Below are 72,089 nucleotides of genomic sequence, written 5' to 3'. Positions count from 1 at the left end.
TGCAAATGTTCCAGGTAGGAATATTAGATTGGCAACAGGAAAGTTGATTATCATCCAACTCCTGGCATCTAGGCCCAGTCAGAAGGAATTTTCAGGCAAATAGAATCTGGTGTGATGTTTATAGCTGCTGAGAGGGAGCCAGGGCTCTTCGCTTTGCTGGTTACATCAGTTCCCAAGGGAACTGGAGTGGAAAAAGCCCACTCCAGTTTTCTCAGTTTTATGTTGCCCATTTGCTAGACAACTCGCCTGAAAGAAGTGATGTAAAACTTGTGAACCAGAATCTTAGAAATAACTCTGACAGTCTTGATGGAAGGGACAATTTGAGTCATGAAAGCTTTTCCCATTAAAAAAAAAAAAAATCGAATACCTTTTTCACTATTTCACATTCTGGCTCAAATACTCTTAATAAAATGCCCAGAAAATGACTTGAGATTTAATTAGCGAAATACAAAGGGAAATGCTTTACTACGAAAAAAAAATTTGCAGTTGTTAAAAATGTTAATGTAATTAGAGGTGATTTTAGGTATTTAGGGACGTTTGTTCCCCATCCTACTTAGCCTTCTACATATCTCACTTTTTTCTGGTAGGACAGTAGATTGTAGAGGGAACTGAATCTCATTTCATCATAAAAACAATTGTATGAAGCAGATATTATTATTGTCTTCATTTTACTGATGAAGACTGACTCAAAGAAGCAAAGGGCCTTGATTCAAGGTGGCCAGGCTTTTGGAAGAAGCCCTTGGATGGAGAATGTGTGAACAGCAGGTGGCAGCAGTGTCCTTGGAGCTCGTGGTTGTCCCCTCCAGTCCCTGGAAAGCAAGGCCAACAATACCCGCCAGCAAAGGCGTGGATCTAATGCCTGACTTCTGATCTCTGACCTGTCTCCTACCTGTCTCCTCATGCACCTCCTGCTGAGGCAGGCAGACAACTGTGTTCTAGAAGTTTGTATCCCTGAGGAATGTGTGGAGGAGAAATTTGGGAAAGATGACCCCAAAACCACTTACAATAGAAAGGCTCCCATCCTGATATCAATGTCAGGTTTAGTTATGTGACCTTGGCATACTACCCCCTGTGTTCCTCGATAGCCTTTTCTGTAAAATGGAGATAATAATGGCTACCTGCCTCACAGAGTCATTGAGATGATTGAAGGAACATGATACGCACAAAGCCTTAGAACAGCACAGTGAAAACAACACATGCTACTGGTTAGTATTTGTCTTTGTAGACTATTTTATCATTTGCAGTGAGCTTTCAGACCTATCATCTCATTCCATTCTCTCTCTATTTTTGAGATGTAGATATCACACCTATTTAAAAGAGAAGGACTCTTAGGTTGAGCCAGAGGGAATAAAAATCTGCATGAGCTTTGAAGTCAGACTGGGAGTCAGATTCCTCTGAGGTGTGGGACATAAGTTACTTAATGCTTTGGAGCTTCAGTTTCTTTGTCTATAAAACAATGATAATATTACCTACGTGGTGCATTTATTATGAGGATTAAATAAGACAGCATATATGAAGCCATCTGGTATAGTTCCTCCTACATAGTGAACACTTAAAATTCCTAAAACGATGTCTTAAAATGAGACATATAGAAAAATTATAAGGGAAGTAAAGTTACTCACAATCACACCATCAGAAATAACCCTGTTATTATTGTGATGTTTTCCCCCAGTTTGCACGTAAAATGGCTGAGATCACATCACGTATGTACAAGTAACTGAATCAAGGTGCTGCTTCTAAAGAAAGTGGCAGAGCTGGGGCTGCACACCAGGCAGCCTGGCTCCAGATCGGGGCTCTTCTGTGTAACCACTTCTCACATTGCTTCTATAAAGTTCAGGCTTAAAGCCCTTTTGAGAAACTGATGAAAAAATATTTAAATGTTTCAAGTTTGGAAATACACATACTCAAAAGCACGTAAAGAAACCAGATGTAGCCAAAACAATCCTATCACAGTGTTCAAGGCTGGAATTTTGCCTGGAAAAGTAATGCTTCATGTGGAAAAAATTTTAATTTCTACATATTTGTTTGGCTAACATTTTAATTGTTAAAACTTTAGTGTTCAAGCTGTGATCATTACAATGGGTAAATTTGTAAATTTCATTTACAATGGGTAAAACCAGTAAACTGCTCATTTGACAAATTGACTAAATTGACAAATGGAGTGAACCGATTACTCAGCAATTGGGTTTTGGAGTGCACTGATGTTTGGCAAGTTGGCTTACATCTATGGGACATGTAGTAGTGCTCAATGTATAAACGTGAGTGAATGAATACATGAGTGAATTAATGACTAAATGAGTGCACTGAATCTTGCTGTAAACGAAATGATCTTTCCCTCTCAAGATCAATGACTCTACATGATGTCAGCATTTTAAGAGCCTTGACAGAAATTCTGGTTCTAGGATCACTCATACTCACTGTGTGTGTACCCTTACTCCAAATCCATGCTAGTGACCAGTTGGCTGCTAAATGAGACCCAGTGCTTCCCTGTGGGTTCAAGGTTGAAGCCCACGTTCTATGTGCTTGGAGTGAGAAGAACCAGGTTCCAATCTCACTTGGCTCACACACTTACTAGCTGCAGAACGCAGGCCAGTCAGTTCACTGTTGAACTGTTTGTTTCCTCATCTATAAATCGGGCATAATTCTGGTGTCTGCCTCACCTTGTTCCCAGCATCACTGTCAAGATCAAATAAAACATGTAGATGTTCTCTGGGAGCAGGGAAGGACTAGATGAATGTGAGCTCATTATTGTTGAAACTATTAGACTTCAGGGTCCCCAGTGATCGTGCGCTAGTGTGGTAGAGGGAGCACTGGGAGGGGGTGGGATCTCCTTGGGGACGGAGGGCCAGGAAGGTCACTCTTCCCTTTGCTCTTTGGCCTCTGCCTGTCTGGTCACTGACATCCATTGACAGAGAGACACACAGGTCAATGGCAATGGGAGCAGTCAAACACCAGTGGCCTTACCACATCTCCTTACTGGTTACTTCAGGGCTGAGGTCATGAGCTGAGGGTGAGGAGAAGAGCCTGGATTCTCCCACAGCCACCTCTGGCTCTACAAGGCCAGGCTGGTGATGTCCTGCTCAGTCTGGCCTCTTCCCTCTCTACAGCTCTGAAGCCAGCCTGAGAGAGTTCTAAGGGGGCGTCTACCAGCCACCTTTGCTGCCTCTCAGAACGAAACCCAAAGTCAAGGAAACCTGCCTGGGGAGGGCGGCTGGGGAAAGGGAAGAACACAGCTGGGTGTGTGAGGAACAGGCATGGAATGCTATAAGCCTGGGAACAGGACCAAAGACAGAAAATGAGGGAAGAGAGAGATGACTGGAGAGCACTGTTTTTTCCTCTCACCCTTTTCTCAAGTGTTAAGAGTGAAATCATGAAGGGAAAAAAAAGACATCCTTTAAAGAGAAAATAGCAATCAGTGTCAGCTTTTAGCGATGGAGTGGATGACAGCACATCCCAGCTGCCATCAGGAGACCTGCGGCTGCCAAGTGACGCTACAGGTTGCTGGTCTAGGCCAGAGGGACACCCAGTGCCTCCTTGCCTCACACCCCGGCCACCTGACCTGGGCAGGTCACTGTCACAAGCCGAGCCGTAATTTATCACCCACTCATTCTGGTTCACTTTCTTTTTCATGAATTATATTAGTCCTAGTGGAGACTTCACATAACAGTTTACTACACTTGAAAGGTCCTTCCAGAGACCATCATACCCTTCATTTAAAAGCTCACACACCTGAACAACCGTTCAGGGTTGAAAGCACCTGAGTACAAATGGACACTGAAATGGAAGGGTCAGAGTTCACCTAATTCAATTCACCTAACTCCAATTCCAGGCACTGTGAACAGCACTGGTTTCAGACCTTTTTGGGCCCCAGAGCCTTTTAATTATGGAGTCCACATTCCACATCACATCAAAGACACTAGAATATATCTATATTTAACATTAAATATAACATTTTGGCCGTTATAGTTAATAATCAAAAGGGTTTTATTAATTTTGCTTTTGAAATTATTTAACTACCAGTCATTCATTCATTATATGATTGGCTATGATTTCTGAGCTGTCATCATACATTCACAGGAAATTTTATAGAGTGAGAAAAATCAAACCATAGCATTATTTTCAAATATAAGAGAATTTATAATACTAAATTTTAAAATGAAGCTGACATAATTATATGTTTTATAGACATTTAACAAAAATGCACTACTTTTAATTTTATACTTTTCCCTTTGTGTTTTGGATCCACTACATTCTTTTCTCATCACATGTGTTTTTACAGGCCTTTGGGAAAAGCTCCTGTGCCAGAGGCGCTGTGCCAGTGGGGCCTGCTGACCAGATGGCCCTGCTTGTGGTTGTTCAAGGCCCTTCCCAAGGTTTTGGCCCGGTCTCACCTCACTTGCGGCATCTTGCTGATTCCTTGCTCCTGCATTGCTGCTCATGTTTTGGTTTCAGCTGGTATCAGAACAGTCACAAAGCTCAGCGTCTTCACTGCCTCCTACAAAATATCCAATTACACTGGACAAGTCGATAGCTTGATGGATTCTGAGGGCCATGGAGAGAGGTCACTCATGTTCCTTGCGACCTTTGGCCATCTGGTTGGCTCCACCCTGTGCCCACCCTTCCTCACTGTACATCCTCCAAACTGGCTGTGCCAGCAGTGTGGCCACCCTGTCCTGGGCAGCTCTCCAGGGAGTCTTTGTCACATTGTCCCCTTCCCTTTTCTGGCTGCTTCTCTCCAAACAGAAGACATGCCAGGAATGCCTGTACTCTCTACCCCACTGCCCGTCCCCCACCCCACCCCACCCCCCATACACCAAATTTTCTCCATTTCTTTACACAACATTACTACTTAACGCATCCATGCCCTGAAAGCCCCCTGGGCAGGAGCCCCCTAGTAGACACAGGATGGGGACCTCACAATCTCTCAGTCAAGGCTTTGGCTTGCCTTTGGTTTGTTTTCACCATTAAAAAGTAGTAAGATCAGTCTCAATTCTGGCCTAATTGAACCTTCACTCCCACTCCTGGTCCTGCCTCTGTCTCCTTGACCTTCAACGTACCACTGAGGGACAGAGTTGTCTCTCCCTGAGACAACTGAGGAGTCAAGTGGTTAAGTCCTAACTGAGACCCAGGCCTCTCTGCTGCCAGTCCTGGGCTGTCTCAGGGTCTCCCCCCTGTTGTCCCCACCCCACCCCACCATTGTCGTTTATTACTTGGCTTTCTTCAGGGAAGACATGCACTGCTCTGTGAATTTCCTTCAGCCAATACAGACTCTCTGCTTGTTTCAGCAAATAGGGCGTGGAGGGTGGGATGAAGTCGAGGCTGCAGGGTTGCGCAGCAGGGCCAACTTCTCCATCAGGCACAGGAGGCACGAGGCTCTCAGATGCCCACAAAAATGGTTTAATTTCTTTTAAAATCGAAGAAAAAAAACTTTTAGGTCGGAGAAAATGTTTTAGTATATAATATTCATCTATTTGCATTCATACCAACGCAGACTTAAAATATAATTTTAATATTGTTTTATGGAGGAATGGAGAACACAAAGGCAAGAGAACCCAGGGTCTACAACAGTCATTGTACAGTCCTGGTGAGAGGAGTCTTCACACTGAGCTCTACAGATCTCCCAAGGCCTTTTTAATTTCCTAAGTGTTAAGTGTATCTTATGTTCTGATGAAGTGACTCCTTTTTTTGTGTGTGCATGAATTTGAGGTGCCTCCTGAATCCTGGAATACATTACCTACTCATATTGTGAGTATTGAATAAGATAACCTTGAATCTTGGATGGGATCACTAGAAAGACCAAGCCACAATCAGAAGCTTGGAACTTTCAGGGTCACACCCTGACTCTCCCCATTCTCTGGAGGGGGCTGGGAATCCATAATCAACCATTCCTACGTGACGAAACCTCCCTCCGAATCCCAACAGTACGGGCCTTGGGGAGCTTCTGGGTTGGTGAACACAACTAGCTGCTGGGAGGGTGGCACACCCCAACTCCCCGGGCACAGAAGCTCCTGCACTCGGGACCCTTCTGGGTCTTGCCTTATCTCTTCACCTGGCTGTTCATTCATTATCTTTATTATATCCTTTATAATAAACTGGTAAATGTGAGTTCTGTGAGGCATTTTAACAAATTATGGAATCCGAGGAGGGGGTCACGGGAACCCTGATTTATAGCTGGTCAGTCAGAAGTACAGCTGCCTAAAGTGGGGGCAGTCTTGTGGGACTGAGCCCTTAATCTGTGGGATCTGCTGCTAACTTCAGGTAGATGGTGTCAGAACCGATACGAATTGTAGGACACCCAGCTGCTGTCGGAGAATTACTTGATATGTGGACAACCCACACATCTGGTGTCAGAAGTGTTGTGAGTGTGGTAGTACCTTGATTTTATGATTCTGGGCAAATTCAAAGTTTCTTCGAGTCAGAAAAAGATCGGGATTGTTTCCTTAAAGGTATTTCCTGACAGACACCACATTACACTATGAAAATGGGGAGATGGAAGCCTGCTGCCTTGCAGTAACTCCTCTCAGTTCACATCTTGAAGGTGGGGTTGACTTTTCAATTTCTCACCAGCAACCCAGAGGGTGGCTGCAAGGCTCCCATTTGCTATTGGCAGTGCCCTGCTCTGACACTAAGGCAAGAGGGGAAATGGAGCTTCAAGGCTCACACTGGTGAGACCCACAAAATCAATCCCTCTGGCAAATCCAGTAGAATCTAGAATCGAGAAAGTGCGGGGAAATCGCAACTCTCAGACTGAGATCAGACCTCATCAACTTTCCCTACTGGGAGGTGACGTCTAACTTAAGATCCCTGTGCTGCCAATTTAGCCCAAGTTCACTTTCCTTCAAGTTGACCAGCTGCAAACCCAGAAGTTTGGGGAGAGTCCGTGATGGGGACTGAATGAGGGTCAAAATGACAATCCCACATTTACGGATAAGCTTGAGTAGGGGGGACAATGGAGGAAATATCAATTCTGGAAGGAATCCCTATCCTTGCTTAGGACCACCCCCTACTTCTTACAGTATGGAAACCTCTTAGCTGTAGACAGATGATTTCCCCGTCATATTGGTGGGAGTACCTACCCAGAGTAAATCACTTCCTTTTCCACCCCTGGGAAAAGTCTCTCTCTTGCTTGGATCATAATTCAGTCTGCCTCCAGGGAGGTGAGACAGAGAGTAAGTATGGATCGCACCAGTGCTGATAGCCTGAGCCCCAAGAATTATGAGCAGTGAAAGGACAAGATAAAGAGGAGGTAATTCTGGGGGAATGAAGTGCCTGCTTCAGACAAACCTGACCTCCAAAACCAGAGAGAAAACATTTGCATTTCTCTAAACCTAAATAATTATTTTAAGTAGAAATATAAAAAATATTTAAAATATTATTTTATTCACAAGATTTCTACTCACACATAACTATCCTACAGGGAGTGTCACTTCCTCACTAAAATTAGATTATATCTAGTCATTTTGTAAAAAGCACTGGGAAAAAGTTGATGGGATAAGTAGAAGAGGACAAACAGCCTCCCTTTACAGTAGGAAGTCAACAGACTTTTTCTGTAAAGGGACAGATAGTAAATATTTTAGACTCTGTGGACCATAAATCTCTGTCCCTGCTACTTAACTCTATCATTGCAGTACAAAAGCAGCCACAAACAGCACATAAGTGAGTGAATGTGGCTGTGTTCCAATAAAACTTTATTTATAATGGCTGAAATTTGAATTTCATACAATGTTCACATAACATGAACTATTATTCATCTCTTGAGTTTTCTCCAACCATTAAAAAAATGTAAAAGCCATTCTTAGCTCCCACGTTGTACAATAACAGATGGTGGGTTAATTTGGCCCATAGGCAATAGTTCACCTGGTTTAGAAAATTCCCAAGGCAAAAACTCAATAAAGGTAAAGGTTTGTTTCTGGTTAATGTAATCCTTTCCCTATGGCTCTGCTATTTTAAAGTAAGGCAAGGGAGGTAAGGAAAATGAAAGTCAAAGGAATAAATTATTAAGAGAGGAATTTCAAGAAGAGGAAGGGAAAATATTGTGAAGAAGGTTCCTAGCTGCCACCTTGTGAACAGATACTGACTTCAGACTGAATGAGTTTCACCTCTATCAAATTCAACAGACTTTTATTGACCTCTGTTATATTCTAGGGATACACTAAGTGCAGAGCTGATGACAATAACCCCTGTCCTCTGGATAGGAGGTAACTACTATTAAATAATAAAAGGTCCTCCCCATTTACTAATAGGCTTCAATCATTCACTGAACAAAACATTTCTGAGCACCTACTACACACCAGGTCCTGGGTTAGGTGCCAGACATTCAGGGACAAATAAATCCCGAAGGTATTTCTGGTAAGTGACTTTCTCACTTTCAACTTATTTTCTTGAGGGAAAAAATGGAGGTACAGAGGGTTAAGCTGGCTGTCCCAGATGAAATACCAAAGAGGGGAAGCCAAAGTGTGACTACTGTCTGCCTTAGCAGGGCTGGGCGGAGGGTGAGGTGAATGAGGCCTCTAGGTGCACGAGTTAAGGAGGCATTCAGGTGCAAGCACTTGCGTGACCTTGGGAGTGAGCACCTCCTTACTTTTTGCAGCCTAGTGCTTCAGTTGCCTCCCGCTCGTCCTGGCGGGTGCCTTGGCTCCTCCTAAGGCCTGCTGTGGTCCTGGGACAGCTGGAGTGCGCCATTGTGGGTTTGGGCTACCTCATGCTCATGACCCCTTCCTAAGATGCCCCTATTTCCTGGGGAGGAATTACTTCTTTCTCACTACACAGGCTTGTGGAACTACCGTGTTTCCCCGAAAATAAGACCTAGCCAGACAATCAGCTCTGAAGCGTCTTTTGGAGCAAAAATTAACATAAGACCCGGCATTATATTATATTATATTAATTATATTATATTACATTATATTATATTATAATTATACCTGGTCTTACAGTAAAATAAGATTGGGTCTTATATTAATTTTTGCTCCAAAAGATGCATTAGAGCTGATAGTCCAGCTAGGTTGGTGTAAGCATCGCATGCTCCCTTCCACATTGTGACTCCGGAGCTGAATGAGTTGGTTTCTGTTCTTCGCACCACCCAGGTGACAGCCAGTCTCTCTGAGTAACGCCAACATTAACCGCCAGCTCACACCTCAGAGCCAGAGCCCTGCTATGTACTTCAAGGGGGGCCCGCAGGCAAGCAGTGTCTGCATCCCCAGAGCTGGAAAGAAATGCAGGACCACAAGCCTGCTCAGACCCCAGTCAGCACCTGCATTTCGACAAGATGCCCAGGTAATTCCTGTGCTCACTGAAGTGTGGGAAGCGCTAATCAACACATTTCCCCACCCTCCCACCACTGCATCTCCATGACTGCTGTCTTAGAGCTTCACAACCACAGGGTCCTGGAAAGGGATCCCTTCCTGGAAATTCATGACCTGCTGACACTCAAGGAGGCTCAGGGCTGGCCCTGCCCTTCCCAGGTGGGCTTAGCTCCCGGATGACTCCTCAGTCCAGGGCTTCTCAGACACACTTGTCTGGTCCCTGGCTGATGGCTGACACTAAAAAAGAAAAAATTAGGCACCAATTTCAGAAAATGACTGATGACAGCTCCACCCTTTTGAGGCCCCCTCCTCTTTAAAAGTTTGGGGTAGCGGAGGCAGGAGACTCTGGAAAGGCTAAAGTCTCCCTATAAAGTCCTTCAGGCTACTATGGGGTGTGGCAGATGGTGCTGGTTCTGTTATAGAGGAGGGAGCTGCTCAGTCTTCCTTTGAGAAGAGTGAAGAGAGGGCATTAACAATCCTAGTATTCCCTGAGGGCCTGCCAGGTGCCAGGTCCTGGGCACATTTTATCTTTTATTCTTTATAACAACTGTAAAGGACAGGCTTTTCCAGAGAAGGAAACTGAAATCCAGAGACGCCAAGTAACTTGCCTCAAATTCCCCAATTGTTCTCTGGGAAGAAGCAAGGACTGAACCCAGGTGGTTTGTTCAGGGCTGCAGACTCACAAAAACCCGTGAAACACAACACGAAAGGTACAACTGTGGTTGGTGTTTGCCCCATGGGCGTAGTGGTGGTGGTGATGGTGGCTCTGAGTGTGGACTGTGAGAATGTGTTGGGGAACGTGGGGTGGGGTCCTCAGGACGATCAAGGGCACAGTGAGAAGCTTGCCGTTGCCCAGCACTTCATGGTGGTCGGCCACGACGTTGGAGAGCTATGCAGTCTGCTTAAGACACCCTTCACACATTTGTAATTCAAAATAAAACTTAAAAATTCACAATAAAGTAGTGGGAGACCAAGAATATTTAGATTTGTCCAGTGATGACTTCTTCAATGAGTTTTTTTGGGGAAATATAAAATATTAAATTCTATCATCTTTTTCTTTTTCTTTTGGGTGCCCTGCTTTTGCTGATGCAGTCACTACACAGCAGGGACCCATCTTGATGGCAGCTCTGAGGCCGAGGGCTGCCCATGCAGCTGTGTGGAGGTGGTGGTGAGACCCTCTATCTGGAAGACCAGCAGGGTGCAGCATGGTTAGGGAACTGTGGCGGCCGAAAATGCAAGTGAGTCATTGCTCTAAGGATTTCTGGACTACTCACTATCCCCATTCCTGGGCTCTGAGTCAAGAATGTAATTGAAGCCCCAGGACAATAGAGTGTGAAAGGAAAGATGTTCTCTGGTGTCAGATACCCTGGCCAACCAGACCCGAAAGCACAGAGCAGGTGCTTGGCTTTTGTTCCCGGTGCTGGCTGGGTCCCTATGCCTGGCCCCACACCCCAAACCTCTTCAGACAAAAGCCACCGCTACAAAGCTTAGGCTCCTGCCTCCTCTGGCCTATCCAGAACCTGCTCCCACTGACAACTACTGCAGAGCCCTTGTTACAAGGCTCAAGATTCAGAGGCGGAAGCCACATCCCAACAGAGGAAACTGAGAAGCAGGACCTCAGATCCTAAGGATTTCACCAGAGGAGGATGGGGATATCGTTATTGTCTGAAGAAAACTTTCAAGTGCCCCAGGTAACCTTCTGGTGTCTGGGAATAGGATCAACCACCAGGTGAGCTGGATTTTCATAGTGGCATTGAGAAGTCTCCAGGAAACCCGGGAGGCAAACGACCATCATGCCCTGGTGAAGACACAGACCTGGGCGCTCTTGCCTGCATGCCACAGAGAGGCAGCTCCCAGATAGCTGGTGATGGTTGGTCATTCCCTCAGTCATTCACTCTACTCAGGCCCCTCCCCCCCAAAGAGGGGCTGTTCTTACTGTTCACCAACACTGGAATTTAGTCCTGAAGGGCCATGAATACTCTTGCCTTCTTGTGATTTCAGGGGTAAGAGCCAACTGGGCTATCTGGCCCTGAACTATCTTAATGAAATGAACATCAGAGGAGCCTTGAAGGAGAAAAGACAGCACCATAGGGCAGCCTCACAGGTGAGTATGGACGAGACAAGGGGCAGCCTTTTCTTTGAAGCCTGGGGAGGGGGACTAGAAGGGCTATTGCAAGGACACAAGACTGAGGAGTGTTTAATAACACAACAAAATAAGTTGTCCATCATTGAGAGTTTGCTGTGTCAGGCGCTATACTAAAAACTCTGCATACAATATCTCAATCGTGCCCTGAATGCAGGCACTGTTACTATCATCCCCAGTTTGCAGACAGAGTAAGGAAGTCAAATAACTTAGTCCAAGCCACATGACCAGTAAGTCGCAGAGGTGGCTTTCAAAGTCTGGTCTTACTACAAAGCATGGGATTGTAACCACTATCCTAGATTGTCTTTCGTAGCACAGTTTGGCTCCATTTATCTCTTCTTCCCTCTATCACTGTTCATTACCAGTAATTAAGGGTCTTCTCAAAATTGAGGCAAGAATGGCCCTGGGTACATCTGAGCCCACACCCATTATTCACTTTGATCGGCTCTGCGTCTAGACATGGGGTACAGGAAAGAGAAGGGTGACGGCTGTGAAATCAGCTCTTAAATTCCAGTTGGTGTGTTTTTGGTGGTGGGAGGGAGAGGGGGGAGAAACAGAGATAACATGTAGAGATAGATGTCTTAAAGGCCTCTATTTCATCCAGTTTGGAGAAAGTGTTTTGTTTAAGAACCCAAAGCCTGGAAATCAAATGGGCTGTCTAGTCCAGGCTAGAGCAGGAATCTCTACATAGTTAAGTAGTTTACCACCATGTTTAGGGTATGCCTTCACTTAAAAGAAATACCTTTTTTTTTAAGTGTATGTTTTCATTTCCTATGATTCAGAAAAATACCCAAATTAAAACATATCAGTTCTAGTTATAGAGCAACAACTCAGAAACTATCCAAAATAATCAAAAATAGGAGAATAACAAATTATGGCACATTAACCAGATGGAATATCATATAATACCATGAGGACTAGCTTAGCGACATAGGAAGGTACTTATGTAAAAGTTTTTGAATAAAACATCGTTTGAATAAAAAGCTCTGTGCACACACACATACAGGCAAAACACATGGAAAATATTTTAAGTGGTGGCGAGATTATGAGTGATCTTTTCCTTTATAGATTTCCCTTATTATTTTCATGTTTCGTGACAAATAAAAAACTCTAAATGTATTCAATTATATGATGGCTTGTGCCTCATGTGTACATGTTGGCTTATTTACCTTGCAACCCTGTATCCAAATGTGACAAAGAGCTTTTCATTTGAACTTGCAAATTGCTGCATGTAATTTACATATTCCTTTAAATACATAACACATTATCTACTGCTGTTATAGAAATGGGAATTAATCCTTCAGGTTAGTTTTTTTCACCCAAATTTCATTATGCCATGTTTATCTGTCATCCTTGGGTGGGATCCCGCACTAGAAACGCAAAAGGAGAGCTCCCAACCGCCAGCAGTTCCTATCAATACAGTAGTGAAACCCAATTCTCTCTGGCACACCACTTCACTTTTCATCTTTCCTAGAAGGCTGGAGAACGGATTATCTGGAGATCCTCAGGGCTCCTAGCCCATTAAGAAGGCTGAAGTCTGGCAACTCCAACAGATCAGATCATTCACTGTCTCCTCCAAGGTCCATAAGAAATAGCACTGGGGAGGCTTCCCACGGAAGTGTTAGTGGCCACTCTCGTCCACTTGTGGAAATCAAACGCTCCTTTCAGACCTCCCTAGTGTAGCAGAAAGCAGGTTTTACAGTCTCTAAGGGTCTATGTAATTATTTATTCATACCCTGTCTTTGCTCTAAAGATTGAGGGGCAGCCGGTTTGCTCAGTGGTTAGAGCACAGTGCTCTCAACACCAAGGTCACCGGTTCGATTTCCACATGGGTCAGTGAGCTGCGCCCTCCACAACTAGATTGGGGACAGCGACTTGACGTAGAGCTGATGAGTCCTGGAAATACACACTGTTCTACAATATTCCCCCATTTTTTTGTTTGTTTTTTTTTAAAGAGAGAGAGAGATGCTCCATGGTAAAAGCAAAGGTATAATAAGGCCAACATTAAAAAAAAAAATTAAACAGCATAAAACAAGAAGTGGGGGTTGGTAAGAGGGGAGAATTTTAAAATTAGGTCCAGTAGAAGAAGAAACCTACAATAAAGAACAAAAAACTTGGTGGCCAAAGTAAATAGCAAAACCAAAGCATTTATAAACTGGCAGAGATCTTGTTTCTAAGGTTGGAAAGGTAAAGGTCCATTGTGAAATGCCTGTGGCTGGAGTACTAAGAAAATTATACAGTATGCCCAAGGGAGCCTTTCCCATTGATTTTAGGTGGTTAAAAATCTTCCAGGAAGGGGGCATGATGTCTGTTTTCAAAGCATGCCTGCATCATTTACTTTCAATTTGCCATGCAATCATATCCTGTTATTTTTTAATGTGTGTGTATTGCTTCCTCTAGATTATAGACTTGAGGGCAGGAAATCCATTTTATGCTCTTTCTATATTATCCTACAACCCCCAACCTATAGTCCCTAAAATACTGTGTGTGCTTCTTAAGTGGAAATGGAATTTAATTTAGTCCCAGAGGCCAAATCATGTATAATCTTAATTTCCATATATTCTCTAGTTACTAGAAGACAATGTGAAAGTTCTTTCTGTGTTTAAGAGAAAGTGAACAGAACAAGAGTTTGGAGTAATAAAAAATCATAGCCAGAGGGGGAAGAAAGAATACAAGCCAGAAACAGTAGACATTCCAGAGTTTTCAAGTAGAGTGTTAGCGACTGAAAAGATGTGAGCAGTTTTGCCAGGATATGTGACTAGAGACACCCCATTGAGGCACATTTTCTTTACATGTAGTACATTCCTATTCCTAGGCAAATTATTCTGCCTTGTTCCTTTTTAATTTCCTGGGAAGGTGCTAATGCAGAAAATCCCAGAATGTTCTAGAAAGGAGTACTTTCTGAGAACAGGAAGACAAACCATGGAATGACAATCTCCAAGCTGAGTAAGCCAACGATTAATCACATCCTGGCTGGGTTCCGAGATGCAGATATGCTAGTCTTCCCTATGAAGCCATCACCTACCTTAAAAAGAAAAACGAAAAACCCTACTGCTTGTCCACACGTCTAATATGCTGATTACTGGGCTGTCAGCAACAATACTGGACTGTTTGGGGACAGTGACAGGGCTCACTTCAGATAATGGCCCTGAAGGGGTCCAGAACAACCCAAAAGGTACCCCTTTGGCATGTGAATTATTCTGAACTGAAGGTAATCGAGACCCTGCAGGCTCATGAGAAACTTTCACTTCTCCCTTAAATAATTTAAATTTGGGCCTTTCCCCTACGAAGAGTTATTACTAGAGATATAATAACTTTTAATCTATCTACAGGGCAGGGCAAATATCTAACTACTAAACATCTGCTTTTCTTACCATCCTGCAAATGATGTCCCTCCCCTCTGAAGTCCCAAGGTGCTTTTCCTCATCCTGAGCTCAACATGTCACAGGTATCTCATGTTAACCATCTGTCCTTGAACCTGTTGTGTAGAGGGGACCTCTGACTCTCTCATACTTGTGGGGTTTCCGTACATGTGTAATTGAATTTGGTTATTTTTCTCTTGTTCATCTGTCTTGTGTAGATTTAAGTATTAAATTAGCCAAAAGAACCTTGGAGGGTAACGTTTCTTCCTCCCCAGCCGTGTTCTTGACCACAGCAATTCAAGCAGTTACTCGGTAATTTGTTTTACTGTGAAACATGGTTTTCACAGAGGAAGTGGGCTTGGGATGGGGTGCTGATGTGGGCTGTGGTCAGCGTATCAAACCTTGGCTCATGGGAAGGCCACGGGCCTATATTATCCCCCTGCATGTACCTGAGAGTTTAATATTCAATTTGTGAGTCTAAGCAACAAGACTTCCACTGAAAAGACAGTATTCCAAATCCCGAGTATGTCCTGGGTTGAAAACAGATATGGACTCACTACCTTCTCACTCCCATCTCCACACAGCATCCACAGAGCCGACTCTACCGTGCCTCAGGCCCAGCCATGCCCAGTCGGCCCCTTGGGAGACAGAATGGAGAATTACCCTTCAGTCGCACACACACAAAGGACTCTTTACCTTTCCTGTCACTAGCTTTCCTCTGGGGACAGTGGATACTGCAGCGGTCCTGCCAAGTGGTTCCTCAAGAAAGAACAAGGGCTGACCTGCCTTCATTTACATCTACGGCAAGGCCTATGAGCAGGATTCCACATCCTGTCTGCTTCCACACAGCAACATTCAAATGCAGTTTGAGAATGGAGCAACAGAAACTTATCTTCAAAGGCCAGTGTTTTGCTTAAAAATAAAATGTGAATCAATTACTTGGCGATATTCTTCATCTCCTGTGCATAGGTGACTAACGATTCCAGAACTGTTACTTTAGCATTTGTGTCTGGGCCATTTGTCCAATCAACAAATGTATGCTGAATATCTGTTATGTATGGGGTACCATTGCAATGCAATGAATGGCATGGGGAAGGGAGTTACTTTTAGTTTCCCTAAGGACCCAGTCCGAGGGGGGAAAAAGGCTCAGGGCTGAGGAGCAGATAAAGGGCTGGAGGGAGCACTTTATACATCACCTCGTTTAGTTCTCAGCCTTGTGAGGAAGCACACAAGCATGTGAAGAGGCAAACCACCTATCTCCTTTAAAGGTGAAGAAATTGCTGCTCCAATGGCAAAATTACCCCGGAGCACACTGAGTGTGGAGGGTGCAAAGCTGGCCCTTCTGGTTTCCAAGGCCTGCCCTGGGCTGCCTGCCCCACAGGAGAGCTACACTCCATGGGGTTGGACTCAACTAGCTGAATGACTGAGCAAGCCACGAAACTTCTCTAGGCCTCTCCTGCTCTGAATCGGCATTTCAGTTAGGCCATCAGCCCTGGCAGGCCCTGATAAGGCCGTGACTCGTCTCTTTGTTCTCTGTGGCCTTGGGAACAGATGGAAATAAAACTTTCACAGGCAGCAGGAACCAGTCTTACCCTCTAGGTCGATGCCCATTTGTCAAAAACTTGGCAAAAGTTGCACTCGCATTAGTGAACCCTCAACATAGCTTCATTCACTGTTTGACACATAAAATTTATGACATCTGTTGGAGGAATGTAGCTCTGAAAACCCTCAATGTCAAAAAGTATATATAATGGAAGGAACACTTCTTGCACTGCCTGACATTTCTAATTTCTTTCCAAACCCCTGTCTCCAATTCTGGAAATGATGGCTCCCTGAGCACCCCAGTGGGTTGTTTTTTTTTTTAATTGGAGAATTCAGATTTTTTCCCCTAAATGTACATCTAAGTGCAGATTGAAAAAAAAGTTACATCTACAAATCGTGTTGACAGGTTGAAAAAATGGTTAACACATACTCAAATATGTGTTCAAGTAAAAAAGACATTTTTTTTTTCCTGGAGAAAAATATCAGGCCAAAAGTATTAAACTCCAGAGGATACATGCCAGCATATACAAAAATTAGATTTTGTTTCTGCTAATGGAATCTCTAGGAGCAATAAGGGAACTCTTCTCCCATGCCAGTCTCAAAAAGTTCAGAATGTATCCACAGGTGCTTTTCTTTTATCCCTAATAACAGCCTGTAGAACACTCATCACAAATTTAAAGATTTTTGGAAGATGCGCATATTCTTCCACTTAGCCTTTCTCTGCAGAGCTCCAGCGTTTTATTCTGAACAGGGCAACGTTTCCAGCAGTTCATTCTGAACTATGGGCCTCCTGAGTGGCAGCAGTGGAATTGAGAGCATCAATCTTGAATTCTTTCTCTGTACTTCATGGTTTTCAGTACTTCATGATGACTGTTACCAGATCCCAGCCTCCAGGTTGCCGTACTGAAGAGCCCTAATCTCTCACGGAGGCATGTTTATCACATTGGGTCAGATCCAAGGTATGTGCCACGTGGAGACAGGGTGTCCTCCCTTTTCTACGTATCAGAGATCAGGTACTAATTCTTCGAATTGGCATGATGCTTCATTAATGGATTTTATCTGATCCTTGGGACCCAGAGAGGTTAAACCACCCACTTGTGATCATAACTGCACGCTGACTTAACTTACATCTTCCCAGTGTCCTCCTCTCCCAAGTGTACCTTCGGCTACAACTGTTTGTTTCTGTCTAGTAGTTGCTTTTCTTCTGCTGCAAAATGTCTGAAACAAGCAGAGGAAGAATCCAAACAGGGCTTTGCAGTTGCACAGGCCTATGTTTTGAACCTCACCCTACTGCTTTGTGATCAAGGAACCGTGAGCAGATTTGCTCCGCCTCCCTGTGTTAGTACAATGGGGATGGATGTGAAGCTGAAATAACACTGGTCAGGTGCTTATTATATACTCTGGCATATGGTATCTGGCAATAGCATTAACGACCATCATAAACTGGGGCAAAGTCAGTGTGGTCCCAGCTTCAGCAAGTTAGACATTAAATATCCTCTGTGGTCCCTGGAGCACACGTGGCAGGCGGAGGATAGCAGCAGGTAATGGTCATCCAGAATGCCCTGGGGGCTGTGCTATGTACCATGTTACATGGGTTATACATTTGAGTTCCATGATAATCGCCTGTGAGCTAGGTGCTAATCTCATCCCCATCTCAGAGACGAAGAATCTCAGATTTAAGGACAGGCTAGGCAGCTAGTGAAGAGGAGGCCAGATCTGGCTCCCAAAGTGAAAGAGTACCGGGTTTAGGAAAGGCCTCTATGAGTAGAGTGACGCACAGAGGCATTTCCTGTCTAGGGAGGACGGGCAGAGGTGAGCCTATGGGTGTGAAGATGTGGGGAGGTCAAGAACCAGAGTGTTAATTTGCCTTTTCACAAGTGGAAACTAGAAACTCAGGCTCCAGGCTTCTGAGTGGTTTCTCTGCCCATCCTTTCTTTCTGTGGAGGGAAAAATCCTGACTAAAGGGCTTGAAAGAACAGCTACAGAAATATTTAATACTTTTCAATGAAAATATTACCCATGCAACCAAGTGAGTCTTCCTTTACTTCCATTCTACCATGTTTCTTTTCATGAGCTCGTCCTTCTCCCCCCCCCCCCCCGTAGCCCAAGTTTGGCCAACTAATATTAATTGTTGTAATCTATTTTTGTTTGCTTAAAAGTCTTCAACAGTGACCTACGATATGTTTAGTTTCCAAGTCTGAGAAAATGAAGATGTACTGGAATTTAGAATTCAACATGAGACAGAAAGCAGAAAAATCACAAAGACTCCTTAAAGCGATACCTTTAAGTAGATTCACACTGCTGGGGACAGTGGCAGATTTAGTGCATTAACCCATAATTTGCTGATATGTGTGTATGCCACTGCTGAAGGCTTAGCTGATATTTGAGGGAAAATTTCCAAACCAGTAAAACTACTGCAAAAGTCCTCTTAAGTATGTGGAGATATATACCAATGAGATGGAGAAAGGCTTTTGGAAAAGGTCTTTCCCGTCTGGTGGTGACGTTAACAGATCAATGGGATGCTGCCTTGAGTGCTTCTGGGAGGGCAAACCATGAAACTCAGTTTTCCCCTGGACTTTGGGGTATTGTTTTGCTTTAAGAAACCATTCGTGAGGCAATGTAGGTCGATCACAGGACCTACAGTTCACAAAGTGAAAACATACAAACGACAGGACCACTAAGTTTAGAAAATGTCCTACAATGTGCATTTTATTCCATATCATTATACAATGTTTACATATACAGTAGTCCCCCCTTATCCGCGGTTTCCCTTTCCTCGGTTCCAGTTAACTGTGGTCAACTGTGGTTGCAAAATAATGAAATGGAAAAGTTCAGAAATAAAACAATTTCTAAGGTTTAAATTGCATGCCATTCTGAGTAGTGTGATGAAATCTCGCACTGTCCCGCTCAGTCCCACTAGGGATTGAATCATCCCTTTGTCCAACGTCTCCACGCTACCTGATATTCTACCTGCCCATCAGTCACTTAAGAAGTAGCACTTGGTTATCATATCAACTGTCATGGTATTGCAATGTGTGAGTTCAAGTAACCCTTATTTTACTTAATAATGGCCCCAAAGTACAAGAGTAGTGAAGCTGGCAATTTGGACATGCCAAAGAGAAACCATAAGTGCTTCCTTTAAGTGACAAGTTGTGTATGTAGAGGAAAAAACATAGTATGTATAGGGTTCAGTACTATCCGTGGTTTCAGGCATCCATTAGGGGTCTTGGAACATATCTCCAGTGGGTAAGGGGGGACTACTGTAGTTATAACTCTTAAGAAAATGTTTTTTTTTTTTTTTACCATTTGTATGAAGTGCCTAAATCTCTCACTTTAACATGGAGAAATGAAAAGAGTGGAAATCTACATCACATGCTATCCTATAAGTTGTAATGAGCTGCAAGTGTACCAATTAGAAGGAAACAGAAGTCTTAAAAAGAGCAGCGTGGCTTACACACCCTTGGCTTAGTGAATTCAGGCATACAGAATCCATAGTCTCATCTCATAGTAAAACTCAAGACAAAATAAATTATTGTTGGACAGAACTCAAAATTGTACAATATTGAATGAAAGACCACAGTGGGACTTTTTGTTTAAAGTAGCACCAATCTACACCTGATTGTTTCCAACAGTAACCTTCCTGTTGAACATAGCGTTGGCACTGGGAGTCAAAATCTTTCTGCTTTAGTGAGGATTCCTAGACTGACTGAGCATACTGCGTTGCTAAACTCTCTACAAAGTGTGGCAACATCAACTTGGGAAATGGCACATTTAAATCACTACTGCTCTGACATGGGCTTGCCTTTTCGTGTGTGTGTTCTCCCCCCCACCCCCCACCTAGCTGGTCTTTTGTGGATGTTTCCGTGACAGCGGTAAAAGTAAATAAAAAATGCATTTAAGGGGTTTCATGGTAAGCATGGTGTTTAAAAACAAAACAAAATAAACAACAAAAACATGAAAGAATGTGGTCGCAGCTAAGGAGGTTTTCACATGTTGTTTAACTCCAGTAAAGTCTGATCCAGCATCTGATGCATACTAAGGTTTTCTTCTTTGGCATGAGCCACTTTCTCTGTGGTGGGATTAGAAAATTAAGTCATGAATAGCTGCACTTTGGACACAATGGTGGTTTGTACATTTAGGCAGGCAAACATCAATCACAAACACAGGAGAAGACGATTAGGACCAGGCATGCTTGTAAGACATTACTCATTTCCAGACAAGGACCTACAGAGACGGAAGCCGGCTTTGACCCAAAGGAACTACAGGCACAGCAGGTTCTCACAGAGTGGTCAGGTGAACCTTCACCAACAATCCACGCTGGGACTAAAACACAGGTGGGGTTTGGTGAAGGTTCACTGGTCATGTGCTATGGGAACAGGGAGAGGTGCTTGCAGCACTGAAGTTAATCACAGAGAACATTTCTGAGTTACAGGCAGTTAAGGGTCTGGGAGTTGTGCTGCAACACAATCTCACAGAAAACAAAGATGACGTAAACAGGTTTTCTGACAACTTTTGAAATGATTTATTTCTGTTGCTCATTAAAAAAAAATTATCAACATGTTTCATGCACACTTCAGTAGGACATTCTCTTACTCCTCTCAGTGTTCTATTTATTATCAGCATGACATTCTCACCAGATTCCAACAAGACAGACTGAATAAAGCATACCTTTTAGACAATCAGGGACTTCTGCCATGAGCTCCTGTTTTCAAAAGCTATTTTGCCCAAGCATAGGTACATTGAATCATATTTCAAACACTATACCAGGTATTAAGAAATTAGGAATATGAGTATGTAATAGTACTATATATATACATATTATATATATTACATCCATATATAATATATATGTATATATATATAGTTATACACATACACACCCCTCTGCTTTGGCTTTCTAACTTAAAAGCAGGACTCAGTTCTCTACAGGAAAGAGAAAACATTTTTTTGGGGGGGGGCGTCTTCATTACGTATTAATTCAAACAAGAGGACCTACTGTTGCAAAGAGGAGTGTTGAATTAATTAATTGCTATATTTATTCATAAACACAATGTATGCATTTTACCATACAGCTTTTCTGGGATTAAAGAGAACTGAATTATTCCAGATATATGAGGAAAATGTAGGTAAGGCCAGCCTTTCAGCTGAATCCTTTCATGTACATTTTGGCCGAAAGCAACTGTTTTCAACCCTATAGATGAAGGTACGACAGTCAGTCTTAGATTTCCTGCCCATGGGCTCCATTCCTAGAATTTAGCCCAATTTCTTTCCCACTTAAGTTTAGTCCTCATTCAGGGCCAGCTTTAGTTGGTTAGTTAGGCGGCGGTTTTGCTCAAGTTGCTGGTAGAGTTGATCTGTACAGGTCAGCAAGCAGGTTAGCAGAAGAGAAAGAAGAGGCAGAAGAAGAGAGGTTAGCTAGACGTGGAGTGATGGAGTTAACAGACAGAACACAGAGATACCTCAGACACCGGTCACGTGCTGAGCAGGACGCCTTTACCCTATGGTCATCTGTCCTGTGCTCAGGTAGGTAGATGGTAAAGGCCTGGGAAACTCAGGAAGAGCTAGGATCTCACACTTGTGGGAAAGGGAGGAGAGGGGAGGAGGAGGGAGAGGGAGGAAAAAGGGAGGGGAGGGGAGGGGACGGGAGGGAAAGGGAAAGGAGCAGCAGGGTTTGAGGAGAGAGTGGATGTTCCTATTGTACCTCAGGACAACCGCTGTGTGAACAGAACCGAATGCAGTTTCTGGCATCCAAGGAACTGAGGCAGGGCTGGAGGTGAGCCCAGCGTATCATCTACTCCTTAGTAGGGCTCAGTGGAAATCTTACTGTGAAACTTCAACTTGCTAATTGCTGCTCACCTCTTCCCGGAATCCTTTTCATCTCCATTCCCAGGGCTGGCTTTCCTTTCAGGTAGTACCAAGAGACACTACCCCTTTTGCATTAACACTTTTTGAAACGTAGAACTAAGCTCCCTCTCCCTGCCTCCCAATTACCATGATACAGGATGCAAATTCTGAAAGCTCCCGTACAGCTTTTATACCCTAAACAGCAAAAGAACACTTACTTATCTCCACTCAAAACTGACATAACTTACAAGGTGTGATCCAACAATACAGTGAATGTTTAAATTAAAAAAAAAATTACTACAGTAAGAGACACATTGCCATTAATCCCCTTCAAAATACTCATCCTCGCTTTGAACATACTTATCCCATTGTTTTTGCCACTTTCTGAAGCAGTTCTGGAAGTCGTCTTTCATGAGTGTTTTTAGTGGCTGCCTAATTGTGATGGCTGCCTTGATGTTCTGAATCGATACAAAACGTTTATCTTTCATGGTCATTTTGTCTTGGGGAAGAGCCAGAAGTCTCACTGTGCCAGATCTAGTGAATAAGGTGGATGAGGACACACAGTAATGTTTTTATTTGACAGAAAAAACACACCAGAAGTGATGTGTGACCCGGAGCGTTGTCATGATGGAGGATGATTTATGGCACACTTTGAAACACACCTTCTCCCAACCATAGCTCACACCAGACTGACTGCACCGAACAAGTTGAAACTTGTCACACACTGTTACTAAGGCTCGACAGGCCACTTCCCATATTGAAGACCCCTGCCTCACTGGATAGCGCTCAGCAGCAGCATTCACTGTATTTTTTGATCACAACAGAAAGGCTCCAAGTCACACATCACTTCTGATAGGCAATTTCTGCCAAATAAAAACATTACGGTGTGTCCTCCTCCACCTTATTCACCGGATCTGGCACCAGGCGACTTCTGGCTCTTCCCCAAAGTCAAAATGACCATGGCAGGAAAACGTTTTGAATTGATTCAGCACATCAATGCAGCCATGACAGTGCCATTAAAGACACTCATGAAAGCGGACTTTCAGAACTGCTTCAGAAAGTGGCAAGAACGATGGGATAAGTGTGTTTGAAGTGAGGGGGAGTATTTTGAGGGGGATTAATGGCAATGTGTCTTTTACTGTAATAAATTTTTTTTTTAAAATTTAAACATTCGCTGTATTGTTTGATCACACCACGTACTTCTTGAAGATGGCCCTCATGTTTGGTGCTAGATGGCCGTGTATAAAATTAACAAAATCTTGAACGTCTAGAGAGACCAGTGTGATGTAAATTTGACACATTGGCAAGTAATCTGCTCCCGTGGCAAGGAAGCCAACCGCAAGAGTCAGTCTTGTCTGATGGTCCGGGGACACCCATACAATGACAAGAGCCTGGCACCTACCATGAAAAGTTGGAGGACACATGATTGTTTTGAATGATGCTGACAACCTGGGCCCAGAAATTCTACTTAATGATCTTGAAAAGCTGAGAGTCTTACCCCTGGGAAGAATGAAAATGTGGTGTCTAGCTCAAGGTCTGCTGGGAACTTGATCAATTCTTATTTTACCTTTCTCTTATAATGGTAGGAGATGTGGAGGATGCTATATTCATTATGCCTTCCAGGTTGGACTATCTCCTGCCTTGACCTTTTTTGCCTATCCAAATTTTCTGAATATTCAAAAACCCTGGTCAAGTGTCACCTCCTCCAGGTAGCTCCCAGTCAGAATTATTCTCTTCCTCTGACTCTAAATGCACACCATCTATTAGTTCAGTCTCACTTCACTCATCTATCTTCCCACAAGATGGCCAACTCATCGAGGGCAAAGAACATTTCTGGTTCATCTCTTTACCACGTCCCCACGACCATCCACAGTGCCTTGCATTTGGCATATGCTTGCAAAACCTAAGTCTCACCAGTACATTCATTCTATCACATGGGGGAATATTGCCACAGGCAGGTAGGATGTCTGTTTGCTGAGCCAATGTTTGGCCAAGCTGGAAGAACTTTGGAGAAACCCTAGAGAATCCAGAGGATCACTGTGAATTCAGCTTAAATGACAGCTGTTGCTATCACACCGTCCTTTGGATCTGTTCCATTTCAGCAGACATGGAGCTGGCAGGCCTGGGAGGTCTGAGGGCAGGGACCAGAACTGGTTATACACTTGGAAGTATTTCCCCTCCTGCTCTACCTCCCAGATGTCTGGGCTCTAGTGCCCATCCAGATTGACCAATGCTTTCGGTTTGGCCCAACCAAGGCTCCTGCAGCAGCTGTAGCTATGTATGGCCTCTAACCTTGAAGCCTGGGCTCTGACAATTTCTTGGTAATATCAACTTGCTATTTATCCTCTTGTATATCCGTATCTTCTTGGGCTTTTCCAGATTTGCCTTCCCAATCTATCAATTGCCCATTTTCTCTTGTAGAACATACTTATAGAAAGTGTGAAAGTCTCTGGGAAGGTTTCAAAACAACAGATGTGCCTCCAGAATTAACTATACATATGCTCAGCAGAACTTTGAGATTTGTCATTTTATCTATTGCAGATAGCAGGGTTACTCAGAGAAGGGCCCACTTCTATTACTCTGAATTTAAAAAAGAACAAGGCAAGAATTGTAGTCAAAAGCAGGCCCAAGGAGCCTCAGGAAAAGAAGAACATGAAATTACAGAAATCTTTATTATGCTGTCAAGGGAAAGACATTATCCCGAATCTAAATTTTAAAAGGTCTACTATACCATCACTAAAATACTTTAATTTACAGCCCTCTTAGTATTTATTATCTACTCTGAAGTCTTTGTGGAGCGATTGACAGTATTTTTAGCTTGTCCAAATCTATCTGAGTATGCACTGAGTATAAATAGTGGTACATCAAACCACTTAGGCTAACACAAACTGCACACAAATGAAGATCAACCACATTTAAAACACAGGAGAAATACAGCCAGATTGTTGAGGATGGAGAAATACTGGAAATTAGGAAACAAAAGCCCATGTTAGTTTAAATTTCTAATTTTGCAACGTGTTTTTTAAAAAATCACTTAATTGCTGTTTTCGAACTGAAACAGTGAAGCCCAAATAAAATATAACTATATTCTGAACAATTTCCACTACCTACTTTTTTAGGAGGGAAAAAAAAAGAATCAATGTGTCCACAATTTTCTTTTTTAAATAGCTATTCCTGCAAAAATTATGTATGCATAACCCCTCCTAAAGAATACGTGATGGGTTTAGGAACACAAAAATGAATCTCAACTTGAACATAATCATATTTAGAAAACCTACAATGTCATTTCATGATCAAAACGAAGGTGACTGAGTAATGAATACACGTTCAAAAAGTTGTAACTGTTCTTTGCGCTGTAAAAGCACAATCAACAATAACCTCAGCTTACGTAGTCTGCATCCAAGTTCTTTTTCACCTTTCCCTACATGTGACTTCCTAGCAGGGTGGGAAGGCTACGGGGCCTTCATCAGAGGATTTCAATGGTTAGCCATATCCTGCAAAGCAGGGCCATCTCAAAATCAACACAGAGGGCTCACTACTTCCCCAACTACATCTCTGGCAGAGGTAGACTGCTCAAGGTGGATTTCCGACTCCAACAAGCAGTGCTTCTCAATCCAGACTACCATCACAACCCCTAAAAACAAACAAACAAACAACAAACAAACAAACCCACCCCACAAGTGCCCAGGATCTGACTCTAACCTTTGCAAACTAAAACTCTGAGAGGGACCCGGGGATGAGTATTTTTTTTAAACATCCCACAAGAAACTACTGCCTTAGATACTGTTGGTATGTAATGTATAATGTTCAGAATGAGGGAAAAAAAAAAAGGCAGCCAAAAATTAACCCTCAAATGCGTGAAGCAGATTTGTAGTTTTATTCGGTGTTGAAACTAAAATGTCAATAAATAAGTAAAAAGAATAGCAAACAGAAATAGCTTACACAGTGTTTATTTCACACTGAATGAAGAGCTCCTGTACAACAGAAAGCAGTGTGTGTGGCCCTAGAGCAGGACGCTAAAAGCAAGAACCAGAGGCAGCTGGGGAAGAGACAAACTGCAGCGCTCAGAGAGGTGGAACGTCCAGCTTGATGAAGGGGTCTTGGGAGGAGTGAAGCAAAGAAACTTATCTGCATGAAGAGAAAAGGTGGAAGAAAAAAGAAAAGTGGCACAATGAAAAAAGGGAAACGAAGGCTAACAGAACAGCAGCACTTGAAGCACAGGCAAGAAGCCACATGCAAAACGCGCAGCCAGCCAGCCAGCCACACCTGTGGGAGGAGGTCGGGCCTCATCCCCTAGCATCCCGAGGCAACACAGGCCCCTCTGGGTAAGGGTCAATTTTAAGAAGACCCATGAACCGGATTTAAAACCAAATTTCGTGCTAACACCACTTTTCAGAATATTTAATCATACTCGATGTTACAAGTTTTCCCCACAGAATCACCACGTTTATGGTCGTATGGAAAAAAACCTTGGAGACAGATGATCTGACCTACCCCCTCATTTACAAATGAGGGAGGGGGGATGGAATTCTCTCTAGTTTTCGTGGTGATGTCATGTCTCGAAGGGGAGTGTGGAGATTCTCTAAGCTGTAAGGCAGCAGGCACATGCCATACTCTTCAAGCTGCCATTTTTCTGCATGGGTAAAGGAAGGACAGGTGGGCCTGGAAAATGAAGTTCCCAGCTTATCTGGAATTCAGTGCTAGAGTATCAGAATAAGAAAACCCTCTGTGAAACATTCCAGGTTAGAATTTAAAGAGGCAGTATAAGCTGAATGTTTAAGTTTGGTTAGTAATATGTAAATTAGTTGTGTATGCTCAAGGATCTCATGAAAACAAGACTATTTACTCCAACTCTTACTGCCTCACAGTAGTAACAGCTGGACCACTAACTCCCAAACTCACACTGGACATTCCGTGTTTTATGTCCCATTTCCTTGACACAAGTTCTGGTGTTTACTGGGGTATTTTAATTTCTTTTATATAAACACAGAAAATGAAAGCCTCTGTTACACAGCAGAGGGTTCACTTCTATCTAGAATTCTTCACTAGAGCATTCCAGGAAGAGATGCTCTTTTACAGCACCATTCTTCGGGTGCACTGCATCAAGTTCCTGTCCCTGAAACCCTCAGTAACCTGACCCTTTAGGGTTCTTAAATTTGTATTTCTTTTTTGAAAATGATCACATTTTATTTCACGGAATCTCAGGAAACCAATTTTTGATAGTTCTTTGGGAAGTTGCTGCACAATTGCATGGCCTTCTAATTTTCCTTGAGCCTAGTTTAGTTTCCTAAAAGGACAGTGCTCAAGTCAGTCACATTCCAGCTCACGGCTTGGTGGGAACCATCTAGCTTAAGAGACCGGGCAATGAATGGATTCTGAAGGAAAATGACTTATACATACAGACTTCATCTACTTGGCGTTGGTATTAGTAGAATGTGGACAAAACGACCATCCTAGATTATGCAGAGTTAAGCAGAAAGGTGCAAAGACAGAGATCCTGGAAGCACAGAAGCGAGCGGTGGTGAGTTTATCATGTTAGCATGAGGGCACGGATGTGAGCAGGCAGGGTGGATGAACATTTACATGGAAGTCATATCGTTGAGAGCGTGGTCCAGCTCCTCGCTGATGGCTTTGTACTTCAGTTTCTGAGCATACAGCTCGTCTATGACCAGGAAGTAGAAGGCAGAGGTGCAAGGACATGGAGAGTGATCAAGAGATCAAGGGTGAGTGAGGGTGGCATGGGCGCCATCCCGACACAGCAGCAAGAAAAGGGCAATGCATGAAGGAATTGGTGCCGCAGCAGGTGGCCAATGCAGGAGGCGTGCGTTTTGTTTTTAAATGAATTGGAACAAAAACAAAAAGAACAAAACCCATTAGAAAATAAAACAAGAAAGATGCAATATGAAAATCATAACAAATATGGTAGGTATATCAGCAAACCACGTTAAGCCCTAAACAAAACCACAGAAGGCTGTCTCCTGGCTAATAATAGAATGTCTTTCTCTTCTAGAGCTACACTTTAATTACATCGGAGTAGTCAGCCACCTGCAACTAGAAACAGTGGAAAAAATATCCAAGGGCAGTGTTTTGGAAGAACTGTTTGTGACTACAGTCTGTAATCCTTCATCTGGCTCCACCTTCAAACCACTGACTTCCTGACCAAAGGAGACCACTGGGATGTGCATTTCTTAGTGCCATGTAAATTGCTCCTCGTGGTCTTCCCGCTCAAGCTGCCCTGTTGTGGTCCAGGGGGTCTGACAAGCGAGGACAGCCGCACTTTTTATGGCGGTGCTGTGCCAACTCTGCAAATTAGTTTTTGTATTGATGGTTCCAGACTTTGCTGTACTCCGGCAGGTTTGTTTTGCAACCATTTGTCATTCTCTCTCCTCTGCTAGCTTGGTTATCATCTGCAGCAACCTCTAGTCCCTTCTCTAGCACCTTCCACCTTGGATGTATAGATTTTATGTACTTTTTCTTTTTCACGGCTGACCCTTCATAAGCTTCCAAGCTCAACATTTAGAATTTCTGTGAGACAGAGTCAGTGTGACCACAATAAAACCTAAATATCTTATGGGAGAAATGCTTAAGTTTAATATAATCTCAAAATACAATGCCCTGTTATCTCCTACTCCCCTTTCAGAACACAGAGCATTTGCCAAGGTAACTAATGACACAAAACCCCAAACCCCAACACTGAATTCATACTTGGAAGAAGATGGGTTGTGGCTAAGAACAAATCCATACCATTCTGACAATTAGGAGGTATCACTAATGATAGAAAATATACCAAATGACTGTGGTCATTCTCACCTACAACCACCTTACCCACAGTGAAAACTTTTGAGGAGTGTGAGGTAAAACAGGACGGCAGCTGCCATTACAAAAAGAGACGTGCCCCCGCCTCGTGGCTAACAGTCATCTGATGAGCAGAAGACTCAGGTCCAAGAGTTTAAGAGCCGCAGAATGAAAACCCCAAGGACAGACAGGAGGAAAGTGCAAGAGCAAAGGAGTATATCAAGGTGGATGCACTTGGATTAGAAAACTGTTTGGCCAGGTCAATATTCAACCATAAGGATAAAATTAAAAACAAAACTGAAGATCTTACCTTCTAAGTCATCAATGCTTTTCTCCAATTTAGTTACTGACCTCTCTGCAAACTCAGCTCGAGTCTCAGCCTGTAATGATTCAATTTATTTCAATCAAAATTGGGGAGTTTTAGATTTCCCGTAGCTACAAATATAGGGACAACTAGAGAATGGGAATCAAGCACAGCACCCATACAATGGGTCAGAAACTACTCGTCAGTCAGTAACTGCAGTGAGACGGGGCAGCTAGTGCAACACATTAACTCCGAGACCACCTCTGAATATTCCTGATGTGGAGCACACCTTTAAAATGAAAAAGCCCTGACCTGCTCCATAAAAACACACTCATTTAAAATCCTGCTGGTTTCACCCAAAACACTCATAACATTACCTCCTTCAGCTTGTCAGAAAGGACCTTGATCTCTTCCTCATATTTGTCTTCCTTCTGAGAGTACTGTAATTAGAAAGAACGTTCCAGATGTCAGACCACAGCTCACTCTATACTCATGTCTTCTAATACACAGAGAGTTGCAGCCCAGCCACCAGATGTTGAAGCTCCCAGGAGGTAACGGAGCCTTGGCGATCAAATGGCACACTACAATATAGTCTCTGTTTTCCTGCCTATTGTTTTACATGGGGTAAGAACAAGATAACATCCATTTGGCACTTGGCTTAAATTAAATTTTTACAGATGACTCACATACTCAAAATATATTCTCTATTAAAAAAGAATCTGTTATCCAATAACCATCAGGAAAGCTCCTCAAAACGATGCCATTTATGAAAATGCCTACTGGATGACCGCTTTCCTTGGGAGGGCCTCGGAAGAGAGAAAGCGGGTGTCTTCTGAGTATCTCCTAGAAGACGCCTCCTCCCCACGCCGTGCTCCTCGCCTACCTTCTCGGCCTGAGCCTCCAGGGACTTCAAGTTGTTCGTCACAGTTTTCAGCTCTTCTTCAAGCTCGGCACATTTGCTAATGTTTTCGATCAGAGGCAGAAAGGGTGGGAGACAAGCCAGAAAAAGAAGAAGAGAAAAGGGAGAAGGATGGGAAAAAATGAAAACTGAGTCCTAGAGAACAAAGGGCTGCCTTCAAGTAGCCAAATCATCAGGTAGTAAAACACTCAGTTTCACCATGGACACTGTCCCCCAACCTTGCAGCAGCAAAAGGCAGGGTGACAAAATCCAACAACTTTGAAGTGTGATAATTTGGCTTCTTTTATGGCTGCACCAAAGAGCATTTATGAAGGAAAACAAAGGAGTGTAAAGGACCCAAGAAAGCACTTAAAGCAAGATATAAGATAGCAGAGGGTGTAGTGAAGGTGCAGTCGTTATACCAAACAGACCAGTAGGTATTGGAAGCTGAAAGACGTCTGGGTTGCAGTTAAACCTAAAAACCACACATGAGCCATCAGTACCTTATCCTCTGCAGCCATTAATGCTTTCAAGGTCTGATCCATTATTCTTAATTGTTCTTCCAGCTGTCGAACTTGGCTGTTAGTGGACACAGGAAATGCACAAGGCCATTCTCAAAATCAGTGTGCAGGTAAGGCATGCAGTGATACACGCATTCATACAGACTCCCCACACAAGTCCTCTGTGTTCCAGACTCGTGGCTCATCCACATCAAATGAGCACATAAGGAGCCCGGAGCTGAAACGTAAATGTGCAGCTGCCAGAAGGTCATGCTGTTTAGTCACTGCTCTGCAGCACCCCACACATGGCCTCCTGGCGCCAGGCCCGCTTACCCTTCTGAGAGCTCAGCCCGCTCCTCTGCACGCTCCAGGTCACTCTCAATGATGACCAGTTTACGGGCCACCTGCAGCAGGGCAAACATAATACACACATACCATGGGGCTTGCATGCGTTGAGTAAGAGGGTGTGTGGGGATGGGGATTGGATCCATCAGCCCCTAAGAGATACTGTATTGTCTACAAATAAGAGGATCCTCTTTCCCGGACAGGAGAGAAGTAAGTCTCCATCAGGAGTGCCAATGGAGAGGAGACCAGAGGCTTCTGCTCACAAAGACCCAGAATGGTTAGCTATGAGTGGGCAGTCTCATTTTAAGTCTGACCCAGGTGCAGTCAGTATAATTATATAGTAGCCAGACCAAAATGTGGAAGGAGGGCGAAATATGAGAGTCACAGTCTCAAAAATAGCAGTATGATGAGATGTAATGCATTCTATGCTGAAAAGGTAGGGGCTGCCAAGAAAACACTGAAAATGATCCTGAGAATTTCATCAATTTAGAGCTCTGTACCTCAATCTCCATTTGGTGGAGGAGGTTAAAAATGCCAAGAGAATAGCAAGAGAAGCTAATATGATATGAGCGGTGAGATGACTCAGGAAGTCAAGTCTGCATTCAGTGGAAGAAAGAACCTGAGAGGAGAAGGGATCCTCTGAGGCATTTCAAAATTAGTGGGCATAGTGTAATATGGAAGTAATAATAATAATAATGAGTCGATGCCATTTCAAGATAGCCATGGTACAGTAAGGGCAAAACTAAAACCTTAACTGTCATATTGGCTCTGTTATCATAGGAGGTTGTTTGCATGGGGCCATGACCATGAAATTCACCTGTGACCCTGTGTTGATAATGGGATTCTACCACCTTGAGGAGGGAGGACGACAGATTGAAAACGTCTTCCATGAACTGACTGAACAACTGTTTGGTCCGTACCTCTCCACCACCTGAGCTGGCTGTGCATGGGGACAGCATGAGAAGCTCCTTCCAGACACATGGCCCGATTCTCCCCTCCTGGCCAAAGCTCTTTTGTCTTAGTCTTTGGGTGTGGGAGGTGGAGGGGAGAGGGGGCGTGGGCAGGTGAAGCTTTGGTCTTTCCCAGTGCTATTGACGGACTTCATGATGAAGCCTGGGATCCCCTAGCGGGATCAAATAAGAACCATTTTCTGGAGACAAAGGAACTCTGCTTCTCAGAAGCACTCACATCTGCCAAGGAAGCAGATTGTTTCACTGAAGAACCCAAGGCTGTATCTACAGCTCCCTCCCCAGCCCCAGGCCCCTGCTGGGGGTCTGTGAGGCTGTGGGCCCCAGAATCTGACCTCTTCATACTTGCGGTCAGCATCTTCAGCAATGTGCTTGGCCTCTTTCAGTTGGATCTCCTGAATTTCCATTTTCTCCTCATCCTTTTGGGCTCGACTCTCAATGACTTTCATGCCTCTGAAAAGGAAGCAAGTACCAAGACCCAAGGTTTAGAGGTGACCTCCACAAATCCACAAAAATGGGATTCCTTGCAGACCAAAATAGAGCACAGAGCTTTTATTTTCCAAGCCGTGAAGCAAGAGTTTCCAGAGATGAAGGCAGAAAGATACACACTTTTGTTTACTGTGACCGAACCTCACGTCATGTCTGGTACTGGTGAAACTGTGCAGGAATCTAATGTTAAACGAAACCTACCATGTCAGGATCCTGTTTGAAACTGGGAGGCAGGGAAACAGGAGAGGCCGACATGCTTTACTTGCTATATAAATCATGGGATTTCTTCGCTTTCCTGGAGGGAAGCTTCAACTTGAAAACGGACCAAAGTTAGAATAAAAGCAAACTTATCTTCCTCCTATAAACAAGGTAACTGTCCTTACCTCATCTGCCACGAATGTAAGTATTAGATTGAACTATACAAAATTGCTGATATCGAACCATGTCAGACCTGTAAAAATAGCAGTTCATGAGGGTCAGTCTAATACTTTAGATAAGAAACTATGAATTTTGCCTTTTCTAGAACTCTTTCATAATATACGTGGTGAGAGATGGGACTGACCCCATCTTCTCTGCTGGTAGGTATGTTTAAATCCTATGGCACGATGTGAAGTTCTGGTAGCTATTAACTGATGTATACTGCAGATTTATGGAATAACAAATCATGTGAAAACGGGATTCAATGACCAAAACTTAAGTAGGCAGTAAGATAAGTGAACCACTATTTTTTGACGAAGCACTACCATATACTTGAGGAGACCTGAGTTCTAGTTGGGCTCAGCCATAAGTTGGCTGAGAGACCGGGCAGGCCACATCGGTCTCTTACGTCCCCGTTTTCTCGTTTGTGAAACCAGGGGCTGCAATCAGTGATCTCCGAATTTCTTTTTACTCCAAAGTCTAACATCGCCAGATTGCTTTTTAGGTTCACTAACAAGTGTATTTCAGGAGGAAATCAGCCACAAAACCACTGGTATGTGTGTACACTGTTAGAGGAGATGAGTCATCTTAAAGAATTCCAAAACTCTTGGTTAGAGAAGAACAATATACAGTAGTGACTAATGAGCTGAGAACTTGAGCTAAAAAGCTTCTTTTCTCCTAAAGTCTGAAATCACTCTGTGTCCATGGTGGCAGGCAGCAGCACGTCACTTGAAAGGTGGAGCAATGGACAAAATGAACGAGTGCCTTCACCTGCCCAGGCCACCGTACAGGTCTACACCTCACTGTCTGCGCCTCTCACTGCTGTCATCCCTCAAGCAGCACAACCATCTGTCCTCATGCAGTCTTTCTAGGGGTGTTTCTATGCCCTATGAAGACTTTAACTTCAACAGCTGAGCGTAAGAGAAATGCCTTCTAGAATACACAAAGGTGCTGGTCTATATGGCCTTGGTTCTCCTTCACCACCCATGACGCTGACTCTTGGAGCAGCAAGTCAGGTAGAGCCAGGTTAAGTGGAGCGGGCTCAGGAGACGAGTGTCTGACGGCATTTATGTACGTGGGTGTGCCTTATCAGCACTATTAGGTCCAAAGCAATTTACTTTTGCAGATCATATTTCTGTTTTATCTGTGTTTACTCTTTCACCTGTGTGTTGGGCTATTCGACAACTGATAGTCTGACAGTAAATGAACTGACAGTTCATTTAACCAGGTCTAAGCCAGTGTTTTAAAGACAAAGTTATCTTTTAAAAAAATGCGTAATTGCTGGGGGAGTCAGCAGGAATAAAAGAACCATCATGCATCCCTATAATTTCCTGTTTCCATGTCCACCTCCCTTGTTGGACGGTGAGCTCTATGAGGACAGGAAGAGGCTCCTTTTCTGCGTTGTAACCTTGGGGTATAAGCCCCCATGTGCTTTGCCTAAAAGCATCTATGTTAAATGAACAAAACCAATCAAGTGACACCAGGGATCAAATGAGGAAATCTCAAGGGACTGCAAAATTCTTACACCCCAAAGATGAGAGAAGCCCTTCCATTCCACGAGGAGGAGAGACCGAAGCCAAAGGCTGGGCTGGGTGAGGCGCCCTCACCTCTCGCTCTCGTCGGCTGCCTTCTCGGCCTCCTCCAGTTTCTGCAAAGCTGTTGCCAGACGCTCCTGGGCACGATCCAACTCTTCCTCAACCAGCTGGATGCGTCTGTTCAGGGAAGCTACATCAGCTTCAGCCTAGGCAGAGGGAGCGAAAGGCCTTTCAGTGTTGTGGAGAAAGCGAGGGTAGCGCCTTCAGGAAGGGGCTGAGAATGAAACACTGATTTCACACAGGAGGAAGCCTGGGCCTTGTGGCGAGCTAGCTGTCTCTAAGTGCATTACAAGCCCTGGTCAACTTTGGAGTTCTCAGCTACGTTCATAGACTGATTGGTACAGTGAGTGGGCGCATTTGTGTACCATACACACCACTCTCATTGGAAAGATGGACCATTCGCAAATGCTCTCTCACTTGCTTCCTGTCCTCCATAGAGTCCAACACACTGGCTTTACCCGACTATGAGAGGAGAGCTTCGTTACAGACATGTCACTCACTGTGCACACAGATGACATGACTTATCGAGGCTCAGCCACGTAAGACAAGAGCAATACAGCCAGAAATCAGATGGGGGAGTCTCAATTCTCCTTTCTCTAGACCATTTTCTCAAAGGGGCCTTATCAAGGAGCTAAAACACTTCAAAATTCAGTGGTTCTAAAATATACGCCATACAGACACGACTAAATCCACCACCCTCCCTCCCCGCCCCCATTCAGTACTCCTTCTAGAGTAACTGGTCACACTGGAACAGGGGCCAAGGCAAATTTCCCAAGTGTTTCCTACACAATTCCATTGGAATTTCTAACCCGTCCAGGTTGCCACAAGAAAACTTTCAAACTCCTTAGGAGAAAAGCAGTACAGATACTGTTTTTATTTGTATCCATCTCTGAAATAAGATGTTTCTTTCTTGGGGGTGCAGTGATTACCCACTGTTATAAGCATTTGTTACTATGAGCTTCAGAACACTTCCAAGATTCTGATGGTCCATCACATACACTTGCATTGGTGGCTGTTTAAATATTATGCATGGAAGTGAGAGATGGAATTTACTAATCAGGTGCCATTTCTTCATCCTCATCCACTTTGAATGTCTGCTTATCATGGTGTGATGGGGTTTTCAGAACACACAAAGTTTTCTGAAACTTAACAACACACACTTAGGGACCTATGCTAGGTATCTATCTGCATTCTTCCCTTTACTCAACTGTAAGTTTCTTCCGAGCAAGGAATCACCACACAGAGTATAAGCTCAGTAAATGTCTACTGAATGAAACGAGGAATATGAACCTAATTTAAACAAAAGCAACTTTTTTAGCTCATGGAACTGTGATACATACACAGTTTGAAATGCACACGTAGCTACAGATAGGCTGTGATTACGGCCCCGAATCAAAGGAATACAAAAACATTCAGCTCTTCGCTGATCTACACTTGTAAGATTTTCAGAGCTAAATTTTGTCCGGGAAACAGAGGTGATTGGGGTATTTCCAACCACGGTGAAGGATCTTTATAAAAATATTCAAATACGCTTTTGTCTTTTCAAAATTTAGCTATGTAGTAATAATTGGTTGACAAAGGCAGGGAGCGGGGGGTGGGGAATGGGAAACGAGTCTGAGGATGGTTTACAACAGTTTTGGCCCACGAACGAAGTCATTATTGGTGCAGCTGGTAATGGGTCCTGCTAAGTCTGACTGTTGGCTTTTTTGGAGGAAGGGTGAGGGAAATTAGGATAACATACTTCTTAAGTATAGGGAACTGTCTTTTTAAAGTCTTGAGCCCTATTTATCGAAAATTGGAAGGAGTATACATTAAGGGTATACTTTTGGGTCAGGTTGGCTTTTTTCACTTTTCTGTATTTGCCATTTCCAGTAAAATTCTATTCTTTTTACAAATGGTAGGAAACAAGCAAGCAACTCTGAAAGTTAAAAACAAAAATGAAGAGCAAAAGCAAAACAAAAAACCTCAGTTGAGTGTCTAGGTTATGTACCCAAACGTATTCCCCTCCCCCCCCGCCTTTCTTTCCTTATAATTATTTTTAATATAAAGGCAAGTATCCTTGTTACAGGTGGTGTGGCCAGAGAAATGTCAACACGATTTTCAAAGACACTTTTTGTAGCCACCACATTTTAAGTTCCCTGCTCTTTCGATCTGGGCCCCAGCCCTCAGGACTTTGTACTCGCAGGGACTGTTTATGATCCCAGGAAAGAAACTTCCGGGTGACAGACCAGTCTAGGTCTCCAGCTTCCCACACAGCTGGGACATGAGAGAGTAAGGAGACAGCCTCCCATGTTCACTTTCGCCTCTGCACACAGGATCTCCATACCTGAGAGGTCCCCTCATCAACCTGTGTCTTCTCTCTTATTGCTCCCCCCACCCCCCATTCTTTCCTTTAGCTCTGGGACACAGTTTTATAAATGGCATTCACTCTTTTTCCCCCCAGGAACATTTTGTAGGGCCTTACACTTCTTCACACTCATATAGGGCGCCCACGTAATGACTGGGAATGGAGACCTGTCCTACAAGCCTGGGCTAGTGCACAGAGAGCAGACCCACAGGTGGTCCGCAAAGCAGGGAATGGGGGGTCTCAGTTATTTAGCAGGCAGGGCTAGCGAAACATCTAGCCAGGCATCATCGAGTAGTTCCCCAAATTGGCTGAGTGTCAGAATCCCGTAGGAGATGTGTATCAAAAATACAAACTTACAGCCTTTATCCCTAGAGATTCGGATTCAGGAGGTTGGTGGGGAGGAAGCTGCACTATAAATAAGCCGCCTGTTCCACTTCCACCCTCCACACCCCACCACCCCAAAAAGCTGGGAACGGCTCTCCTAGTTCTTTGTTCAAAAGAACATAGGACGCTGGGGCCTCTGACCCAGAATGCTGAAGCATGTTCACGTCACCAGCCGTCAGTGGGAGACAAGACTAAAATCCAAGTGGTCCGGCTCCTGAGGAGCTGCCTCTGTCCCTTCTCCTCACTGCCTCCAGGAGCCTCACGGAAGCCCTGGAGTTGGTAGTTCTCACTCCTGGAGTCTTTTCTCTCTGTGTGTCAGAGGGAGCAGTTCTCTGCAGCCACTCCCACCCCAACTCTCGAACCCAGACAATGGCCTTCAGCGACAGAGCGTAACCAGGACGAGGAGAACAGTGACTGTATTAAATATCATCCACTAAACAAGTCCCCTCGCTCCTTTTTTGAAATAAGCTATGGTATAAGATCGAAAACTTCATTAAGTAACATCAGTGGGTAACAGCTCACAGGACACAGAGCACTTGCTCTCAATCCCATAAGCCAATGCCTGCTGCCCCCAAGGTTTCAGAACAGGACAAAGGTGCTTGCAGGTTACAGTCGGGACTTGAGAGCAGCCTGGGGTACATCTACCTCTCCGGAAGCTTCCCCTGGGGAAAACCTGGACTCCCATTGGCTTCTCAGGCCCTACCATACTGGTCTGCTTGCAATTTTGTTTGGTACCCTGGAATTCAAGATATGTTGAATTCCATAAATTAATTAAAGGCACTTCCTTCCTTCACTTATTTTTGATTTTTTTATGTTCTGTGTTCAAAAGGCCCACATATCTTACCTTCGCTAACTTTTATTTCCGGTATGTGTTTTCTAAGTTCTGGGGCTTATTTAGACATTTTCTAAGGTTCCTTTCATCAGAGCACCTGGGCAGTCTACTTAAGACTTAACCTGCTGTTGCCTGTGCCAGTACAAGCCCACAGCCACAGGACCATCTGCTATTTAAAAAGCAGATGTGAATAAGGAGACATTTAGGAAGAGTCAAGACCCCAGAGGCAAATGATTTCGAGGCATGGAAATCACCCTGAGTATGCTGGGTTAGCTTCTTCAAACAACAGGGACAGCGAAGTCTTTCAGTGTGGGATGCTGGTTTCTTTTATTTCAAAAGTGCCATTGTGTTCCAACAAGTAATGAGCTACTCAGAAAAGAGACTGCTATATTACTAAAGGCTACCAACTGTCTCCTGCAGATCTGTTGATAAACCACCACCAGGCACTAAACATTTGTGAGGTGCCTTAGAGTTGCAGCAGACAGCTCTGTCTCCTCCCGGGCAAAGGTACTACCTACCTACACAGAAAACAAGGGCAGGCACACCGCTTCCCTCCCCTGGACACCCCAGCAAGGCCCTACCCAGAAATCAGGGCATGCCTGCCCAAAGAGGAAAGCATTACTCCAAATCAGATTTGAAAGAAAACTTTTTCAAGGCCTAGATTTTCAGGACATCCAGCTGTTTTAGACAATACAACTGAAAAAAAATAATACGAAAATAGCAATAATTTTTTACTTAAGATAGTATTCCAGTTAAGACTATTAAGAAGAAGCAATTGTAGGAGAACAATATTATATCCTAACAATTAATCCTCTGGAATATCTTTTTTAAGGTCCTGCCTGAACCAGAGTGGGATGGTCAAAGGTCAGGCCTTTTTATTCCACGCGAACTGTAGTTACACAAAGAAGGTTTCACCCAACTTGCTGTGTAAGACCAAGTGACTACAGCCAAGTTAAACTCCTGCCCTTATATGGTGAGGAAAGGGGGAAAAAAACCACCGATGACATTAAGGGGCACTCCCATGGATAACAGATAAACACAACCTCCTCTATGTGTGCCAAAGCCTGTAATTTATGAGGCATGTTTGTATAATGAGGGAGAACGGACATGAACAGGGCATTGTTGGACCTTGGCCTTGCCTACATATGAAAGCAGAAATTGCGGGTATGTATATATTCCAGTTACTGCCACCCTGGGGGTGCCAATGTGAGCAGAAAATGCACCCTCAGTTTCCTGATCTCAGAAATATCTACCAACTCTAAAGAGGGAAAGGGCTGGAAATTTTGTAAACTGGTTAAGTACCCACAGGCTGCACCTTTAAGTCTTGTTTGCTGGGTACTATCCAGAAAGGATAAAGGATTGGTTCCTTTTGGCTACTTTTTCCTTTGATAATGACAAAAACACACACACACACCCACACACACACACAAAACCAAAAAAAAACCCTCTTGGGTCACAAGATCAAGAGTCAACCATTACATCAAGCAAAGCAGCCTCATTCCAAAAATTTGAAGGGCCTACACACCCTGGAAAAGCAAACTAGTAGGGAATAAGGGATGGCTGACTTTTCCAAGGTAAGTGCTGGTATATTACTGTGTTTCCTCGAAAATAAAACCTTCCAGAACAATCAGCTCTAATGCGTCTTTGGGAGCAAAAATTAATATAAGACCCGGTCTTATATTACAGTATAATAAGACCGGGTATTTATATTATATTATTTATATTATATTATATTATAATATTATATTATACCCGGTCTTATTTAATAAAACTAGACCAGGTCATATACTAATTTTTGCTCCCAAAGACGCATTAGAGCTGATTGTTCGGCTAGGTCTTATTTTCAGGGAAACACGGTAGGGCCAGTTTACTACTACAGCCTCTCTGAACTTTTGAGAATCTGAATTTAGGGCCAACCCCCCATTCAAATACTTTTTGTAGTGGCTCATGACTTTGTCACTAAACCTTCATCTCTGCTACCAACAGAAACTGTGACCATCAGCTTAACTCACAGCTGTGTCTGACAACTACCAAGAAGCCACCTTAAATTAGCTATAATCTTTTAAGTTCCAGTTTCAGAAGTGAGGAACAACTCTCAATCTGAAATTCTCTCAGCGGTCTGACCCAGTCCTCAAGTTGCTGTCTTAAAAGGTTCTGTGTCCAATCACTGGGATAGACTTTTCAAAAATTACTTTAAAAAACCTGAAAGTCATTTAAGCTCCTTTTAATATAAAGCTTTGAAAAGAATGAAAGTATCGTCTTTAGGCCAACTGGCACAGGAAGATCACTGTTATAAAAACGCACAAAAGAGAAGGTGAGTATAAATGTAACAACGTGCCCTTCCTACAATTTATCTTCTGTGTCTAACATCAATCACCAGGCCAGGACTCAATACAAGGCGAGCCGTACAGGACCACATATTTCCTTTCTTAGCAGGGTGAGGGGAGTTCTACTGACTTCCACCACTAATGCCACTTCGACCCACCAAACATTCCTTCCAATCTGCCCATGTCCTCTCTTCAAGTTCCAAAAAGAATATGAAAAACAAATATATATATGTATATATATATATACATATATATATGAAACATTTAAATGTTTTAAGATGTAATGTAATGAGCAGGCCATTTTCACGATCCTTCGATAAGTGGGGAAGTGAAGGTGAAGGAGCTATGCCAAGTGCTGTGCAGTTTTATACCAGTTGACACAGGGCACCTACTCTGTTGTGTCTAGCACCACTGTAATTTCTTTATACACACTAACTCCTTTCATCCTCACCATACATAGGGGCCATTATTATGAACATTTACAATTAGGGAACCCAGAGACTGAGAAGTTAATTTGCCCTAGGTCTCACAGGTAATAAAGTAGTAGAATTTTCAAACCTTGGCAGTCTGGGTCCAGAGTTCTTGTTCTTATCCATCATGTTCCATAAGTTCTAATGGTTCAAGGACAGCTTGAATCAGAGACGGAGTCGGAATCAATTCATGGCCCAGCCAAATTCAGAGACTCCATGGGACTGTTGCTGACTTGTCCTCTAAAGAAAACGATCTTTTGCTTATTTTTTTATTCCTGTCTGTATTTTATCTGAAATGTCCTCGGTAGGCCTTCCTGTTAAGAGGAGTGATTTGCTTCTATGTATTTTATGCAAAACAGGTCTTGTGGTGTCTGCAGCCAGCTGTGCACCTAACCAATACAATTGACGGAGAATAGGCCCATATTAAGAGCAGGTGGACACCATAGAATCGCTTGTCATAAAATTCCCAAGGTGTTTGCGTATCCTGATTTAAAACACCTCTCTCTCTCTAAAAAAAAAAAAAAAAAAGAAGAAAAGAAAAAGAAAAAAAAGAAAACAAACCCAAAAAACAAATAGCAAACGCCTAAAGTACTTCTGAAATCCTGTTCCTGTTTGCTGGATACGTTTGCCTTAAGAGAAAGGAAGGAAGCCAGGTATTACATTCAACATGGGGGAGGGGGAAGCAGGCAAGAGAATGCACCCTATAATCGTTGACATTTAGCCAACTTTTTTCAAGACTCGGTAACAAAGGAATATTTATCTGTATAAGAAAACTTTGGAGGAGGGATGGTTAAGAAAGGGATGGTTCAACCGGCCGCAAACTATCCCTTGGCGCTGTCAATGTCTCCACTACCACAGAGAAACAGACTTCCAAAAAACCAAGGGTCACCTTTAGCATCCGCGGGTCCCACAGTCTCGCAGGGCCCCAGACTCGACCTGTGGGCGCCCCTCACCAAAGGAACGGATTTCCCTTTTTCCTCCCCACCCTCCGAGTAAATAACGCCAGCAGCGCAAAGAGCACATCCCGGAGGATCTGAGACACCAGGGCTGAACGCAAACACTCCAGAAATGGATCTCCTGGGAAAGTACTGCTTCCAGAACCTTCTTAACACCACTCCTGCTTCCCCTCGGACCTTTTGCTTTCACCAGGGAGATAAAAAGGGCAGAGAAGAACCGGCAGGGCCCCACCCTAGAGCCCGACGCCGTCTGCCCAGGTGTGCCAGGTGCGCCGCGGAGCGTGGGGGCAGGGGTAGGTGGGCTCCCGAGGGTCCCGCGGCGCGCGGTGGGACCCCGTGGGGAGGAGGCGCCTCCGGGTGCGGGGGGGTGATCCCTTACGGTCTCCCTCAGCTTCCTCTCGTAGTCCAGCTCGCGCTGCAGGCTGCCCGCGCGCTCCTCCGCCGCGTCCGCCTGCTCCTGCAGGCTCCGGATCTTCCTCCGCACCGCCTCCAGCGAGCTGCTCCCCGCCATTGTGCGGGGTGGCGGCGGGCGGGCTGCGGTGGGAGAGGCCGGCTGCTGCGCTCGGGCTGCGGCTGCCGCACTCCGGAACGCCCGGCCACCCCGCCCAGGCCTCGCCGCCAGACGGCGGCGCCCCCTGCGGCCCAGGACCAGCCCGGAAGTCGCGGTCTCCTAGGCGGCGCAGGCAAACCGCAGGCGGGTGCGCGAGTGCGAGGAGCGGGGGGCGGGCACAACGCCGGGGCGGGGCGCGCGCCACCGGCTCCGGGAATTTGCAAACCGCGGGAGGTGCTGCGCATGCCCTCTGCAGAGGGGCTGGCAGGCGTCGGGGGCTCGCTGCGGGGCCCTTGGCGGACTGCGCCCTGCAGGAAAGGAGGCCGTGGCGCGAGGGATTTCCCTGCGCTTCTCAGCGCTCCTCCCCGGCTCAGAGTTGTCCCAGAGTAACGGGCCTGGCTGCTAAGGGCGATGGTGCCGCCTGCTGGCGGCGGGAGTGCTCCGAGCCGGAGTACCGGATTCCCAGGCCCAGCAGGGAGAGAAGCGGAGCGAGGTGGTCGGGACGTGAATGTGCCCCTGCAGGGCCTGTCCCTCGTTGTAAAGAACCCTTGGACACAAGAGTCTAACCACAACAGTCCTCCCCTCCCCCTTCAAAAACTCACGGAGTGAAAAACCACTAACATGCTGCAGTGGTTAAACCTATTCTAAAGGCAGTCTTCCTAGGTTAGAATCGGGATCCTAGTTCTTTCCGGGCTGTGTGATTTTGGACCAATGACTTCCCTGGGCTTCATCCGTAAAAGTGGGGTTCATAGTACTTTTCTCGTGGGGCTGATGTGAGGATTATGAAATAACACAAAGCGCTTAGCACAATACCTTGTACATACATAGTTAAGAACTCAAATGATAGTTTTAGTTAATAAACAGGCATGCACAGTCTTAAGAATCAGGCTTGGGCCCATAACCAGCTGCTTGATCTCAGGCCCACCAGCCTCTCTGGGGTTCGCTTTCCATAAATACAATCATCTCAAGGGTCCCTTCTGGTTACAACTTCTCTGGTTTTAGGCCAGCCTCTCAGATCTTCTGGAATCTGACCAAGTTGGGGCTGGACTGGTCTGCCTTTAAAAGGCACACCAAGGCAGGCTGCAGAACACCATGAGAGCCTCTGGCTACAACTGGATGAAAACCAACGCGGACACAATCTCTGGGAACCGTCCTCACCTCTTGGGGATGCGTTTTTAAATGCCTGCTGAGTCTCATGCCTTTCTTTCCTCACCTTTCTCACAGGAGCCCTGTAAGTCAGTTTCTGATGTGTTTAAGTGTGGGAATAATGAAGAAAAAGAAAACAGGATTTGACAACCCTCTCCTCCTTCAGAGTCCTAACAACGAACCTCCTTTGCCCTCCTGACTCATTTGCGATGGACTTGCTCACAGCCTCTGCGGATTCTCTCCGAAACCCCCGCAGGGGCCATCATCAGTCTGTAGGGGGAGCCTCTCGCTGTGTTTCCACACAGTTCATGGGGCAGGCGGGAGGTTACAACTCCACCCCAAAAGGAGTACAGACCTTGGGCCTCTGACTTTGAGGGTGGGGGTAGGGGACATATGGGAGCCTCCAGGAGGAGCCAGGGAAATTGCTGGACACTTGCAAGTGCTCTAAGCAGCCAACTAGTAACTTAACGTCCTGCTTTTCAAACACTTGGGAAAGTCAGTTTCAGGTGAATTCATTTTCATGCTGATGCCTTTATAGACGATTTTAGGCCAGTTCTCAGCCTTTGCCGCACATTGGTATCACCTGGGTATTTAAAAAATAATGCCTGGGTTCCACTCCCAGAGATTCTTATTTAATTGGCTAGGGGTGCAGCCTGGATTTGGGGTTTTTCAACCTCCCCTAGGTGATTCTGTTTAGATAAGGTTGAGAATCACTGATTTAGGAAGTAAAGACTTAGAGAGAAGAAAAACACATGCACTGCAAATATCAGGTACATACAGTTATTGGGGAAGGGGTTGGAGACCAGAGAGAAAATGGAGCCCTCCATCCCCTTCAGCCTCACATAGGCCCTGAATTACAACCTTCTAAGCTAGGAAGAGCCCACTTCTGGAATAGGACTTGTAAAGTATGTTGGTAGATTAGAAAATGTTTTTAGTTAGTGGTAGTAGAAGAAGAAAAATGTAAGAATGTTTTACAGTGGTGAGTAACAACAGTGAAATGTCCTAATCACAAATGTAATATGATACTACTTCAGGAAGCTGACCTCTCTCCCATCTCCCCCTTTCTTTAGTGACATCTGTCTCTTCCTGTTCAAGTCTTGACTATTTTTACTACTTAGGAATCACTCTAAATAGAGCATTTCTTCACAAACTTCTTCAACATCCCTACAGGTTCCAAACAACCTAAAATGTCTTAAAGGGGAAGATGAATAATATATACTACCCCCCAAAATGTACCATATTAGGGACAGTTTTCCAGTGGAAAACAAAAAAGAATCAAAACACGTTTCAAAATTCTCCTTACCCTGCTCGCCCTGCCCCTGCCACCCCAAGCTGGCCTTAAATATCCTCTTTTCCACTTCTGTCCCACCTCATTCCCAGGCTCCCTTAAACAAGACTTTTCAATAAAGACCTGTAGCACTATATAGTCACAATAATTATGATCTTTTTTCCTTAAGAATTGTAGTAGCTTTTTTCTCCTTCTCTTGCCTTCAGCCTTACTGGGCTATTTTCAAATTCTCTGCATTCTTTTCCTTATAAGGAATATCTCTCCTTGATCTATCAGCGGCTCTTTTGAAAAAGCTAAATAAACGTCCTGCTGGAGAATTTGGGGGAGACAGACATCCTCCATTTAGCCATATACGGAACAGACATCTGATCTACATTATACAAAATAGGCAGAGTTATATGTGTTCTTTGGCGATTTTTCTAAAGCCAGGTAGTTTGTAACTTAAATATTTTAGCTAAATCAGTGCTTCCCTAAGCCCCCTTTCCAGGAATCTCTATTTTCACTGAAAATTTTTTTTGGTCAGATTCTAAATGTCCTATGTCTGGATTTGTCATTTACAACATTTCAAGCCTTTCATACCACTAACAAGCCTTTACTGATTCAAGACCCAAGATCCTCCAGCAATTTACATTTTACTCTCAGACAAAATATTCTGCCATATTGGTAGTTCAACTTCTGGACATAGCTTTTCCTGGTGCTCATACGTTCTTGGAATTGTTCCCAAGTTCCCAAGGAATTCTTTCCTAATTGGGTCTCTAGGCTTAATTAGCTTCTCAAATGCAATCCAATGGTGTGAAAAGAAGTCCTTTGGAAATCTAATGTTTAACTTTACTTTTACAGCGGAAGCAAGCTCTTCAGCTGAAAAGATTCCTCCAAAGGGAAGTGGTCTGAGTGCTGGTAGAGCTTTTGCCTGTATGGACATCACCCCTGAAACTATGTGATGGTTGTCAGAAGGCTGACAGGTGGGGGTGGGGTGAGCAGGAGGGGCAGGGGGCAGCTAGCTCACTATACCATATAAAGCACTGAGCTATATATAACTCACAGCTTACTTTCTGTATCTAGTGCCCTCAGACTGCAGACCCAAGCAAGTATCATCTTCCCAGGCAGATCTTAAGGGCTGGATTACGGCTTCCCTAGTGAGAAAGCAGGCCTCAGTGTCTCTGCTCAGCCTTCTAAGTAGTTCCCTGCCATTCCTTCAGTCCAGAGGCCAGGCTCTCTGTACCCTAACTAGACCTACCGTGGAAAACCAGGCCTTTCCACACACCAGAGATGGAAAAAGGAAAGAAACTGAAAAAACTAGGCATTGTGCTTGTACAAACCTTGGTGATGACACTTCCGAGGTTTTCTGCCACCAGGGAGGCACCAGCATCCAATTTCAGCTGCTCTATTCTCCCAGCTTCTCACCCACCCACCTCCACCCCCATGAGTGGGGGCAAAGAAGGAGAAAAAGAGAGAGGAGTGGATGAAATATAAATGAACAGTGTGCAGTAGCAGCCTGAGGCAGCATCCAGTGCTCTGGGCCATGGCCGAGCTCTGTGCAGGTGTCCAGCAGGGGGAGGTGACCCTCCTCCACTGCTCTGGCCCCTGTGGCGACCCCAGAGTGGCCACGCGGGCAGGAGGTGAGGGAGGCAGTGTGTGCGTGCACTTACGTCGGTGGCCTTTTTCTCTGCCAGCTCCAGCTTCTCCTGGGCATCTTTAAGAGCCTCGGAGTATTTGTCCAGTTCATCTTCAGTGCCCTTGAGTTTCTTTTGCAGCGCCAACAGCTCGTCTTCCAGCTGGGAGTTGGCCGTGGGGGACGGGGAGGGGGGTGGGTGCAGCAGGCAGCGTGATCCGCAGGGGAGGGGTGTGGGTGCACAGAACCAGAAGGACAGGGACAGCGGGACAGAGAGAGGGAAAGACAGGGAGGGAGAGAGAGAGAGACAGAGTTAGCCCTTCGTGCGCCGAGCCGCGCGCCCCGGGTACCTTGGCGGCGGTCTCATTGGCGGCCAGGAGACTGTCCTCCGCCTTGTGCAGCTCCTCCAGCACCCGGTCCCGCTCGTCCTCCGACACCCGCAGTAGCTTCTCCTTGGCCGCGATGTCCTCCTCTAGCTGGGGGTGGGGGGGCAGCGGCGGGCGGGCGCGGGCGTCCGGCACGGACCGGGTGTTAGACACACACACACACACACACACACACAACACACGGGGGCCGGGTTGGCTGGGGCCCCTCGGACTTGGGCGCTGCTGAGTTGCGTTTCAAGGGTCCCTCGGTAACCTCTCGCCAGAGCTGGAGGCACATCGTGGCCCGCCCTGCACCCCCACATCCTCCAGGACGAAACTCCCGCGGAGGTCTCAGCGGGCCCAAGGCCACTTGGGGGTGCAGAGAAACGCCCCGGTCTCCCGGGCCTTCGGGCGTACTCTATGCTGTCCCATCTTTGTTCTTAGGGGAAAACTCCATGACACCCCTCCCCGCCCCCCTCCTCCGGTCTCTGTCCTAGTTGAAGAGCTTATTCTCCCCAGGCAAATGGCGAGAAGAACTTCACTTTCTGGACTTGATTCCTTTCAACCCCCCACCCCCACCGCACTCCCCACCCCCACGGGTCCAGAATTGATTCCCGGTTCTGAGAATCCAGCGCCTCCGGGACGTTAATGGACTTTAATGGACTTTGCAGGCTCTGGGAACCAGGGACGGGCAATAAGAGTCCTCAGACGAGACTGAGAAGTTAGAATCAGCCTGAGTCTCGCTCTTCCCCTCCCCCTCTCAGACGCGCGTCCCCGGCCGCCCCGGGGAGGGGGTGGCGCCCCAAGTTCTCCAGGTGACCGGCCGGGAAGAGGTGCCTTGCCGGGTCCCTGGGCTTGGGGGCCGCGGGGAGGGCGGGCGCAGCGCGGGCGCAGGGCAGGGAGGTGCAAACCTGTTTGCTCCTGTCCTCCGCGGCTTTCTTATCGGCCTCCGCCTGCTCCGCTCGATCCAAGGCATTCTCCTTGTCGAGTTTCAGCATCTGCATCTTTTTCTTGATGGCGTCCATGGTGGCGGTGGCGAGTGGCCCGGGGGCTGCGGCGGGAGCGGCGAGGCGAGCGCGAGGTGGGACGGCCGAGCCGGAGTGCGAGCGCGGAGCCGCCTGCTGCTCCCAGATATGTACTTTCCCAAGGGGACGACCGCATTCCTCAAGACAGCCAATACTTTTTTGGAAAAGCTTTTTTCTCCTGCCCCCTTTCCCTTCTCCTCCCTCCGCCCCCTGCGCCCTCCCCGCGCCTCCCGCGGGGGCTGCTCGCCCATTCGCCGCCGCCTGCCGGCCTCGCAGTTGACGGTAGACATGACTATATATGGGGACCCGAGCCGCCACGGCGGCGGCCGGCCGAGGCCACCCTGTTTCCTAACCTGCACGCCAGGGAAAGGGCGCCGGGGCTGAACCCGCGCAAGGCACTCACCTCGGCCCTCCGCGCGCCTTCCTCCCGGGGCCGACGCCCCGCCGTTAGGGTCCCCAGCTGAGCCCTCCTTGAGTCACAGGAGCCCCGGGGAGCCGGGCAGGTAATTGGTGCGCCTCGTCCCCCTGAGCCGCGCCCGGGACCCCGGCGGGCTCAGCATCAGGCTCCCGGGGTCCCCAGCAGCCGCAGCACCGGCCCCCGCCCAGCGCATCCCCCGCAGCTCTTAGCTTGCCAGGTGTCATCCTGAGAGCTCACTTTCCAGAAACTCAACTACATCCCAGGAAAGGGGAGTTGGGGGGAAGCCCTGGGGGCCGCTCGCTCCTGAGACTTTTTCTGCTGGTGCGGATCAGAATGTCTGGGACTCTGTCTTCTGCATGTCCTTCTCCCCAGGGGAGCGCCAGTCAGATACTTCAGAGACCTAGGACCCAGTTGGCGCAGTTCCGTGTGCGCCTGGGTGGTGCTTCCACAAAGGGTAGGGTGTATGTGCTGGTGTGTAAGTGGGTGGGTGGGAATTGAAAGGGAAAGAACATTGAGTTTAGACTTAGGCAATTTGGTCTTTGGTGTCTATCACTAGCAGCTGTGTGATCTTGACAAGTAACTTAGGCGTAGTGGTGTGGTTTTCCCATCTTTAACTCCAGGGGTAGATGGTCCCTGAGATGTCTGCAGATGTAACTTTTTATCATTTTTCTTGAACTGATTTTGGGGACTTGGCCTTTTTCTATGTTAGGCACTCAGGTACCAGGCTGCCAAAAACGAGGGATAAATGTTATCCCAGCTTAGTCACTGTATCCGCAGCCATAACTCTGAGGAGGGAAAAGGCCCAGTTTCAGTCAGTTTGAGTTGGAGGCGGGAGAATTTTCCTTATGTCTCTCACTTCTTCCAGCTCCCAATGTTGGAAAGCCTGCTCTTTCCAGAGCTTTGGTGGGAGGGAAAGAAAGGGGGCTGCCCCAAGGCCCTGTCTGAGACTGGCTGAGGCAGAGCTGGTTGAGGGTCTTGTTAACAATCCCCACAGAATAATTCACAACCTGTACTACAAGGATACTGAATATTCCCTGGACAATTTCTGAGCAGATTAGGCAGGCCAAACAACTTGTAAGTCCTTCAGAGAAAGATCAAGTTCCTCTCCAGGATTTTATCAGGTTTCTTCCACTAACCCAACTACCCAGGAGGGAAAACATGCCCTGACCTAACGGTCACAACAGTAGACCTGTGTGCATAGGGGCTGCATGGCACAGACATTCACCAGAACTGTTTCATCACCTTATGTCAAACCAGCCACTGGAGCACTGACAAAGTTCAAGGCCAATGGGCAATATACAGTTGTGTGGACCACAAGGAGCTGTCTCCCCAGCTTGGAGCTCAGCATAGGGGCCAAGAGTAGGGACTTAGGAGTTAGATCGTGGGATCTAAATCTGGCCAGATCTCCTTCTTGCAATATGGCCTTAGCCGTGTTACTAACTCTTGAAGCCTCAATTTTCTCTTCTGTAAAGTAGATGTAAAATACTCTTTCCTCTTAGGATCGTTACAAGAGTGAAAATGAGATAAAGAATGAAAAGCATTTAGCACATAGTAAAGTGCTCAGTAAATTGTGGCTGCTTGGGTGGCAGAGGGCCCCAGTTTTCTCATCTATAAAATAAGGCAGCCGAACTGGAGAAATTTCTGGAGGGACCATACCATGTTTCCCCCAAAATAAGGCCGGGTCTTATATTAAGGTTTGCTCCAAAAGATGCACTAGGGCTTATGTTCAGGGGATGTCCTCCTGAAAAATCATGCTCGGGCTTATTTTCCAGTTAGGTCTTATTTTCAGGGAAACACAGTATATAACTGACTTTTCTCCACTGTGCCTAATGTAGCAGAGGAACTCGTTAAAGTTTCCTGATGCTACAGATAGTTCATAAAAAACCCCATCTGTGAGCACCTACATAACAGGCAGGCACTAGGCTCAGGGATCCCCAAATGAGTAAAATGTATCCATGCTCTCCAGGTGTTCAGCAGGCATAGGTGTACAAGGAAGAAACAGAAATGACCAGGTCGGAGCAGACAGAAAAAGACTTTTCTAGGGCCAGCCCGGTGGCTCAGGCAGTTAGAGCTCCGTGCTCCTAACTCCGAAGGCTGCCGGTTCGATTCCCACATGGGCCAGTGGGCTCTCAACCACAAGGTTGCTGGTTCGATTCCTCGAGTCCCACAAGGGATGGTGGGCAGCGACCCCTGCAACTAAGATTGAACACGGCACCTTGAGCTGAGCTGCCACTGAGCTCCCGGATGGCTCAGTTGGTTGGAGCGCATCCTCTCAACCACAAGGTTGCCAGTTCGACTCCCACAAGGGATGGTGGGCTGCGCCCCCTGCAACTAGCAACGGCAACTAGACCTGGAGCTGAGCTGCGCCCTCCACAACTAAGACTGAAAGGACAACAACTTGACTTGGAAAAAAGGCCTGGAAGTACACACTGTTCCCCCAATAAAGTCGTGTTCCCCTTCCCCAATAAAATATTTAAAAAAAAACTTTTCTAAAAAGTGATGGTTTTCAAACTGATTTTGTAGGAAGGGTAGCAGTTAGATAGAAAGGAGGGTACTATCTGAACCAGAGGAAGGAAAAGGAATGTTTGATGGTGGTCAGACAGTAGGTTTATTTGGGGATGAGCTGGAACATGAGCCTGGACAGGTAGATTGCAGGCACATGGTAAGACGCCCGAGTTCGGGGTTCAGATGTGCAGGCCTTATTGTGTGGGATCTCTTCTCTCTGACCCTCTCACCCAGGGCTTTGTTCAGAGGCCAAAGACTGTGGTGTCCAGTTGTGGAACTAGAGTTGCACAGAGCCAAAATTTAAAATCTCTTTATACAACAACATTGATCCCTAGAATGATAGGTTAACATGGCAGGTCCCTGGACTTAATCATTTCCAGTTCATCACTGTTGAGATTCTGCCCCATGAATAGCCTGACAGCCAGCCAGACCCAACCCAGCTTCATGGACTGCACCACCCATGACCTTTCTGTCGCCAAGGGCTAGGACAAGCAAAGCATTGACTTAACTTAAACGGCAATTTCTTCTGTACTGGAGAGGTCTCTTGGTCCCTGGATAGGATCAAGAGAGGTGGGCCTGACAGCCATGTGCTATAGAGTGTATAGTGACCGATTGGCCATGACCAAAAGACAGATCCATAGGCTAACCAGGGACCTACTGTTGTGGCCTATCAGGCAGGCAGAGACGGACTGGAACACTCAGCTTCTCTCTCACTGCAGTTTGAACCAAGGAACTTGGAAAGGATGAATCGTTACCTGAGGTTGCTGAAACAAAAAGGGTTTGCAATCTTGGGCTGGAGATAATGTATGAGGTGTTTAAGGCTAATCATAAATATTTGGGCTTTTTCCCCAATCAAGGTCTTGATAGGATTGCATATTTTCTGTCCCCCACCCTCAATTAAGTTAGGTGTGGTCATTTGACTTACTTTGGCTAAGGAAATGTGAGCAGAAGTGACTGATGCTGGACACTCAGAGTTAGCACATGCTTCACCATGTTCATTTTTCAGATTGTTGCTGCTATGTCATTCTGGGTTCCCAAGTAGCTATGATAAGCAGAGCTCGCTCTCTCCCTTCAATTAGCCCTTAGTGGATAATTGTTATATCTAGCAAGAGCAAGATATAAACCTGTGCTATTTTAGGTCACTGAGATTTGGGGGTTGTTTTTTTTTTACTGAAACTTAACTAGCTTATCCTGACAACACAACCACAACAGGCAATGTATCAAGTAAATTATAAGGAAGCAGTGAAGTCTGGTTATAGAGGAAGGAGAATGGAGCAGACACAACAAGATAAACAGAAGCAGCACTGAGAGAAAGAGAATAGGAGACTATGATCAAATTTCAGTTCTAGGGGTCCTTATAATAACCCCCTTTTCCCCTGAAGTTACGTGAATGAGTCTGTGTTCTGTGTAGCCATCTTTGGCCCACAGGTTCTGTGTGTATACCAAGAATGTTCGTGGGATTTCCAGGAGATTTTTCCAGTGCTTGGGATTTAGTCATTTCCCAATCAATGTTTGTTGAATGACTGATTGTTTATTGGCTAGTAGCCATCCAAATAAGTAGGAGAAACAGTATCTGGGAAGGAAAGATAACAAAACAAAGCTCAAAAGATGTATTTGTATTCAAATGTGGACCCTGTTTTATTTTCTCAAGAATGATTACAAGCATTTTGGTAGGATAGGACAAATGTGCCACAAATATTTATTGAACACCTTTTGATTGCAACGCAAAAACTCGAGTTTAGGGGATCTAGAAAGATGGATAAGAGACATGAATCTTTTCTTCCAGGAAAAGTATCTGCATATGTGGAGGGGTAAAACCCTCTCCCTGTGGGTTATTTAATGTGTATTTCCAACCATATTACCATTGTCCTAAATGCTGCCTGGGCCATGATAGCTGTGAGGATCTCATAGCTCAGTTTTTCTAGGAGAGTTTTAATGTTAAATATACCGTCCCTTTCCTCCCAGAAGAGCACCCATGCTTGCTATACTACATTTCCCAATATTTGGTTAGAAGAGAGAGAGTCAACATGAGCACAGCTTACTGCTGTACTGTGACATCTTTAACAGGAGCCCTCCCTTGAGTATGTACATCAGAGTTGTTTGTTTAAACAAAACCAAACCTCATTACCTGATAGTCACACCTTGTTTAACAGCAAGAGCTCTACCTGTGTTCCGTGACTACCCCAGAGTCAACTGTGCTGACTCAGGCAATTAAGGGAAAGTGAAGAATCTATAATTAAACCCAGAGACAATTGCTTCTTCCACTGGGTTCTGGAATGCAGCCTGTTATGCTCGTGGCTCACTGTCCCATGGAGCAAGATACAGCATGTTCTCTTCAGACACAAAGGAGTTTTCTTTCTCCAGGGTTCGTGATGCTACCATCAAGTATCCAAGGAGAATACGCTCCAGGGAGGGCTTGGAGCTCTGAGGAAGGTCTTTAGCTCATTGTGGATCCCTTTCTTCATTGCTTAGTGACATCCACCGGCCTAATTCTGCTGCGAGGCCCCTGAGTATGTTTCCTACCTGGGGACGGAGGGGGGGTTTGCAGAGGCAAAATGGTTCTCCCAGTTCAAACAGAGGCACTGAATTTTCCTGCCTTACATCTTTTGTCTTTCAACAGCAGCAACTACATAGAGATTTAATCGAGCGGACTTGCAGTAGAATTTAGCTGTCTCAAGAATGACAATGTTCCCTATGTATGTAAAGTTTAAAAATCATTTTCAAGTTCATTATCTCCTCACAACTTCTTAGGACAGCATTAGGAGGAGGGCTCTTATTTCCATTCTATAGATTAGAAAATCACGGGTAGCGACTGGCTCACAATCACCCAGCAGGGAGGTGGCAGTGCAGGGACCAGAATGTGGATGTCCCAGCTCCCAGCAACGGTGCTCTTTCCATTAACCATTCCCCAGCCTGTTTTTGTACTAATGTTTGATTTCACATTTAAAAGCAACGCGTAACATAGAGAGGAGGCTGCCAGAGGTCTTTTCTATGAACATGGTTAAAAGGTGATAATAATGAGATTAGGACTAAAAGTTTGTCTTGTCCAGCTAGGGCCAGCTTGGTACTGCATCCCAGGCTCCTCAATCCACCCCTATACTCAGCGAATGGGAGAACCTGGTGAGAAAGTGTGATTAGGCCAAAGAAACCTTTCCAACTCTTGTGTTTATGGCCCAAGGTGGGACAAAAAGGACATCTTCACAAAGACAGAAAGGCAGGTGTGTTAATTTTGTTCTTAGTAGTTTCCGTGGGAGAGTTTGAGGTACAGTAGTACCTCTGTTTTCGAACATCTCTGTTGACGGACATTTTGGTTTATGAGTGCCATAAACCAGAAGTATACGCTTTGGTTTTCAAACACAACTCAGAAGTCGAATATGTCACACAGCTTCCCCTGAGTGCAACATCCTGAGGCCTAGCTCTCGGCTGTTTTCGAATGTTTCAGAGCTTGTGGATTATGTTCGAAAACCAAGGTACCAACGTAATCGTTAGATACCCACACCTGCTTCTCTAAAAATCCTTGGGTCAGTAAAGGAATGAGCCACCGAACCATCTAGGCCGTAGTACATTTTGGGGGAAATGAAGACAAATGAGGTGGTCAGGAGACCATCTAGTGCCTTCTCAAACCTCATCTTGTGCAGAAAAGAAAGCTTCCCCAGGCTCTGCAGTCCAGAGATCCGAGCCAGCCTCAGGGGCCACATCGGAACTTTGGAATGGTTTTAATCATTACTTCCCTGCAAATCTCGCATTCTTTTTATATTGGATGCCACCTGTTCATTTTTATATTTTTATACTTGGTTCTCAAGTTTCCACTGATGTCCTTAACAGGAACATATGTGAACATGACGTTTGCAGCCTCCTGAGTGGCAAGCAGAGCTCCACTCTTACTCCGCAGACTCTGAAACCCGATGCAAAAGCGCCTTTGGATGTGGACGACCCTGGTGTTTCCCGTTCTAACTGACGTCTGCCTACCATGCATCCAGGCTCTAGGAGGCCCGCTATGTGAGGCAAATTCAAAATTGGGATTTCTGAAATTTTGTTCCTGTGCCTATGCCATATCCACTGCCCAAAGCTTCATCTTTAGTTCATATTATTTGGTTTGGAGGACTCTGGGTAGGTCCAGGTGACTGAAAATAGGCAGTGGGTTTCCTTGTTTTTGTAAAGACCCTGTTCTGGCTGACTAGCAAAACCCCAATTATTTTCCCCTGGGACTCTTGCTTCTACTTCAGAGAGCCTGTTTTCTTTTTCTTAATTATTAAATTTACTGGGGTAACATTGGTTAATAACATATAATTTTCAGGTGTGTAACATTATAATTTGACATCTGTGTGTTCTACTGCACGCTCACCACCCAGAGTCTCGTGTTCTTCCAGCACCATATATTTGTATCCACTTTGCCCACTTTGCTCTCACCCACCACCTTACCCCTCCAGTAACTACCATTCTCTGGTCTGTATCTACTATTTTCTTGATTTAGGAGAAATTGCTCTTTCTCAATAGAAATGCTCCTTTGGGTATGTTTTCTCCAGAGGACTATTTCTACCTCAGTAAAGTCAATGAAGAAGGGAGCCAGACCTTTCTTACTGCTTGAGGCAGAGGAAACTTTCTTTCCTGAGGTCCTGCTGCTCAAGGAGGGAGCTCCAGGCTGCTGGCAGAGTGCCAGAAGAGGCTGGGTATTTTTAGCATGGCCTTCTTCACTTACCAGCACCTGCCATGATCTGTAACCCAAGGGGCTACTTAAATGCCAGTGACATGACTAAGGAGAAGGCAGCCTGAGCTAATATCCTAAAATACCACCCAAGGGAGGCTTTTCTTGCAGGAGCCATTTCATTACTAGCTCTGTCGCTTGTTCCTCCCCAAACCGTGGAGCTATTACAGATCCTGAGTGAGATGTGTGACACCCACCTTGGGAAGAGGTTGGAGAAAACCACTGGATCTCTGTCTCTCGATGCCAGACAGTTTCGTTATAATGATTCTTCTCTTGGCTCCCAACTTCAATCTTTCCCTCTGCTGCTCCTGCCAGATGGAAGGAACAAGAAAGTATCTACACTTATTGGGGTGATCACATTGTGAGGTATATCAATGTCTAATCACTATGTTGTTCTGTATGCCTGAAATGAATATAATATTGTATGGCAACAGTAATGGAAAAATACATTTTTAAAAATTAAAAATAAGAGGGAACGTCTACACATATTTTCCTGGAGAAAAACACTTCTCTTTTGACATACATGAAAACATGTGAAGAGGAGAGACAAAGTCCAGTGAATGTTCTAGATCAGATAATCGCAATGGGGATGCAAACATCTTTCTCATTGATAAAACTCACTGAACTCTTATCCCCTAAAGATGGGACAAGCTGGAAATAGAAATGTGTTCTCAAGAAGCCTGATACATTTGTGGAGGACAGATGTGTCATGGGTCATGAAGGATAATGAGAATGTCTTAGGATGTCTCCAATCTTGGACTTGGACATCAGCCCATACTATCCACTGCATTCCTTGGTGCCACTGTCAGATGTTCAATACTGGGCTGATAAATTCTAGGGTGAAAGGTCTTATGGGCCTCTGCTGGTTTCTCTGGTTACTGTACATTCTCGAAAATGCCATGGAAGGCCTGGTTAGAAAGTCAAGAGTTTATTTCAAAAGGAAGTAAACCAGAACTTAAATATTAAAATGAGTTTTATCTCCTTTAAAGTGGTCAATTTTCATGTAGTTGAGTGAAAAATATAAGCAATGAATCATACATACAGTGATATAATATAATACAAAATTATATGTGTGGTATATCATATGTATCAGACACAGACGCATGCACGCATGCATGTCTGACAATTAAGTTCGCAAACTTATAGCAGTGATGTTGCTATCCTTTTTTGATATCAGAGGGATTATTCATTATGAATTTGTACCAAGTGGACAAATAGTTAACCAAGTTTACTATCTGGAAGTGCTGAAAAGGCTGCATGAAAAAGTTAAACGAAAACGACCTGAATTTTTCGCCAACAACTCATGGCTCTCGCATCACGACAATGCACCAGCCCCCACGGCACTGTCTGTGAGGGAGTTTTTAGCCAGTAAACAAACAACTGCATTGGAACACCCTTCCTACTCACCTGATCGGGCCCCCAATGTCTTTGTTCTTTACTCAAAGATAAAGGAAATATTGAAAAGAAGACATTTTGATGACATTCTGGACATCAGGGTAATACGACGACAGCTCTGATGGCCATTCCAGAAAAAGTTCCAAAATTGCTTTGAAGGATGGACTAGGCGCTGGCATCAGTGCATAGCTTCCCAAGGGGAGTACTTCGAAGGTGACCATAGTGATATTCAGCAATGAGGTATGTAGCACTTTTTTCTGGGATGAGTTCGCAAAATTAATTGTGTGTATATATGTATACACACAAACAAAAAATTTTGGAAAGTTGCACATCAATCTGACAATTGAATTCACTTCCTCTGAGGAGGCAGGAGATGGAATAGGATTGAATATGGTGGTCAAAAGGAAGTATAGTCATGTCATTAAGGTTTAATTTGTGTAGGTCGAATTTTATGAATTATATAATTACAATGTCAACCATCTCTTATTTTTCTATACTGTCATTGAAAACTAGACTCCTATCTTATAGAAAATTCTGGAGGTTTTATAATTGTCCGAGTCTCTCAAAGGAAGGGAAATCCACTTTGGCATGTATAGTACCCAAAGCCACACTGCAATTAAAATCAATTAAAAATAAAGTGGTTGATCTCCAGGGTATTTAACGGTTTTAAAGCACCTATTATTTGTCGGGCATAACACTGGGCACCAGACATTTAAAAACAAGCAACCCAGCATTTTGGCCTTCCATGAGATCCTTTATTTCTAAGTCGCTGTTTGTGGCAAACTCAGAATTTTAAGTTACCCACTGGAACTGCCATTAGTGCTATTTTACAAGCCACCCAATAAAATTAGTTTCATTACTTTACCATCCTGTGTTTGGACCAAAAGCAACATGTCCCCAGCTCAATCACTTATCAAATTTGCTGCACCTGTTTCCTGACGACTAATAGATGTTTCCAAAATGCCAACCTACTTTCAAAGGATAAAGATTGAACTCACGAGACAAAATCAAAAGAATGAGCTTCAGAGTCTAAGGGAAGGGAGGCGCGAAGTGTGGAGCTCAAAAATACTTTGGGAAAAAGTACAAATAAAAGAACATACAGCAAAATATTGACTACAGTTTCTTAGATGATGGAATTAAGAGAAATTTTTGAAATACTTTTTGTACTTTCCACAGTTTCAAAAATGTTTTGCTTTTATAATAATAAATCAATAAATGTTCAAGAACTCCTTTAACTATCAGCAACAATGTAAATATGAGGCCTCCTAAAGGGACAATTTTGAAAGAGACAGGCGGATGACTCTGAATTACCTGTTAGGTTACTTGTCATAGTCTGCATGTTTCCTATTTCACAATCATGGGTTATTTGTGTACTTGTCTTAATGCCTCTCCCAGCACGAACTATCACTCTCCCCACCAGCACCCAGCTTAGGACTTTCCACTGAGTAATAACACAAGTAAAAACAGCAGTGGACTCTCATTAGACTGGAACAAAGCTAGGAGTTGGACCCAATTAAGACAGACACCAGAGTTCACCTTCTCAACCACTAGACAATATCACTCCTCCCAGTGCTTGATGGGAGTAGACCCACAGCACAAGTTTGTTGAGTAAACAGATGTTTCACGTGCGCATTAAAAATTGTTTAAATATATATCTTGTAGTTACATGTCATTAATAGCAATAGAAAAGCTAGCAGCCAATGTCTTCTCAGCTAAGAGATGAGAGAAAGCAAACGTCACTCTAGCCTAATTTTACCTCCACTCTCTCTCCGTCAGTCTTGAAATCTGAGCTCCCGGCTGGAAATGATGTGTTTCCCCCAAGTATGAGGTCAGCGGCGAAGCTGTTGCTCATGTCCTTCTCTCTTCTGGGGAAGCTGGTGACTTCTCAGGCATCAGCCAAACTCCTTCAAGGCACGATTGCGGGCAGTTGCTCTCTGGGTTCCTAGGTTCCTCCATTATAGGGACCCCAGTGTGGGTTGGCTCCTTACTGTCATCATTTCATTTTGCTGCTTGCCAAGTGGGTGGCCCTGGGTGCCTTGGTATTGCCAGAGACAAGCAGAAGTCCTGAGAATTAACAGCCTAGTGACTGAGCACACCTGATCCAGTGCAGAGCCAGGCTGTATTGTAGCCCTCCTGTCCAAGCCAACAGTCGAGTGAGTCCCGTTTCAGAAGTCAATAACAGATTGCCTTGTTTGGGGAGAATAATGCCTTCCTGGGCTTTGGTGTCACCCAGGCTAGAGTCTGAATAGGGATGAAGGCCCTTAATTGCTCCCTGCCTCAGTTTCTCTTTCTGCAAACTAGAGATAAGAATACCCACCTCATAAAATTGTTAGGAGGATCAAGTGTGATAACAGAACCTCTGTGTCTGTCACTTCCCCTCCAACATTTCATAGTTGAGAAAATGATCACCAAATTAATTATCTCTTATTTACCCATTGAAACAAACAAGCTCACTTGTCTTGCTACCGGCCATGTCTTCAGTATAATCCATTGAAGAATGAAACTGAACATTTCTTGTCATATTTCACACACAGGAATCAAGGATACACACTTCTGTGTGTACCTTTGTGAGGAGTTGGACAGTGCTATTTTAAAAGCACAGGCTTTGAAGTTAGACCAACCTGATTTTGTCATTTATTAGCGGTGTGACATTATCCAAGTCACTAAACCTCTCTGTGCCTCAGTTTCCTCATCTAAAAAATGAGGATAAATAGTAGTACCCACTTCATCAGGTTGTTGTGAAAATCGAACTAGTTCATGAATGTAAACCACAGTGCCTACCATGTAGAAAGTTTCAATAAATATTACCTTTATAATTATTACAAATTTATCAAAAAGTCCAAAGCATGTGAATAGGTACACACACATGTGTGTGTTTGTGGGACTGTGTATAAAACAGTAGCACCATTTGGGGTTGTCTGCTTGGCAATGAGCTTTTCTCCACCCCACACGCTTCTCAGAACAAGGCTGCTCTTCTGTGACTTGGCCCCCTGATTCCTATTCTCTTCCGGGGTACTTTGGTCATTTATTTTAACCAGATATCTTTTGTATGAAAATGCTAGGGAGGTGGGATCTTGAAGCCCTGCCAGAACTGTATCACAAGGGCTCTGGGGGCAAGTCAAAACCTGACCCCTGTTTGTTTTATTTTTAAACTTTTTATTGACATGTACCATACATACAGAGATGTACATATATCATACATATAGGACTCAAGGACTTTTCACGAAAAATCAACATACCCGTGCAATCAGCACCCAGATTGGGAATCAGAACATTCTAGAATCCCCTTGTGCCCCCTTCCACATATGACCTCCCTAAGGGTAACCACTACCCTGATTGCTTCCTGTTTGTGAACTTTCTATAAATCTGGTCCCTGATTTTGAGCAGCTCATTGCATATTTGTTTCTCCCCCAAATCTACACTGTGATAGGTCTCCATCTGTTTTTGATTATTCATTCAAGTGTCAACAAACTTTTACTCAGTGGCAGCTACATGCGAGGCATTGTGTTGACTAATTAAAGCAATGGCACCAAATAAGTTCAGTGTCTTGAGTGGTTTTTGCAATCTTCCTCAAGTGAAGCCACCTCCTTGAGCTGTTTCTCTCCAAGTTTCTCATACTCTTCTCTCGTATCTGGTTTTCACTCTATCTTATCCATAAAAGTGAGTCTTCTGGGTAAAGATCCCATCAGAAACCCACCAGTGTATGTGATTTCTGATTCCAGAATTCCAGGAGAGAGTATTTGACTGGCTTGGTCCACTCTTGGTCGTGTCAACTGTGGCTGGAGGGTTAAGGACACATAATGCTAGAAAAGCTGTGCACACCCCCCCGGAAAAGGAGGAATGCCGTTGAGGAAGGGGGAGGGGCCTGGCTTGAGATTCTCAGCAAGGACCATGGTCCACACTGGCCCCTTCCAGCTCAATGATTTCTTTTTCTTCTCAGATTCAGATTCTTGACCCAAAGTCTAAATTGACCTATTCACCCTCTGCACCAAATTTGAACTGAAGTCATTAGATAACATGGCTCATGGAGGGCTAGGGCCAATGCTCCCCAAACTACCATTTGCGGGGCATTTCCGACTCTCATGCAGCTGAGTTGAATGGCGGCTCCTTCATCTGGCTCTGAGAATCAGCTGTGGTTTTATAGACACACATACTCTGCAGTTTCTCCCTCTGAGGGAGGGGTGTGTTCCACCACAGCACAGACCTGGCCCTTGAAAACTAATTTCCTGGAGGCAGAGACCACCAACTGTTTATGATGGTTATTATTATTGCAGAGCATTGGAATTCCTGCCCAGATTCCAAAAGTCACCCACGTGAAGGAGTGTTTGCAATGGCATCCTGAATCCTGCATAAAATTGTGGTCAGAGTGAAGAGTATAATACTGGGTCTACCGTCCTACATCTCCTTATACCCCGTGGGGCAGAGAGGGAGGCAGGGGACTGTGCTTACTTAGTTTGCTTTACATCTGAGAGCCCATTTCACCCTCACTGCGAATGCAAGAGGCAGACACGATTACTACTCCTCCTTTTAATGGAGGTGCAAACTGAGGCAGAAGGTGGTTAAGTATAACAAAAACAAAGCCCACAATAGTTTATAAAGTGCCTCCTTATCTAAGTTCCCCCCTTTTTACCTCATTTACCCCTTTTTACAGATGAGCTTCTAGAGCTCAGTTTCCCGATTTTGCATCCGTCATAAGTGGCAGAGGCTGGACATAGACTCAGAACTCGGACTCCAATCCACTAAGGCAAACCCACAAATAACTGTAATAAGCAGCAGTTGGTGAAGAAGGCCGTTAGATGATGTAGGTGAAATCCTGTGCTATTTCAGAGACTGGTGAGTTCATGTACAGATGGAAGAAATCAAGGAAGGACTGAAGGAGGAGGTGATAGTTCGACCTAGTTCTTGTAAGTGGGCAGTATTGGACAAGCGTAATTTGAGCAAAGGTAATTCCAGGAGGGCTCGACAGGAGCCAAACCCTGGGAAGGCAGAGCATTCAGGAAATACTGGGAAGTCTTTGATGTATTGGGGAGATTGGTGGGCACAATAGAAGATGAGACTGGAAAACCAGGGTGCCTGTCACCTGGGCCACGGTCATTGTCTCCTTGACAGGTTGGGGCAGATGGGACAAGTGGTTTGACAACCCACAGGTGGAGAGCCTGTGACCTCAGAATCCCCTGAGTTTCCTCAGCTTCACTGCGTGCTTGTAGTTAGGGCCAGGGTGGGGGCTGGAGTTAGAGTGCCTTATTATTTACAAGTTCTGGAGCGATCTAACAACCTTCTAAAAGAAGGAACAATAAAACTTTTATAGACTATTACAGAGTCAGTTGCCCCATGAGGTAGAGACAGACCGTAATCTGTGTGTTGGGAAGTTTGCAGGTCAGGGAGGGTAGGGAGCAAGCCAGCCAGGGAGTAACAGCTGCGCATGGCTTCCTCTGGCTCCATGTTTGTTTCTACCTCCAGAAGCATGGCTTATGGGAGGACAGCATCTCTTCACTGAACCTGTTTGCTCATTTACAGAATGGGAGATCATAATATCTACCACTCAGGATTGCAGCAGAAATCCAACGAGATATGCCAAAGTGTCTTGTGATATTACTTTCATTGTTATTTTATACTGTTATTAAACTTAAACCTTCTCATGGCTACATACCTTCCCAACTAGAAAACTGAAGTCTTTCGGAACAGAGACCATGTCACCAATTTCTTTAAATCTCTGATCGTGCCAAACCAACCCTATTGTTGTAACTAATTGTTTCAACAAACAAAATAGACAAATTCTTAGTAAGGTATATTTTCCCATGGCATGAGCCAGTCCCTGGGTGTAGTTTTTGGTGAGCCTCGCCTCAGTTCCTGAAATCGTAATGAGCCAGATCTCAGAGAGCTGAGAGCAGGAAGGTGGGTTTTATACCATCTTCAGTGCTAGTAAACAAAGCTTCCTTGAGCCCCGGTTGTATGCCTGGCCACGAGTGAGTTCTGGTGCATTGGCCCTTCTGCTCTAAAGAAGTAGATTATTTCAGAATCAAGAACATGATATGTGCTTAGGTGATCAGAAATGGATAATCTTAACAATCCAGTTATCAAAAAAATGAGGGTCTTCTTCCTCCTGCTGCTGCAGGTACACCAGCAGAATAGGTTTAATTCTCCCTTGAGTCTCACTGGAGAGGGCAGCTAGCCCTCCAGTTCTTGAGTCTCGCATGCCTTGCCCTGGAGGGTGAGGTGGGGTGGAGGGCTGGTAATGAACATCTATTTTGTGTCTGTGATTCCAATAGTAAGAGAAAAAGCATCTGGGTTTTTTTTTGGAAGGTCCAGGCCCAGCTAGAAGGAAAGCTTGATTGCCCTAGAGGAGAAGGGATCAGGAGCTTGGGACTTGGGAGGGGGACAGGACAGGAGACCTTCACACTTGAGGGTGGCCGGACCCAGGGTGGATGGCTGCCTATATGCTTAAGGACCATGCCACAAACACCATCGCTATGGAGCTTTGGCTTCTGTCCTGGCTGAGCCCGGCATGGTGGTCATGGATATGTTTGTGGAGCAGTTCGCCTTTGAACAAACTCTACAAGTTTGGACCAGGGACCCCAAGAGTGACTATGGAAGATTACAACTAGAGGACTCTCCTCTATTTTCTCATTGCTCATGAAAGCCCCAGGGAGAGGGCAAGAAAGCCACAAAAAAATGACCAACATGGGACTACATACTGAGCTTGTTCTGTGAGGAACTGGATCCCGATTTGATTGAATTTGGAAACATTTCCAATAGCAACAATTCTTACAGCTCAAGAGGGGTACAAAGATTCATGCCAATTTGGCTAACAATGGTGAATGATGTGTAGAGAAATTGCTGTAGAAAAACTCTCCCAGAACCTGAACATTGCGGGTTGAGGGCGGAGGGAGAGGGCAGAGGTTGATGTAGAAGAAGAGCTCAGGGCCAATTTCCACAATCTTTGGGTGATAAACTTGTTTTGGAGAGTTAATTTTTGGGACGAATGCCTGGAAAATTTGTGTCTTTGATATATTTGAAAAACTAGAAGATGCTACAAAACCATAGGTAGTCTCTGTGGTGTTAAGAGGGCATTTGGATTTGAGCTGGTCATTTCACATTGCATCATACTTTTATGGTTAGGGCATCAGCTTTAGGAGAAGGCAAGGATATTTTGGGAAGTGAGGGCCTTATTTTGGTCGTTCTGTATTTTGTTTCCATTTGCTTATCCCCAGAGTTCCTGTGCTAAGTTCTTTTTTCAACGAAGTTTCCTGCCTTGACTCCCTGTTGGAATTTCACAATTTGGTGTCATTGGTAGATTTTCATTGTCAACTGTTCTAGGGACGTTTATTTTCCCAGAAGCCCAGGGACCACAAAAGGGAAAACTGTGAAGGTATGGTTAAGGAGAGACAGCTTCCCCCAAGATTTTGATAAGAAGGATTGTGGGATAGCACTCCCATCCCAAATCAAGGGGAATTCAGACTTAGGAGTCAGAAATCTTTGAGATGAGTCTGGTCGGAGCTTATCGGTGGATGGGGTGCCTATCTAAGACAGTCCAAGTGCGGGGTGGGGGGGAAGGGTGTTCCTTAGGGCAGCAGTTCAAGGAGGCCTTGACAGGTTAAGGATGAAGATTCACAGTGGAGAGGAGATCAAAACTGAAGCCAAGGGCCCACAGCAGTCAAATGCAAAGGTGGCTAAGACAGAAGAGGTGAGGGGCAGAAAAGTGAAGGCGGAGTTGGGGAAAGAGGTTAGGCTGAGGAGTCGAGACCAGGTCTGGGAAGGGAATCAGGTGTGAGGGCATCCTTGACACCCCGTGGCTGGGTCACTCCGCAGAGAAGATGCTGATCTTAAGGGTCCAGCTGGGCTGAGCACTCACCCTTGAGAATCTGTGGGACTCACCTTCTTTCTTGTCTGTCTGCTGTCTAGACTCTTCTATGACTCTCAGGCTGACCTGCCTGACCCTCCACCCCAACGTGGCCAGGGAGAAAGATACAGAGAAACAACAAGAGTCCATTTGGCCACCAATCATGAATAATAACAGACCAGTTTTGATGGAATATCAGAGGTTGAAATCAGCAAGCACTTCAATTCATGGTTTGGTTTATGTCTCCTCGCCTATCTCTACTCTGGGGAAAGAGATCCAACAGTACACACCAGGCAGAGCCCTCTCCTAAGTTGCAGATGGATCTGATTTCTGCCCACTGCTCCCTCTACTTCACTGGAAAGTAGCCCCTTTAGCTGTCTCCTCTGCACCCTACAATGTGTTCTGGGCTCCAGAGTCTGGCTAGATCTTAGAATAAATGGCAGGACCTAGGTGCTGCAGTTCTGCAAACACCCACTGAATCACCCTGGCAGGTGGTCCTTCCATAGCCATGCTGCATTCCTCAGCTCCACCCAGGCCTGAGTTTGCTTACCATGGCTGCCTTGATTCCCTAAACCTCTGATACCAGGTTCCTCTATCCTACCCTCCCCTCCATGTCCCATGCTGCAGTCATCTCCTACTCTGAAGTCTTGCCCTTGACTCAGTACCTGTCCTTTGCCCTTCTCTCAAATTATTCTTGTCCAATGCTTCCTTCTCTTCAATCCAGACCCTCCAGTCTGGATCTGCCTGAATGTCATGCTTTCAGTAACCATTAGGCTGTCCACTGGTTACCTTCTAAATTCTCTTAGGTCTGTCACCTCTCTGCACTTCTAGGTTTACTTGTTGCTGAGAACATCCTCAACCACCTGCCCCGCCTTGGTGGGTCTCTGTGTCTTGGCCAACCTTGTGTAACCTATCCCCTGCCCTCTAAGCCATAGCTGTGTTCAGGGGTTCCAAAAGTGTTAATCCAACAACCAACAAGTAATTCTTTATGGAGCACTGACTCTGTGATTGCTGCTATGGGAGCAATTTTCCTCAAGTAAATGATGATTGAGAAGCAACGAACATAAGTTTGTAGGAACATGAGACCAAATGTGAAATTATCTTCATTTACCCGTTTGGAAGAGTTATTTGATCAAATGTATTAGTTATCTAGCACTGCGTGACAAATTACCTCAAAATGTAGTGGCTTAAAACAAAACTAAATATTTATTATCTCACATTTTCTATCGGTCAGATTTAGCTGGGAAACTGGGCCTTCTCATCAGATTGTAGTCAAGATGTCTATAGTTATCTAAAGGTTTGATTGAGCGAGGGATTTACTTACAAAGTAACGCATGTCTGGCAATTTCGTGCTGGGTGCTGAGAGAACACCACATTTCTCCCTACAAGCCTCTACATGGCTTCGTAAGTGTCCCCATGACATGGTGGCTGGCTTCCTCTGGAGCGAGTAATCCATGAGACCAAGAAAGAAGCAGCAATGTTTTATGACCTAACCTTGGAAATCACAGACTATCACTTCTACCATATCCTGTTGGTCATACAGGTCAAATTCAATGTGGTAGGAACAATTTAAGGGTACAGATAATAGGAGGTGAGGACTATTGGGTACTATATTGGAGACTGAGTACCACACCAAAGAACCATTCAGCTTAAAGGCCTGGAGGAAAATCAATTTTATATATTAGAAGATAATGTTGGAAGAGTGCCTAGCATGTAGTAGTTAAAAAACATCGAATGCTTGATGAAAGTAAATACATGATGGAGTGAACAATATGCATTACTCTCAGGAGGTACTTTGTAAAGTACTTTTTCAGACTTTACACAATTTCATCTTCACCTCTGTGAGGTAGATAGGGCTAGTATTATTAACACCAGTTTACAGAAGTATTAATAGTATTATTAACACGACTTGATTTCAGGTATTTAAAGCTTTGCACAAATTTACTCAGCCCCAAATCTGATGCTCCTTCCCCCATGGTCTAGTCATAACACGATCATGTTGTGACCCCAGTTCACCAGGCTTTGTCCATGCCCATTGGCTGTGAAGTGGGTATCTGGAAGTGGAGGTGAAATGATCCTTGGGAGGCTGGGCCAACTCCCTTTTATGGTTTACAGGGCAGATTTACTGTGAAGCTAGTGACACGTAAGGCCTCTCACTTGCATGGGCCCTTCTAAGGCAATTCCAAATATTTTGGCAAGTGTAAACCATTTATCTGTGACTTCATTCAACAAACTGAAACAAATTCTAGAAGATGGTAACCTGCTGTTCAACAACATTCCCATCACTCATGACAATGCAGCTGCAAGCATTCTGTAAAAACATCAGTTGGTTCTCAGAACAGGTGGCATATCCAGCTGATTTCCTGAATCTCACTTTCATATTACCTGAAGTTGTTGACATTTTCAGTGTTTTCCAACAGTTATATTTTTTTCTTTTAAGATTTGTCTCATGGGGGGATATTTTAAATATAGATACTAACTTGGATTTTTCCTTACAATAACCCATTTTTCTTTAATTAAACACTAAAATAATTCAGATAAAAAAATTAATAGATTATGAAATCAATGAGATGCACATAAATTATTCTGACATCAGGAAACAAATTGTACTGAGAAAATTTTCAGTGCCAAAAGCAGTAATTCATTAGAAAGAGGTACATTTTGATGATAAGTAATAATTATCAACATAAATATATATTGATAATCCCATCTCTACGGAAGGGCTCATCTGAATGGGGAAGGCTGCCCCCAGAAAATACGTCTCCTTCTCATTCCAGGGTCTATGGGGTGCAGTTCCTAGCTGCCTTGGCCAGGCAGGGGACCCCAGTAAGCTTGGCTCATGACCACCCAGCTCCTCCTATGACCCATGCGACCCAGCCTCTCTCTAATGAGCCAGTTGGGAATTCTTAGGTATGAACGAATACAAAGGAACCCACAAGAAAAATTCTGTATTTATTTAAAATAACATTTTCTCCCCCTGACTCCTCTTTTGTTTTTTCAGTTTCAGAAGAATCTTTGTCTCTGGATTAGCCTAGCTGAAGTTATTTTTCTTACCATCTGTAAGGGGGATTTTCCATTTTTCCAGCAAGAAAATAACCCTGGGGCCAAAGGAACTGTGAAACTGTGTAGTCTCCAGAAAGATGTGCAGACTGTCGGGGCAGCAGAATCCCTGCCACCCAAGTTTGGAGGATGCCATTGTGTCATTTAACCTCCCTTGCCTTTCCTTTTCATGCCAAGCATCATATTTCTGGCCTCCACAATTTACAATAACTGTTCTTTGGGCGGTCATGGAAAGAGTTATTGGGGTGGGGGCCCTGCTGGAACGCCACACAATTATCCAAATAGGTGGTGGGGTGGTGAGTGGATGCCAGACTCGGAGCCTGGAGAGTTGGCTCTAGTCTCAGTTTTCTCGCTAGGTGATCACGGGCAAGTCATTTCCTCTCCTTGTTCCTCAAATTCCTCAATTATAAAAACAGTGTGATGAGCTGGATGATCTCCTTTCTAGGTTTAGTGATTTATATGAGTTACCCTGAAAGGCGGCAAGGTGAGGCCAGGATCAGAGTGGTTTGTACAATAATTGGCATAAAACAAGTGATAAAGATGGCCATTCTCTGCATACTCCAGGCGGGTCATGGGGAAAAAGGCCTTCTTTTTAAAGCATGTTTTCGTATTAATGAATTGCATCATGGCGGGTCAAGGGATCCTTATTGGGGAAGAAGCTGGACTTGTGACCATCAAAGCTAAGTTGACAAGGACCAGGCTCAGGAGGACAGTGGCTGAAGTTATCAGTTGAGGCAGACGAGGAAGCCAGGTGAATAATGATGTACCAGGAGACAGTCAGAAAGCCAAGGTCAAAGTGAGACAGAGTGAGGCAATGCGCGGCATACATAACAGCAGCTGAAGGAGCTTGTCACGGAGGTCACTCCTGCCCCAGCCAGGGAGCCTTTTCCAGGCCTCCTGCTGAGCCAGGTGCTGCTGCCAGGCTCCAAACCGCGGCCTACCCACTGTTTGCCCAGGAAGGGTCATGGGAGATAAGTGAGTGTGGCTGGAGCAACGAGCTAACCCGTCTAATGTTTTTTGTATGACTGAATACTTAAGCAAATAAATAAGCAAAACAATCTATTGAAATGAAAAGCCAAAATAGAAATCACAAATTCCTATCAACTTTAAAAATCAACATGACTTAGATAAAAATTATTTAATCCTTTGAACATGTCACTAAGTCTTTACAAATATTTTTATAGAAACAAAACTATCTACAATTCCAGCTTTCAATGTCTGCCTGTGGTCAACCTAAAGAATTAGTATCATGCTTCCTATAGGTTATGGATTGGCCGGCAAATATATACATTACAAAGTACAGTGATTTGTGTACTATTGTAAAATATTCCCTAGCCATCATGTGTAACTGTTGTGAATACTGCATTAATTTTTGAGTGCCTCTAGAACCAGACATTGGAAGATAGAAGCAAAAAACAGACATTCAGCACTACCAGGAAAGGCTACTTCACTTTGCATGAATCTGTGGCATTTAAGTCCGAGAGGAAGAATACAGTAAGTTAATTGTTCTGCCTTTACTCTTATCTAAGTGCGTCTGCTGCTGAAATCCTGCCCACCCTCTGAAGGAAGGAGTCCATCTCCAATATTGGCATCAGCATAACCCACAAACCTTCATGGCATTCGGACAGTTTCCTTTTGATTTATAGACACAGGACAAGAGATGTGGAGAAGTGTTTCCTTGGGGCTTAAATGGTGTTATCATCCGAGGGGATGGTTAGGGTAATGGGCTGTGCTGTGACAACGCTGAGCTCTGGATCCTGAGCAACAGAAGCACTGTCGTGTTCTTTAATACCTTAACTTATTTTGTGTTAGTGATATGTGACACCTCGTAAAGCAAGGGCTCAGAGAAGGGGCCCCTTTCGCCTGGGTCTTGCCTAGATGATGGATGACTCAGTCAGGAGATGCCCGTCTGGATGAATGACGGCTACAGATTTCAAAGTAGAAAAGAAGTTGAACCATAGGTAAAGAAAGTTCTACATTTTGAGTGCCTTTGTGCATTTTTCCTAATGTCTCTTCCTTCCTATAGACAGAACTAATCACCATCCTTGGAACCACTCCTATACGTATTTTTTATTATTATAAATATCACATGGTAATCTATAATTTCAAAACGATGTTAATATTTATTTCCCTGGCTAGGTTGAAAACGCGAGAGTCAAGTCAGTATCTTCACTGTCCTGTTTCTAGGACAACGACTGATCCATGACAGGCATGTGGGCAGAAATAGATGGAGTGTTAAGAGCCTGGGCTTTGGAGTTTCTCCTGAATTTGTATCCTGGTCTCACCACTTCCCAGCTGGGTGAATTTGGAGGTTTCTTAAAACACCTAAGCCTCAGTTTACTTCTCTGAAAATAAGGATGATGACATCCCCCCCCCCAATGTGGTTGTTCTGAGACTTACTTATGATAGTATTTGTAAAATGTTTAGCACAATGTTAGCCGCTGTAGTTATTCTGTTATTAATGACTCATTGGCTATCCAACCCAAAGCCTCTCTTTGTCCTGCCTCACAGCGTTGACACGCAGATACACTAGGCAGTGTACACGAGGGCACTTGCAAGGATGTTGCAAGGAGCCATAATTGTTAGGCCAATTCCTAAACTTGAAAGGCACACTGAGTGTGCAGAAGGTCTGCACACCTTTGAGCCGACTGGGAGGGAGGAAGAAATAAGGAATCCATCTACACTAACCAAGTCCCGGAACAAATGAAATGTTGATCTTCAGTTGTCATTCCCTGGAGGGTGACACTCTCAGCAAACATTTCCTGTACTAATGGGGTGGTGGTGATGGCTGTCTTAGAAGCAGCTCTCTTCAAAAGCTGAGGAGCCGGAGATGGGATGTAACCTGAGCCGTCGCCCCAGCAGGCCTAAAATCTCAGCTGCATTGACAGCACCAGCTTTCTGAGGAGCAGACTTGCTGGGGCTTGGCTCTGCCTCTGGGATGGCTATGCCCTGCCTATCAGGTACAGGACATGTCCTGTTTCTGCAACCTGGAAAAATGCACAGGCTGCCATGGGCTCGTGTGTTCCTGTTTATCAGCAGACTTTCTTACTTATCCTGCCCCTGAGAGATTCCTCTGCTTTCCATTGTCCCATTGGCCACAATATTCGCTCCTTTGGGCCTTGGAAGGCAGGGTCTGCAGTCTGTGTCCTATACCATCAATGCAGCAGCCACCTGACAAACATATAAGCTCTGATTCCTCTCTCGGCACTGGGCCAGATGTGCGGGGACAGGAAGAGTGGAAGAAGGTTCTTCACTCTGCAGCTCACACTCTAGTTGGGAAAAAATATGGCGGCTACTCAGCTGTTAACGTAATAAATGTATGCACTAAGTGTCAAAGTAATGCTTTGGAGGGCAAAGGAAGGCCCCGTAGAGTTGACTGGGATGTTCAAAAAGGGCATCTTAGAACAAGTGAGGTTTGTTGCCTTGTTAGGGTGGTCCCCTGACCTTGTAGTTCCCGTTTATCTGCTGCGCACACAACCAGCATAGGTGCCACCACCCGACAGCCAGGAATTGGGGTGAGGGGGGAATAGGGGTGGAGGAGGAGTGTTAGACTCTTGCACAGACTGGGATGAGAGGGCAATTCTTAGAACGCCTGGAATGAGATCTGCAAATCACACCACCCTCGGCTCAGGGGTAAACCTTAGAAAAGGAACACCATGGAACAAATTCAAAGAAGGCATGAGAGAAAACAGAGCTCCTGCTGGGGTGGGCCTGAAGACACCTGTCCACAACCAGCACAGACTTGGCAGTCACGTGAGTGAGCCACACTGAAATCACATCGTCCAGCCCCAGTCAAGTCTTCGGGTAACTGTAGCCCCAGCCAACATCTTACCCTCATTAAAGACACCAAGCCAGAACCACCAACCTCAGTCACTCCTAGATTCCTGATCCACAGAAACTGTGAGAGATTGTTTATTGTTTTAAGGCACCAAAGTTTGGGGTAATTTGGTACACAGCAATAGATAACTAATGCTGGAAGGTAGACAGCTATTGGCTCATGGGTCAGGATTGATGAGCTTCCCATGGACATTTTTACTTTCTGCCCTGTTGGAAAGTCCTTCATCTTGAGAAAGAGCAAGTGAGAAGCCACCATGCCTCTCTGTACCTGTAGAGCTACAGGTATATTGTAGAGAAAACAGAATACTGAAGAGCTAGGAACAGAGAGTAGAAAACCGATGCTGCCTCTTTGGCTCTCAGCTGTGCTAGCCAACAATGCTTTCACTGTTTCTACCAGGAGTCAGCACCCTTTTCCTTAGGAGGCCACATAGTAAGTATGTTAGGCTTTGCAGGCCACATACAGTATCTGTTACAACTACTCCACTCTGCCCTTGTAGCACAAAAACATCATTAGTTAATGCAG

The 72,089-nt window shown here is 44.9% G+C and overlaps 1 protein-coding gene across 23 annotated transcripts; it reads right to left on the bottom strand.

Moving 5' to 3' along the window:
* Window positions 1-19,042: 19,042 nt before the first annotated feature.
* Window positions 19,043-48,599, bottom strand: TPM1 (tropomyosin 1). 23 transcript variants are annotated; one of them, XM_081049066.1, is made up of 11 exons: window positions 48,210-48,599; window positions 47,693-47,832; window positions 46,454-46,579; window positions 34,517-34,650; window positions 32,339-32,456; window positions 31,024-31,094; window positions 30,176-30,251; window positions 29,670-29,732; window positions 29,299-29,368; window positions 27,777-27,855; window positions 24,703-26,321 (listed from the first exon to the last, which is right to left on the bottom strand). In XM_081049066.1, exons 2-11 carry the CDS (start codon window positions 47,804-47,806, stop codon window positions 26,318-26,320), a joined length of 855 nt encoding a protein of 284 aa, XP_080905192.1. In that variant the 5' UTR covers window positions 47,807-47,832; window positions 48,210-48,599; the 3' UTR covers window positions 24,703-26,317. The 23 variants fall into 23 exon arrangements, with proteins under 23 accessions (XP_080905193.1, XP_080905197.1, XP_080905202.1 ...); XM_081049055.1 differs by having other exon boundaries at window positions 47,693-47,944; window positions 48,210-48,554; XM_081049067.1 differs by lacking the exons at window positions 24,703-26,321; window positions 27,777-27,855; window positions 48,210-48,599 and adding exons at window positions 19,043-20,418; window positions 46,767-46,892 and having other exon boundaries at window positions 47,693-47,920.
* Window positions 48,600-72,089: the final 23,490 nt, after the last annotated feature.

This window comes from Rhinolophus hipposideros, assembly GCF_964194185.1.
Source record: "Rhinolophus hipposideros genome assembly, chromosome: 5".
NCBI classification, from domain to species: Eukaryota; Metazoa; Chordata; class Mammalia; order Chiroptera; family Rhinolophidae; genus Rhinolophus; species Rhinolophus hipposideros.
This window is presented reverse-complemented; position numbering and strand designations above follow the sequence as displayed.

What these genes read in the sequence shown, in the direction of transcription:
- TPM1 (XM_081049069.1), bottom strand. Translation starts at nt 47,806, where the DNA reads ATGGACGCCATCAAGAAAAAGATGCAGATGCTGAAACTCGACAAGGAG. An exon ending in TTTCTGACAAGCTGAAGGAG is followed by an intron (nt 29,369 to 29,669) that starts GTAATGTTATGA and finishes GAATCATTACAG; the next exon opens with GCTGAGACTCGAGCTGAGTT. An exon ending in AAGCATTGATGACTTAGAAG is followed by an intron (nt 27,856 to 29,298) that starts GTAAGATCTTCA and finishes TCCTGGTCATAG; the next exon opens with ACGAGCTGTATGCTCAGAAA.